The sequence below is a fragment of the Quercus robur genome, chromosome 5, assembly GCF_932294415.1.
Source record: "Quercus robur chromosome 5, dhQueRobu3.1, whole genome shotgun sequence".
Lineage (NCBI taxonomy): Eukaryota > Viridiplantae > Streptophyta > Magnoliopsida > Fagales > Fagaceae > Quercus > Quercus robur.
In genome coordinates, this window is record NC_065538.1 from 31,042,723 (window position 1) to 31,114,811 (window position 72,089).

Sequence of the window (72,089 nt, forward strand, 5' to 3'; positions counted from 1 at the left end):
GTGCAGCCGCAAACAATGCAAATATCATAACAGGATGAAACCAATCACAAACTTCAATGAGATACATAAACCCAAGGAACTTCCCTAAAATCCAACCAACAAGTATATTATCAATATAGGGCCCAATTTATTTTCTAGATGAGTTGGGAGTTGGTGCTAATGGTCCATGAAGACTATCTCTTTCCTAAAGTAGCATCAAAATTTCCATTATACATAGGCATTTAAAAAACTTGATTCTCATTAAATCATATATAAATTATAATACACAATATCACATGAACGCAGAGTGTAAAAATCACTTAAGGGGAAAAAACTCACAATCCCATAAAATCCATAGAAGATGCTAATGGTGCAGGAGGAATTACCTCTACTAACGGAGCATCAATATTTTCGGCCTCTTTAGGCATTGCATACAAGTATACAACTTGATTCTCATTAAATCATATATATACAATAGATAGTGTGTATCTTCTCTGGCATATCTGTGATCAAAAGAAGACAATTAGATGATGATAGAAGTTAAAAAAATACCTTATCATTAGTGGAAAATAGCAAACAAGTAATCATGCGCATGCAACACCTTAAACTTTGAATTTAGACCACAAAATATTAGCAAACTAAGAAAACAAAACATGATTTGTAATGAATGTAGAAATTCATATTTTGACAATTACATACATTTCTAAGTAGTATCTTTTCTTAGAAAAGTTCAAAAATATGTGCACCATCCTAGCACAAAGAAGTAGACAAGGGTAAATACAAAAATGACTAAATTTAACAACTCTAAAAAAAAAATCCCACACATTTGAGAAAGAAAAATAGCTCATTGTTGCAATCCAAATGTATAGCATTCTTTTGAGAAAAAAAAAAGAATTTCAAATCCAGAACTGAAATTCCATGTCCCAAAGTAAGTCATTGTAAAATTACAAACCTGTTTATATACTTAATTCAACTATGGTACCAACAGATGTATCTTAAATGCAAAGTGATGATAAAGTGGGCAAGTAAACAACTCTAATTACATATTGCAGGAGGTGGATTCCTTCAGAACTACTAATTCACTTGGGTTAATGACTTATTAAATTTACTTTTAACTAATAACAATAATAACTAAAATAATCAATTTATAGACTTAAACAATTTGACAATACACCGTATATCCCTCCTTCATTTTGAAATACAACATATTAAAATAAATCAAATACCTACTTTTATATTATTTTTTTAGACCAACATGCACTATTCCAATCTTTTCCAACAAGATAAATCAACCAATTCAATTCAGAATGCCCATCTTTAAACTTAAAAATAAATAAATAAATAAATTGACATGAAGAAACCTCAATCCAACCACAAAATTTACCTTAAGCACGATAACTATGTCAAGGTTGGATAGGCAATTGTGAGATTACTACCTCTTTACGTAAAATTTCTCCACAAGCAAATAAAGCACAAGAGTTTCAGGTTTACAAAATTAGATTGAACTTATATCCAAAGTTTAAAAATCACCGCCTGCAAGCGGCATGGCCACCTAAACCAAAATGATTGAAGAGATAAAGAGAAAGAATAATTAAGAGTCTTAGTGTGTTTAAATTAGGGTAAAAAAAGGAGAGAGTTTAGAGACAAAAACAAGATAATTTGCTATCTTTAGAAGGAAAGTGCCATTTCCACCCAAACTAATGATTCTCATTCAATAATTTACACAGGCATCAAATTCCCATTAAATACGCAAGTTGTGAAATTAACTATTCATATGGCACCTAGCATAAGCAAGACAATAAACTAAAACCAAGTTGATGAAAAGATATTGAGTTTAAATCACTAAAAAATGGATTTGCTACAAAAACAATAGAGTTCAATGCATCAAAAGTGCTTATTAGGAATGTGGGGATTTTGCAGATTTCAAATCTATCTGCTGTTATAAGACTATTTTAATTTTTAGGATAGATCACTTGTTCATATTGAGATCAATAGACGCAACACAATAACAAACGAGGTGAGTATGATATTTCATTACCAAAAACACACAACAATTTCATAATCATGTCAATATGTAAATGTAATTTGGATATAGACATGGACATACTAGTTGATGACAAATAACCAAGCCATTGAAGATTCCCATCCATTAGCGTACTCCTTAGAAGTTCTTCATGCTGAAGCATCTACAAAGTTGGTAACAAAACAATGGGCCAAAATCACTCATATAAAAAAAGATCATGAAAAAGTAAATAATCAATTCAGTAAAGTCTTTAATTTTTTTTTTTAAACGACAATTACTTTAAGCGTACCAGGTCACTAATACCCACAACAGGAGGGACTGAAACAACAAAGATTTGATCCTTTAAGAAACCTTCAGCGGTTGGTAAATGGGGATACCGACGAGATGACACTGAAATTGATGCACATAACAAAACATATTGACCCAGCCTGTTTTTCTCCTCAAATAACAAGCCCTACACAGCACCCAATTCCATTCTAATTATAATCAAACAAAGAAACATGTTGACCCCATAAAATCATAGCTGGCACAAAAAACTAACACCAACTTTTCATGACTTACCCTATGAGAACTTGGAGGATGTTGTTGCTAATTAAAGCAAGAGACAGGAGAGAGATTATTATATAGAACCATAATAATAATAACTAATGAAGTAGTGGTGCAGAGAAGATAAGAATTAAGTGAATTCATCATGGTCATGAAAGAATATCATGTCACCATGAAGTCATGCATGCCTAATCAAAGCAAGAAAACTAGAAACTATAATAAAAGCCCAAGTGCTTGTCCTGCTGAAACCACCACAGAAGCAACCAGACCCAGATCGAGTGAGATATGAAGTTATGACTCTTCAAATTTTATTTTTTCTCTCTTTTCAATGGATGACAATAGTATTATAATATATTGAGAGTGTAGGTTGTAGGTAGCTGTCGTTTCATACTTGAATTTAAATGAATTGCATTAAAAAAAAAAAAGTTTCATTCTCGATATAGCAAAGCAATAATACCTGTCTAGTGCCTAAAATATGGCATTGACGAGAAAAAGTAAACTTTTAACCTTGGAATGCCCTAGTACAGTAGTCACCTATTGGGCAATTAAAAAAAAAAAATGAAGCATGTTAGACAGAAAAGGGAAACCAAGCAAAACTTGCAAAAAAATAAAGCTTAAAGATCTTTCCAGACATTAAAATCAGTAGATGAGTTGCTATAATTTACAATACTGTCTTGGCACCCAATAAAGTATGAACTTCGAATTGGATCCACATTTACTAAAGCATGGGCAGTTCCGCTTGGGCTAGCTGCAACAGCAATCTCGTCTGCATCAATTATCACTTCAGCGCAACCTTTACCAACTACTTGGTAGTTCTCCAACTGCAAATAGTTCACAAATGAAAATTAAATAATTAATTTTTTTTTTTTTTTTAAAGTCGAAGGAATATGAAAACATCATATAAGATTCATCAAATTATATTATTAAACTTGAAATATTTACATTCAGATAATGTATAACACCCTCACTGTGATACATAAAAACCAAATCAGTCTTTTGCCAATCACTAGTGAAATATCACAGACTGGATCCCATATTCCAGTACAGTGATTTAAATAACTTATCTGTCACTCTGTTACTTTTAATATAAAATGTCTCCTAGAGAAGTAGGCATAATACAATAGCGATTCCAATTGGTAATAGCATAATGATACACGTACACAATGAGTAAAAGAGACAACAATTTTTAAAAAGGGTAAATACAACTTCCACTGGAGTCAACTAGTATGTTTTGTCTCACCACTAGAACTTTTTGATTTTTGGTAATTACATAACTCAGAACTCATTAGACAAGTTTCCATCCACAAGAAACAGAAGTTAGGATAGCATCTTAATATGCCAAACAGTAATATTTGATTAAAAAATAGAATGAGAATTACTTAACTTCTCACTCTTCCATTATGTGCCATTCATTGCTCCTGCAAACCTTTTCTGCCAATTTTATTTTCTTTTTTTTCCCCCATTAATGCACTAAGTATTGAATTAAATTTCTTGGCATGATAAATAACACATCCAAACAATTAGTATGGCCTACATCCACAGAATCAAGCTGCTATGATATTTCCATTATGATATTTTGTTTTAGCACCCCAAATGACAAGTGTCTCATTACAAGTATGATGTCTGTGATTTCCCCTTAAAGCACCAGGTCGAATTTCTAAAAGTCCTTAAGCCCATACAATATGCTTCACAGTTTACATCATACACAATTTATCAACTTATCCAAAAGGATCAAAATATAACTATTTTGCAAAAGTTTTATATATAGCTTGATATTTAGTTATATATAAGTTGATAAACCTAACAAAACAAGTTCATGAAGACATAAATGATGTGAAAAAAAAAATTAATCATATTTCTACAAAAACCAAACATTTTAAATTAATTATAAACAATAAATTCAAAAGGCTTGGCCTTTAATGATTTGGATTATGCTTACATATTTAAAAACAAAGGATACTAATGAACTGAAAAGGTTATATTAGCAACATCTATCTAATTTTTGTAAAAAATGCTAACAACTCAACACAATCATAAGATGATGATTAGATGAAGTTATAAAATCTGAAACCAAATTTAAAATTATAAATATATGCTTAACCATTGTGATCAATTCTAACAAACAAACACAACCATAAGGCTATGTTATGAAACTTGCAACTATTTAGAAAAAGAAAATACTCATTCACAGCAAATTCTCATAAATAAGCTACAACAGATCATGAATGGTAAAGTAAGCCTCATCTGTTTGCACAAAAATAATTTTGAAGTTCTAAAATACAATTTATAAAATAATAATAATAATTTAAACAAAACAAAAAAAAAAAAGAGCAATTTCTACCCTATAGTACCGATCATGATACAATTACTTCACCTGGTAAATTTAAATTTCCAAAAATAATTTTTTTTAATAAAAAAATTATCAAATATATATACACAAATATATTAAATTCCAGCTGTTTAAAGCAACAACCTCTACAAATTTCAAAATAAAATAAGCAGTATCGTATATACAATTATATATCAGAATTAACAATCTGAAATTAAAATTTTTAAAAATAAATAAAAATACCGTCGAAGAGGATCGGAGGCTTGGGAATCTTGGTGATGATGATGAAGATGATAAACGTGATAATTGCAGTAGTGGCGTCGATGAGAGGTCTGATCGGAACATAGATCGGGGCTACCGCGGCCCACCTGAGACAACCTCCGGTTGTGGAAGAGCTCCGATGCGCTCATCATCAGTATACTCATACACTATCTAATCTATTTTAGCATAAAAGTAACTGGGTATTTTTACTTAAAATGAACCTGGGTATTTTTATCTCTTCCTCAATTAGCACAAACGCCTCCTGGCTACGAGACCTAGTTGATGATTTCGAGTTGGAAGAAGAATCGTTGACTGAGTTCTTTTGAGTAAGAAATGAGGAGGGATCCAGAGGTAGTTCCAGATTTCAGAGTAAGAGGAAAAGGAAGAGGAAATGACAGTAGCGTCTCTTGAAGAGAAAAAAAAATTTTGGGGAGGGCAACAGCTCTAGAGGAAGAGAAAAGAATTTGGGGAAGGGGACGGCTAGGAGAAAAAAAAAAACAATTGCTAGGGTTTTAAAATCTGAAATTAGAGTTTTAAAATTATTAAATAATTTTTACCAAAGTCAAGTCTCGAAATAGAGACCATTTCGGCAAAACACGTTCAGCACACCACTGAGCTATTGATGGTCGAAACGTTAGATTCATATAAATAATTATATTTATTTATTAATTATACATAATAAATTATACGTATTTTATTATATTATAATATAATAAATTATACGTATTTTATTACTATTTAAATAAATATAATTTAAAAGGTATAATTATTTTTATATAAATAATTATAATAAATATATATATATATATATATATTATCACACAACAAAAATTATTACGCGTTCTATCTTATTAAAAATTTAAAAAAAAATGATCATAGTTATTATATATTAAATTTATATAAGAATTTTAATATGTGACTAACTCCATTTACTTTTTCCATCAAAAAAATAAAATTACATTTACTTAAATATATATATATATATATATATAACTAATTGGATGGTCAGATTGAGATAACATAACCATACAAGTACAAAAAAAATGTCCATCACATGCCATTCTTAAATTTGAAATATAACCGATGGATTTGAAGAGTGTAATGAAAGGTTAATCTAACGGTAGATTTGTCAAAATTCACTTCGAATTAAGAAATATAGGGTTGGGTTCAAGTTACACTTGATGTTACTCTAAAAAATGTTACACCAACCAATAACTTATTTTTGAATTCATATTTGGAAAATCCAACCGTTGGATCACATGTTCTATATGTTCTTAACATGCATACCAATTTTTAAACCAATCGGGTGTAATTTACCATTTGATCTTTAAACTCATCTTTTATACGTTATTTTAAACGACAAAAACTTGAATTTAAAAAATTAATTGATGACATGGCTATTAATCTTTGATCAACTTGAAATTTTGTAAGTATGAAAAATATATGAAGATAATGTAATCTAACGGTAGATTTATAAAAATTCACATCGAATTAAAAAATATAGGGTAGGGTTCAAGTTACACTTGAAGTAACTCAAAAAAATGTTACACTAACCAATAACTTATTGTTGAATTCATATTTTGAAAATCCAACCGTTGGATTATATGTTCTATATATTCTTAACATACTTGTCAATTTTCATGCCAATCGGATGTAATTTACCATTTGACATTTAAACTCGTTTTTTATGCGTTATTTTAAACTACAAAATCTTGTATTTAAACAATTGTTTGATGACATGGCTATTAATCTTTGATCAACTTAAAATTTTTTAAGCATGAAAAATATATGAAGATAATGTAATCTAACGGTAGATTTGTTAAAATTCACATCAAATTAAAAAATATAGGGTTGGGTTCAAGTTACACTTGATGTAACTCTAAAAAATGTTACACCAACCAATAACTTATTGTTGAATTTATATTTTGAAAATCCAACCGTTGGATTACTTGTTCTATATATTCTTAACACGCATGCCAATTTTCATGCCAATCAGGTGTAATTTACCATTTGATCTTTAAACTCATCTTTTATGTGTTTTTTTAAACTACAAAAACTTGTATTTAAACAGTTGATTGATGACATGGCTATTAATCTTTGATCACCTTGAAATTTTGTAAGCATGAAAAATAAGTGAAAATAATGTTATCTAACGGTAGATTTGTCAAAATCTCACATTGAATTAAAAAATATAGGGTTGGGTTCAAGTTACGCTTAATGTAACTCTAAAAAATGTTACACCAACCAATACCTTATTGTTGAATTCATATTTTGAAAATACAACTGTTGGATCACATTTTCTATATGTTTTTAACGTGCATGCCAATTTTCATGCCAATCGGATGTAATTTACCATTCGATATTTAAACTCATCTTTTATGTGTTATTTTAAACTACAAAAACTTGAATTTAAACAATTGATTGATGACATGACTATTAATCTTTGATCCCCTTGAAATTTTGTACGCGTAAAAAATATATGAAGATAATGTAATCTAACGGTAGATTTGTCAAAATTCACATTGAATTAAGAAATATAGCCTTGGGTTCAAGTTACACCTGATGTAACTCTAAAAAATATTACACCAACCAATAACTTATTGTTGAATCCATATTTTGAAAATCCAACCGTTGGATCACATTTTCCATATGTTTTTAACATGCATGCCAATTTTCTTGCCAATTGGATGTAATTTACCCTTTGATCTGTAAACTCATCTTTTATGCGTTATTTTAAACTACGAAAACTTGAATTTAAACAATTGATTGATGATATGGCTATTAATCTTTGATCATCTTTAAATTTTTTAAGCATGAAAAACATATGAAGATAATGTAATCTAACGGTAGATTTGTCAAAATTCACATTGAATTAAGAAATATAGGGTTAGTTCAAGTTACACTTGATGTATCTCTAAAAAATATTACACCAACCAATAACTTATTTTTGAATTCATATTTTGAAAATCCAACCGTTGGATCACATTTTATATTTGTTCTTAACATGCATGTCAATTTTTATGCCAATCGGGTGTAATTTACCATTTGATCTTTAAACTCATCTTTTATGTATTATTTTAAATTACAAAAACTTGAATTTAAACAATTGATTGATGACATAATTATTAATCTTTGATCACCTTGAAATTTTGTACGCGTAAAAAATATATGAAGATAATGTAATCTATCGGTAGATTTGTCAAAATTCACTTCGAATTAAGAAATATAGTCTTGGGTTCAAGTTACACTTGATGTAACTCTAAAAAATATTACACCAACCAATAACTTATTGTTGAATTCATATTTTGAAAATCCAACCGATGGATCACATTTTCTATATGTTCTTAACATGTATACCAATTTTCATGCCAATCGGGTGTAATTTACCATTTGATCTTTAAACTCATCTTTTATGCGTTATTTTAAACTACGAAAACTTGAATTTAAACAATTGATTGATGACATGGCTATAAATCTCTGATCACATTGAAATTTTGTAAGCATGAAAAATATATGAAGATAATGTAATCTAAAGATAGATTTGTTAAAATTCATATCAAATTAAAAAATATAGTGTTGGGTTCAAGTTACACTTGATGTAACTCTAAAAAATGTCACACCAACCAATAACTTATTGTTGAATTCATATTTTGAAAATCCAACCGTTGGATCACATTTTCTATATGTTTTTAACATGCATGCCAATTTTCTTGCCAATTGGATGTAATTTACCCTTTGATCTTGAAACTCATATTTTATGCGTTATTTTATACTACAAAAACTTGAATTTAAACAATTGATTGATGACAAGGCTATTAATCTTTGATCACGTTGAAATTTTTTAACAATGAAAAATATATGAAGATAATGTAATCTAACGGTAGATTTGTCAAAATTCACATCAAATTAAAAAATATAGGGCTGGGTTCAAGTTACACTTGATGTAACTCTAAAAAATGTTACACCAACCAATTACTTATTGTTGAATTTACTTTTTGAAAATCTAACCGTTGGATCACATTTTCTATTTTTTTTTAACATGCATGCTAATTTTCATGCCAATCAAGTGTAATTTACCATTTGATCTTTAAACTCATCTTTTATGCGTTATTTTAAATTACAAAAACTTAAATTTAAATAATTGATTGATGACATGACTATTAATCTTTGATCACCTTGAAATTTTGTATGCTTGAAAAATATATGAAGACAATGTAATCTAACGGTAGATTTGTCAAAATTCACATTGAATTAAGAAATATAGGGTTGGATTCAAGTTACACTTGATGTAACTCTAAAAAATATTACATCAACCAATAACTTATAGTTGAATTCATATTTTTAAAATCCAACCGTTGGATCACATTTTATATTTTTTCTTAACATGCATGTCAATTTTCATGCCAATCGGGTGTAATTTACCATTTGATCTTTAAACTCATTTTTTATGCGTTATTTTAAATTACAAAAACTTGAATCTAAACAATTGATTGATGACATAACTATTAATCTTTGATCACCTTGAAATTTTATATGCGTAAAAAATATATGAAGATAATGTAATCTAACGGTAGATTTGTCAAAATTCACATCGAATTAAGAAATATAGCATTGGGTTCAAGTTACACTTGATATAATTCTAAAAAATGTTACACCAACCAATAACTTATTGTTGAGTTCATATTTTGAAAATCCAACCGTTAGATCACATTTTCTATTTGTTTTTAACATGCATGCCAATTTTCATGCCAATTGGCCGCAATAGCTAAGCTGAATGCCGCTAAAACAGGTCTATTGCGGCGGGTATATAGAACGCCGCAATAGATCTCATGTACATCGGCGGGCCAAAAATGAGCCGCAATAGGTGACATATAGCGGCGGTTTTTGCACCCGCCGCAATAGGCCCGCCGCAATAGCTCAGTTTTCTTGTAGTGTATACTATAGGCGTTCTAGATTAAGATTGGGAAGCCAAAGGTTGAGTTCCAATTCCTTAATTGTTTATTGGATTTGTCCAGTATACATGAGCAAACATCTTAACTTCTATTCAAGAACTTAAATTTTGGTCAAAGAGAGCACACTTGAATATCTAATAACTAATGTGGTTCAAATAACTTAACTAATAAAGTTGTTCTTTTCCGTCAAATTAAAGATTTGAAATTCTAACTTCGCTTACACTATAAACCGATTAGTGTCTTGATCTAATTATAAATAACAATCAATCAATCTCTTGTTATCAAATCCTTAAGATTCAAATCCCGCCTATACCATAAAATAATTAGTGTCTTAATCTATTTTCACATACATGGTGTAGAATTGTTTAATTGTCTTAATAATTAGTGTCTTGCTAACTAATGTATTTCCTAAAATGTTTAATAAAGTTTGAGCAGAATTGTTGATCACGAGAGCTATTATAAACAAGGTGATTGTCGAGGGGATAAACACCTTGGGGAGCTTCCTTAAGTAATTAATATAACATATAGAGACACACTTTAATCCAAAAGGCCTAAGCCCAATGGGTATGTGCTCAATTATGTTATATTAACCACTCATTCTTCTCATCTTTATTCAATGTGGGACTTCACTCACACGTGTAACCCAACAATCTCCCCCTCACGTGTGAGTCTTTGCTTCTCTGTGGGCTTCAAGATCTCTCTATGGGTCATGAACAAGTCCTACTCACTCCCCCTTGCCTAATGGGCTTTTCACTTCATCAATGCATCATCCATGAGTCTCTCGTACGCCATCCATGGGAACCACGTGTCAACCCCGCACGCACATCCATGGGAACCCCGCACGTCCATGTCCATGGGAACCTTGCATCACACCATTATTTAGCACCATTAGCAATATTCATTTGTTGGGCTCTTTTTTTTTCTTCTCCAAGATCTTTGTATGTGGGCCGTTTAGGCTTTTTCTTTAATTTCCCCGTTGGGTAGGGACCATGAACACCTCACCACCTTCGCCGCACACCACCATGGGCTCTGATACCACTTGTCGGGGGATAAACACCTTAGGAAGCTTCCTTGAGTGATTAATATAACATATAGAGACACACTTTAACCCAAAAGGCCTAAGCCCCGTTGGGTATGTGCTCAATTATGTTATATTAACCACTCATTCTTCTCATCTTTATTCAATGTGGGACTTCACTCATACGTGTAACCCAACAGTGACAACCTTATTATTATTATTATTATTATTATTTTGCTAGTAAAAGAACCTTGAATTTTAGTATTGTGGATTGTGAGAGCTCTTTTAACAAAGTAAATGGATTTGACTAGTAGATTTGATAGAATTTCATTATCACTGCTTCCCAACTTAGTTTAAACAGATCGAACCAAATTCATAGGACCAGTTAGCCAAATTCTGGACGTCTATATGGCATATCTTAATATCTGTATGTCATGATATAGGATCAGTTTTATTTTTATACTCGTGATCAAAATATATATTGATGGTACCTCTTGACATTACAGTATTGCGGCCCCTCAAAGCTACAGTAATGGTTCAATTTAAAGAAATCTGAAAGTATATGAAAAACTGAGATTTTGTATGAAAATGATTATCCTAAGATAGGAGAGTTGATCAAATTCTAGAAAAAACTACTTGGAACGTGACTTATTTCAATTAACAATGTAGTTATTACATTTAGTTTATATATATTTTTAAAGAATTTCTTATCATGTAATAACTAATAAGAGTTTGGGTTTTGGTGCTATGATAAGTGCATGTCTTCACAAAAAACAATCAACAAATTGTAGGTTTGAGTTCAAGGATTAACTTTTCCTAAAACAATTGAGAGTACGGCAGCCTATCAATTACCCCTCACAGATTTTGCAAAAATGAGAATTTTACATACTGTGTATGACTTTTTTTCTTATTTTATGAGCATGGTCAAGAAGCATTATTTTGAGATTATTCTAGATGAGAATTTAATTTGAAAAATATGGCTTTTAACTTTATTTATAAAGGTGATAAATGGTAGTAAGGGGTTATTGGTTATATAAATCAAAATCTCAAGAGGTGGAGTGTCATTAATAGCAATATGGGTGGTTTTTGACATTTTCCTGATGAGGGAAATTATTGTGATTTACCTTAAATAAAGAAATTATTTTCTTTTTCATCGTCACATGATTTTAAATTTTAAATGACATAATATTATTGTATTCAAAAAATAAAATCTTTATAATGAAGTAGAACATATTTTGTACTTCACATTTTTGAAGAAAAAAATAAGAAGAAAAGAAATGATTGACCCCACTTCAAAATCAATTTTCTTCATCCATTAATATAATTTCCATCAGTTAACTATAAATAAATAAATAAAATCATTTTTTGACACCCAAATTTAAAATGGTGGGGTCACAAGAGATGACAATGATGTTATGATGTCAAATTAAACCAATGAATATTCAATTTTCCTTAGACCTAGCAAACAAGTAGAGACATGCAATTGGAAGCACCTCTATTTTTTTAAGGCAGAAATGCACTTTTTATCACTACATTTGGGTTGATTTTCATTTTGTTCCTTACTTTTTAGACGCACCTACTTTAGTCCTAAAAATTGAAAGCCATTTCCATTTTGATCACTGCCGTCATCCAACTAACGGGAAAATCCTACGTGGCACCCACCACCACCACCACCAAGCCACCAAGTCGGGTTTCAAATGTTTTTTTGTTATGATCCTAATGTCCCACATAGATTAAGGCTTAGTTTGGATTTGGCTGAAAACCAGCGCGTTTGCGTCTGCGTTTTCCCCATTTTTTTTTTCACTCGTTTTTGAGAGTTGCGGCTACTGTTCATGCACTGTTCAATGAACAATAGCCGCAAAGTGACTTTTCTAATTTTTTTTCAACCAATCACAGCACATAGTGTACTGTTTACGGACCCACAAATTTCATTTTTTAGCAACTTTTTCATTAAAAATGGGTCCCACGATACTATTCACACATTTAAAAATTATTTTGCTACAGTGTTTTTTAGTTTTCAGTTTCAGTTTTCAGTTTTCAGCTGTATCCAAACGGACCCTAAGCATAAGTTTAACCATGTGTTTATAAGCTCTTGGACACCCTCCCCTTGCAAGCTGCTGTTTAGTAGTGCTACTTCCTTCATAGAGTGGATGCGTCATGAGCATGGTTTCCCTTTCACCTACAAATATATTTATTCTAGCTTTGACCTTCCAATCCAATTATATGAGGTTTTTTTATAATAAAAAAAAAATGGTTCAAGTATAACTGTGTATAGAAAAAAAAAAATTAAAACTGTACAAGAGAAAATATGTTAAATAACCAAAAGAAAAAGTTGTTTGCAAACACTAAAGGGACTTAATACCATATAAATAGAAGAATATAATGAATCCCTCTTACATATTCCCCTTTCCTTTTTTCCCCTTCATAGAGTGGATGCGTCATGAGCATGGTTTCCCTTTTACCTACAAATATATTTATTCTAGCTTTGACCTTCCAATCCAATTATATGAGGTTTTTTTTTAAAAAAAATGGTTCAAGTATAACTGTGTATAGAAAAAAAAAATTAAAACTGTACAAGAGAAAATATGTTAAATAACCAAAAGAAAAGGTTGTTTGCAAACACTAAAGGGACTTAATACAATATAAATAGAAGAATATAATGAATCCCTCTTACATATTCCCCTTTTCTTTTTTCCCCTTTGTTAGTTGTAGAGTGTATATTCATGCCATCCATATATAAGACAGTGGAGTTGATGGAAAAATTACATGTTTGTATCACATACAAAACATATGTAGTAGAAAACTAATGGATCTACTTCATTCGCAATTGATAACATATGCTATATAAATTTCAGAATATAAGAATAAGAGAGTGTACCTTGGTGTGGTGAATTTCAAAAACCAAAAATATGAAGTTCTTGAGAACACTTTTAATCTTCACTTCAATTTCACTTGATGCTTGAGAAGTGTGGTCTCTCAATCAGTTATATGTGTATGTTCAAGAGAGAATGAAAAGAGTGTCCAACACTCACATACAAACCATTTTATGTCACCTTGCAAAATTCTGTATGTTTCTCTCATTATAACTGATTATCTAATTGGGCTAGCTTTTTGGGCCTTTCCAATTGGGTTTTAGTATGTGGCTTAGAGTGAGACCAAAAGGGAACAAATAAGACACTAGCTCCAATAGGCCTTGGGCTTTTCTGTCAACTCTTGACAAGTCCAAAGTTACTATTAATTATATTTAATACCATTATATAAATATAATTGCACTCTAGGCCTTATTAATAAATTATATCTCAATACTTTATTGTACATGCAACCCCTTCATAAAATATTTGCAGTAATACAAAGTCATGAATAAAGACTGCCACTTTGTAAATTACTACATCTTAATTCTTGAGTATTCGGTTTAATTTTTTTAAAGTTATTTATCATATATTTATGAAATCCAATTTCATAAATATATACTTTAGTAACTCTTTACTAAAATGGTTAGGCCTAACTCTCTGAATAACCGAACCTATTAAACTTATTTCAAGGGAATATTTTATATCTCCGTTAAGAGACTATGAATTCCATCTAGAGAATATATGTTCCATCAACACTAAAGGTGGCTGCCCAACATACTGAGATTTTGACCGTTACTTTAGATCTCACTCCTGATATATCAAAGCAATCTACACTCTATGATCAGGTCCATTATTCTCTCAGGATTAAGATTTCATGTAAATAGAAGTCGTGAGATTTATTATTCATTTGACAGTCGTTAGGAGAATAATAAATCTCACAGCGGTCCTGTTCAATATGTTTTAACTCTTAAAACATATAAACATATCAACTAGAAGTCTCCACTTCTATGATCAAGACAAATCATCTTAGTTGATATGTTATAGTTTTCGTAGATGAAATGCCCAATTTCATCACCGACTACGAACTAAAATTATGAGTTTAAAAAGAACTTGTAATTTATATTTTCTGTGACTTTTCACATAAATCACATTCTGTGCATCTCATAGATTATATGATAATGTCAAAATATTCATGTTATCATCATTTTAGATAATAATAAAACAACTTTATTAATCACAACATTAAGTCATGCATAACATCATACATAATAACATACATAGCATCATACAATAGGATTTTAAGACACTAATCCTAACAAGAGTAACTTTGGTTGGCTTTCATAATATGGAGTATAACTATATAATGATAGGAAGAAATAAGGCTTTTTTTTTTTTTTTTTTTGAGAGAGAGAATTTCAACTTATGACGTCTACTCCTAATGATGGCCATTTATCATCAGACCAAAACACCAATCAGTTTTTGGTGTAGGTTGTTTTTCTTTTTGGCAAGTGTGTTTGAAATATCTTATATATCCTATATTTTATTGGGAAAAATTTGTTGCACACAGTGTAATACATAATACCGTATTTTATCTGTATTTTAATGGAATAGTGCATTTTAATGGAACAAAGATAAAATTCAGAAAATATTTTGATAGTGGAATGGAACCAACCATTCATCCAAACTCCAAAGAATTTTGAGGAGGAATCGTCATCTTTGGTTGCACTGAGAATAGAAAGAACTGATAAAGTGTAAAGAATTATGCTGTGTTTGTTTCAACAAAAGGATTTGTTTGGTTGGGAGAATAAAATATATGTGCTTTGAAGAGACAAAGAATGAAAAGATAAAAGAGTAAATTACTAAAATACTTTTATTATTCAAAGTAGAAGAACGAAAAAATGGGTATAATTTTGTACTTTTCTTCTCAATGCCATTTTCTTTCATATTTTTATCCAATTTGGGGGAAAAAATGGTGGTCCAGGTGGAAAACTGTATCCATGTGAATAAAGAACATTGCCTTGGACCTAGGTGAGAAGTCTGCTTAGTTTTTCAAATGAGTGCCTCATTACTCATCAGTTTGTATTTCATATATTCAATTTTACTTTTTTTTTTTTTTTTTTTTTTTGTTCTGTGATCAACTCATGATAACGGAGTTAATCAAGTTGAACCCAGAGAATTCTTAATTTTGAATTCGAGTCCTAGCAACCATGAAATTGGAATGGCTAGCGTTAGTTACAATTCTACAATCGAAAAACTTTTAACTTTCTTGAGGAAATTCTATAATAGAACCTCCGATCTCAATCTAATGACATGAAACTTGACAAGTTAAAGAGATTTTTTTTTTTTTTTTTTTGAGAAGAAGTTAAAGTGAAACTTAAACTTTAAGTTTCATGCTAATGTTTAAATGTATATGGTCTTATCTTAATTATATTTCCACAATTGCTAATTTATGATGGGAATCTTTTAGCTAACTCCACAGTCAATCTTTCGAACACAAGCTGCGCCTTCCAAATGTAAGCTACGTCTTCCGAATGTAAGCTACGTCTTCCAAAAATACTAACTTGTTAGAAGTGGAAGACTCAATGTAGCAAATGCAACATATCGCGTCTACTCCAATAAGTCATCCATCACATACAAGAACGGACGAATAAGCACTTGCGAGCTTGACTTTGTTACCAGTCCGTCACCTCAATAGGCAGAAAGGTGAAGATGGGCATATGAAACCTACACTACAACACTCGCATAGTAGCTATCACCTAAGACTCTCCTACATTCATGCAATTGCCGGCAAAGGGATAACTCGCATCTCCTATGTACAAATCAGTTGTGGGATAACTCCCACCTCCTACAAGTAAATTGAGGGATAACCCAAAATCCCTACAATTCAGCTAAGGTGGTCATTCACAGACCCCTATATAAATATCGGGACGCCCCAATTTCAAGGTACGTGAAAAACACATTTCTCAAGCTCTTTCTTTCGAGTTCAATGAGATAAATGTGAGTTTCTGACTTGATATTCGAAGGATCTTAGGCTGGCACCACAGCTGTGCACTCTGAAGGTGTTTTCAGAGTGCAGGTTTCTTACTGAACGTTTCTTTCTCTTCACCTTTATTTTCATTCTGCAAGTTTCTTACTCTTCACCTTTTATGGAAGACTGCGGGTTTGGGCAACGCGACTTGGACGATTTTAAACGTCATCAATTTATATCAAGTTGAATTACTAAGGTCGATGATATTTCTACTAATGTTATTTGGTATTCAGGTTAAAGTACGAAGCTTATGTCTGGTCATGTATGTTTCTGTTGTATGGCTTAATTTTTGAGGTAAAGAGGGCTGAGGCATGTTTTTCTCTCAGGTACCTTCAAATGGTGGTGAAACTCAGGTTAACAATATTCTATGTGAAGAACATTAGATAATGGTTATGGAATAAACGGTACTATTAGTATGGCTATGTATAAGACTTTGGATGGTAGTATTTTGGTTGTGGAACAATTTTAGTGTAACAGGTCGTCCGACCCAATCCATCTCGTAATCCGATTGACCCAGCCCGTTTCTAGCAGTTTAAAATGACCCAACCCCGATTAACCAGGCCCGTTTGTCATGTCTACCGCGATTTGTTCAAGTTGACTCACGAAGCTTTCAAGGTTTTATATAATCAGCACTCAGCAGAACAAAACTCAAAAACAAGGGAAAAAAAAAATGCTTTGTTCAATCACGAGCAGACGGTTCATCGTTAAGTCACCCATCTCTGTCTTCTTTCCACTTTCTCAATCTTTGTCAACCAAACCCATTTCACTATCCCACACGGATTTCGATTTTCGATCCCACCGCGGTCCACGAAACCCTCTACTCCTACTGCAATGACTGGAAGCGTGCTCTCGATTTCTTCAACTGGGTCCAAACCCAATCCCATTTCCAACACACAACTCATACTTACAATCGTATGCTCGACATTCTACGTAAGTTCTTCGAATTCCAGCTTTCTTGGGACTTAATTTATCGAATGAAAACAAACCCATTTTTCAAACCAGACCATACCACCTTTTGGATTTTGTTTAAGCGATATATATGTGCACATATAGTTACAGAAGCTGTAGGTATTTATGATTCATTAGAAGAGTTTGGTTTGAAGGATAAGATGTTTTTTTGTAATCTTATTGATGCTTTGTGTGAGTACAAGCATGTGGTTGAGGCCTATGATTTGTGTTTTGGGAAGAACAAGAAGTTTGGTTTTGATGCGAAGAATACCAAGATTTATACTTCGCGGGTGGTTTAAGATGGGATGGTGGAGTAAGTGTAGGGAATTTTGGGAAGAGATGGATCAAATGGGTGTTCGTAAAGATTTGCATTCTTATTCGATATATATGGATATAATGTGCAAGAGTGGGAAGCCATGGAAGGCTGTGAAGTTGTATATGGAGATGAAGAAGAAGGGTATAAGGTTGGATGTGGTGGCGTATAATACGGTTATTCATGCTGTTGGTCTTTCGGAGGGTGTGGATTGTTCTGTTCGAGTGTTTAAGGAAATGAGGGACTTCGGTTGTAAGCCTGAGGTTGCGACTTATAATACGATTATAAAGCTGTTTTGTGAAAATGGTAGATATAAGGAGGCTTATGAGTTGCTCGATCGAATGCATAAGAAGGGTTGTTTACTAGATGTTATCACGTTCAATTGCATTTTAGATGTCTTGAGAAGCCCAGAGAGATTCTTAGACTTCTCGATAGAATGATTGAAAGCGGGGTTCGTCCCAGGATGGATACTTATGTGATGCTTTTGAGAAAATTTGGGAGATGGGGGTTTCTTCGACCAGCCTTTATTGTGTGGGAGAAGATGGAGGAAGTTGGGTGTAGTCCAGATGAGTCTGCTTACAATGCTTTGATTGATGCTTTGGTAGATAAAGGAATGGTAGACATGGCACGGAAGTATGATGAAGAGATGTTAGCGAAAGGGCTTTCGGCTAAACCAAGGGAGGAGCTTTGGACAAAGCCTCATGACAGTGATTTATGAGAAGCATATTTATCTGAGGATGAAATTTGTAATTTATTGGTGTGATCTGAAGATACATAGTGCTGACATGCAAAGTGGATATACCTCAAGATCGTGACAAAGACTGCTAGCTGCTACATACTGGTGAAAGAGTTTGCTGCATTAATGGGGGATCTGTTAAGTGTTTGTGATGGGCCCATACTAAAGTGGATGCGCTTTCCCTATCTATACCTTACAAGTGAATGTTAAAAGCTTTTCTGGCTTAAGGATGTTCATATCATCTACACATGCTCGGGTATAAATCTAATCCTTTTTTGCTTAATAGTAATCATTTCTGTATTCCTTCGTAAGTATATTTGATTGGTCAATGAATTCTAAAAACTCAAGTCTTATCTAGACATTTAATGTTTGAGAGACATTTGTTTATTTAAAAAAAAAAAAAAAAAACTTTTATGGATGTGATAAGTAACTTGAAAGTTGAGATGCTTACAAGGAGAAAAATTACTCTTTCAGTGCATGTTGTTATATTGTTAGTAGTTGTGGGGATGTTCTCTACTTATTCTTTTTAAAATACTAGATTCTGTTTTTTATATTATATTTGATTGGTTTTGGAGATGGAGGTTTCAGATTTAACTTAGAGAAAATTTTTCCTTACTAACTTATATACTCTCTTTCTCTCTCTTTTATGTCATATTTAATTAGTTCTAGAGAGGAATGGTTTTTTAGTGAAACTCTCCTTTTGTTCCTTAACTCTCTTTTTCTTTGTAATTAGTTTCTTTCCTCTGTTTTTGCTTTTCTCTCTCTTTTTGTAATCTTTGATACGCTTTGTGCCTCTTTGCATAAAGTATTTTTTTGAATATACGTTTTTCTTACTTATCTTTAAAAAAAAAATTGTCCTTTACTAACTAAATCAAAAATAAGTTTTTGATTTTTTTTTTTGATTTTTTTTTTTTTTTTTTGGGAATGAATGAAATATGAGAAGTTTATTTTTGAACTAAGTGGAGTACTTTAGGCTTCCAATGATATTATTATTGCAAATGAGCTGTAAGTAAACCCACTTTATTCCTTACTATTGAAGCTTCAAATGTATCCTCTCTAGATGAATGTAAATTCTGAAATATCTATTCATGGGTAAATCAATAAAGTTAACTTCTTTTTTTCTTTCCATGCAAAATTTAATGATTGTTCTAGAATCTGATGATTTTGATTGAAAATACTAGAAACTTTTTTAATTTTTTGATAGGTAGAAATTACTAGAAACCGCAGAAGAATAGATTCTTTAAAGTGGCTGTCATACCCGTATGGTCATATCTGATATATATCTATCATAGATATGCCAATATTCATTTTGTATATGTATCTGGCCTGATGATATTTTGGTCTATACCATATTGGAAGAAGATGCAAACTTCCTTTTTTTGCATAGAGCAGCTCTATGTGGAAAAGGGTCTTTGCATGAGGTCCACTCAACACATTTGTCAAAAATCAATAAAGTGAACAATTTCTTTTTTCTTTCCATGAAAAATTTAATGATTGTGTGAGCATCTAATGATTTTGATGGAAGATACTAGAAAGCTAAGAAGAACAGATACTTTAAAGTAGCTGTCATACTTGTATGGCCATATCTGATATACATCTGACACATATATGTCAATATACATATTGTGTGTGTATCTGGCCTGATGATAATTTGGTGTGTATGCCATATTGAAAGACAATGCAAACCACCTTTTTTTGTGTAGAGCAGCTCTATGTGAAAAAGGTGCTTTGCATGAGGTCCACTCAACACATTTGTTAAAAAATAGAACAAAGCCTCTGATTTTGTATCTCTCCCCTAAGATGGAATTGGCAAATGAGGGACCATCATAAGCCAAAGTTAATTTGTTATCACGGATATGATAGGATATGACATGGATGCCTTTAGGAATAAAAATGGACCTTTTTATTTATTTTTATTTTTAAAGGAAAAAGGGTTTTAATTTAAATGTAAACTATGGGTTCTTGTGCTTCAGCCTTCAAAAAGTCAGAAATCTTCAAATAAAAGAATTCTGAGAATGTCAAGCATGGATCATGTGTTCTTTTGTTATCTATAGCATCTATGTTAGTTTCATTATTCTACCTTAAGTTTTTTGATAGGATTATTCTACGTATTATATGCTTTTTGATGTTTCTCATTTATCTTTAAACTAAATATTAGCATAATATGCATTTAAAAATACTTTTTTTTTTTTTTTTTGATAGGTATATTTAAAAATACTTATTTATATATTAATTAGTTAACGTGTCCTTGTTGAGTTACATCGTATACTAGGTTTTCAAGAATTGATGTATTGCTTTGTACCTATCATATCATACTCGTGCCCAATATCTTTACCAGCTAGAAACTCTAAAATCTAAATCAGAATGCAGTTTTGGATCTCAACTTGTAACTTGTTCTAATGCTCGGCATTGGAATTTGTTCACAAATCACTCATTTCCCTCATTCTTGTTTGTCACGAAATTTACAGCAAGTTTTCTTGTTTCTTTTTCAGCTCCTCCCCGCCCTCTGTTGTCTTCACATTTATGTATGGCTATTGAGCTATCCCATTACATTTGGTTTCTCAATTAATGATATCCATCAGTTTTCACAGAAATACCTCTGGACTATACTGCAGGGCTGCCTAATATGTGCATATGTTCCGGGTGTTCTGGAGTGGTGGTTCTTTGGGAGCATCGTCATCTCAATCAAAATCTTTAGCAAATGAATAGCACAAATACCTTAATATGGCTAGGGAAGTCATTTTCAGGTGATCGGCACATATAACCACTAAGCACATAGGCACCCAAAAGCCTGCAAAATTAATGTGCACAAACCCAGTTATAGATAAATGAAGGAGAATCTGGTTGCAGAAAGGAGGATGAAAAGTTATGGTAGCTAGCAGGAAATAGTGATGTGCTGATTAAAATTAAAATCAATTCTATGAAGCTATTTTAATGATGTAGAGGAAGTGTGCTGAATCTTGTACAAGAAAAAGGTTATAATTGAAATAAGCTTTGGTGCTTATGCAAGCAAGCATCTGAAACCATTCCTCATCTTCCTTATGTGCCTCTGTGAAATCAGTTTGGTTGGTCTCTTCTTCTCTGTAAGTTTCAGTAAGCATGTGATTCTCTTGATCTTTCTGCGAATTTGGAGGAATGTAAAAAATAATTTCCCAGGAAAGGAACATGAACAGGACTGTGGGAGAGTTAACAGTAAGATTTTTCCAGTCAAAAGACTCCACAAAGTGTAGGTAGCCTATAGAGCTGTGAAGCTAGTTGGTGAGTTTTATGCAGAAAGTTGGCTCCTAAAGCAGATATTAGTGTGCAAACTTTTAGTTCTAGGAGGAAGCTTCATTGGCAACAACCAGGAATGGGGTTTTCAAAATATTTCTGGAAAATCCTTTGACATCAACACAAGGATTGTTTAGTTGACTGTAGCAGTGGAGGCTGTGGCAGCTAGAGAAGGCATCAGTTTTGTTGAAGGTGGTGCTTGGAAAGTCATTTAAAATCTGAAGACAGGTCCCTTAAGGATGACTCTCAGGTAATTCTAAAGGAATGCATTCTTATGATGAGTTATGCCTGTCTGGTTCACTACTGCCTAGAGAGGTTAAAAAAGTGGAAGCATGCCTAGAAAATGCTCATTTTTGTATTGATGTGCACATTTCAGGATACTCCCTTGATTCAGGGAGCACGAAAACAATTTTATTTAGTTTTAAAAGTCAAATAAAATTGTTTTAAAAGTCAAATTGTATTTTTTACCGTTGGATTTTATTTTAGGTCTGTTTTTTGACAGGGAGATTTTATTTTAGGCCTGTTTTTTGATAGGGAGATTTTATTTTAGATCTTACTAGTTAAAATTATTTGTATTGCATTTAATTTTTTAGAGTCAAGGTTATTTTCATAATTCAATAGTTGGGATTGTCCCCACGTCAAATTGGATTAGCTCTAGTCCTAAAAGTCTATATAAAGGAGCTATTGTACTCCAATTGGATAGTTTGCTTGATTAATAAAAATTTCAATTGGAATGACCTCAAATGGCCTGGTATTGTGGCGCCAACACCACCAGTCTAGCTGCCGCAATACCTTCACCACTTGTAAAACCCTTCTATCCCTTGTTCAGGAACAGGTCCGTTGTGGTTGACCCACCCACCTCCACCCCTTTCAAACCCAGCAACTCATATGAGTTTTGATTGTTGTTGTTGTTTTGACTGGATCTCTTTGTTACTCATTGACAGGAGCTTAGATTTATGGTTTTAGTTGAATCTGTGTAAAAAAAAAAAAAACTACATAGATCTATGGTGACATTGGCTCAAGAAATAGGAGTTTCAAAAGCAATTTTTGAAGTGATGCTTTAACTATGAATCAAGCCATAAACTCTAAAAAGAAGTGAGGTCAATTAATCATATTATTCAAGGCTTTCTAATTTGCCAGTTTCCACTGGAAGATGAAGAGTAGGTGTTTGGAATGGTGTTAATACAAGAAATTGTTGCTGGGGAATTTTGCCATTCTGACATGTTTATTGGGCCTCCTCATCTTGTGAGAAATATACAGCCACAGTACTTTACTTTATTAGTTGGTGTCCTTTTTTTACATAATCTTGGGGTAGGATTAGTGGAGGTTGGGTTGCTTGATTCTAGTAAACTGTTCACTGCAATTATATTGTGTGTGGTTCTGGGATCCAGCAAATACTTTGTCATGATATATCTTCAAATTTCAATGATCAAACCATTGCTTTCCAGGGATACTGGTTTTATACTTTTATGTTCTTAGACCCTGAGTGGCTGATTTGCATATAAAAGGCAGCATTTTTTTATTATATAAAATTTTGTTATTCTTTGCATTTATAAAACTATCTTTTTGTTTGTTAAATATGAAAGGTTGTAAGAAACCTATTAGAGTATATATTCAACTTTTATGCTTGTTTTTGTAGTTTAATTTAGTAGCAACTGAGTTTTGGAATCACAGTCCATGTATTGGCTTTTGCAGTTGTAGTTTAGATTTTAAAGAAATGACGTGGACCCATATATATTGAAGTACGATCTGAGTCAGTGTGAGAAGTCTGCATATCAGCCACTCAATAAGAATCAGTAGTTGAGAAGAATTGGACAATGTGTAGTCTCTTTCTCTGGGGAGGATCATCCACTTTGTGATTTCCGTTCCCTCTATGGTGCATTGTGGTTCCACCGTTTGGCAATCCAATACATGTCTTTTACATGCATATAACTTGGTTCTCTTTCAAAGTTCATTTTTTCATTATCTTCTCATTCTATCTATCAATACATGGATTCTCCACAAAGCCATGGTACCTTCTCTGATGAGTTTAAGGTAAATGGGTTTTCTTTTCTAATAGTAATGTATTGTTTACAAATAGATATATAAACTTGTAGAAGCAGTGATAGATCTTCCTCTCTATTATTATTATATGGCTAAGTAAGGAATTTGGTGAATATTTCCTCTTAAAGAACAAAGGAGGAAAAAAAAAAGAGTCTATATTGTTAGTTAGTATTAGTTGAACTCCCCAATCCCTTACATTTCTTGATTTTGAATGTTTTCGTTACTTTATTATGCCTTATAATCTATTAATAGCTGTAACAACTTTACTTGCTTATCTTCCTAGCACTTGTTATACGCTTACTTTTTTCTAACCAAGGTATTTTTTTTCTTGCATGTTGCAATAATATGGCATCAGCTAGGGAATTTCATTAACATAGTGCCCTTGGAATGGTATAACAACAAGATTTTCTCTTGCTGAGCAGCAAAAATGGCTTTAGCTTCTTCTGTAAAAGTGGTTCTAGGCTCAATTGCTTTTGCAATCTTCTGGGTATTGGCAGTTTTCCCAGCTGTTCCTTTTCTACCAGTTGGGAGGACTGCATATGATGTAATTGATCTTCAAATCCTTGGTCTTCTCTTTGGGACCATGTTTTGTCAGTGTGTATGGTTGTCAGTGAAATGATGATACAATGAAGGAGCTATTTGTCAACTCAAAGTTATAAACTTCTTATGCTTTCTTCTCTTATTTGCAATCTTTATGTTTTGATATATGAATGTGTTATGAAGGTTTAGATATGGTATGACTCTATTATGATATATCAATGAAACTTTCTTGGTTTCCATTTATCACATTTTTTTTTTCATTTTTTTTATTGATTAGTTTTTTCTTTTTTAAGATTGGTTAGTTTTTATGTTATAATGTTTTGAATAAAAAAAAAAATTTAAATGGGTTTCAGGTTCGGGTAGGGTATGGATATCCATGGATAATATGTTTGCGTAAGATTTGGGTATGGATATTATCGGGTATTGATAATCGGGTATCCATGGGTAAAATTTTCGGGTCGGGTATGGGTATACCCGATCCATACCCGATCCATGGCCATCCCTAGTTTCCAGCACACCTGGTGAGAGAATAAGAAGGTAGCTCATGAACTGGTACAAAGGGCCTGGAGAACACCAATATGCAAATTTGGAAGGGTACAAAACCACTTGGGGTATTGCATGTTCTACAATATGTACCTTCTTTGTCTTTCTAATTAATGTACTTTCATCTTTGAATTGAATGAAATTTTAGTTTGGAATAAAAAAATATTTTTGATCTGATCTTTGATTTTTTTGAAGAGAGAAATAATCGAAGAGAGAGAGTTGATCGTTCTTTTTGTTTTTTTTGTTTTTCAATTTTTTAGTTGATGTGGCATTTTTTTTTTTTACTAAATTTTTTTAATATTATTTTAAAAGTCATGTAAGCATCATTTGTGCCAACAATGTAAACAATTTGTCTCGTAGGCATTTTCCATTAGCGAGTTAATAGTAAGGACCAAATTGATTGTAAATTAAAAATAACATAGACTAAATTAACTGCTACCAAAATGTAGGGATCAAATTTTTTTACTAAAAATTTTTAATATTATTTTAAAAGTCACGTAAGCATCATCTGTGCCAACAATGTAAACCATTTGTCTTGTAAGTATTTTTCGTTAATGAGTTAATCGTAAGAACCAAATTGATTGTAAATTAAAAATAACATGGGTTAAATTAACTGCTACCAAAATGTAGGGATCAAATTGATTGTGACCCCAAAATGTAGGAACTAAAATAGTGTTTTGCCTACACAAATTTCATTAAGAAATTAAATAAATAATAATTTTACACTATTTTTAAAATTTTTAGAGCATCTTGGCTTTTCAAAGCTATAAAAAATTTTAAGAAAAAAAAAAAAAACACCCTTGAACCACATCTAAATTCTAAAATTTATTGAGACAAATTGATAATAAATGTGTTTTGAAAATGAGGGGAAGAATTTTATTTTATTTTTATCCATTTGTGTCCATGTAAATAAGGCTATTCAACTTTGATTTACACTAACAAATGTTCAAAATATAATGTGATATTGTCTTTCATTGATGAACTTCATTAATTTAACTAATGAATGTTTATATCACTTTTTTGTGATTAATAACATGGCAATTTATAAGCCAATAGTAAAATTTGTAATATCTTTAACATCACTAATAAAAATAAATGTACAACATTTAGAAAATATATATATTTATATAATTTTATAAAAATTTGGACTTTTTAACTGTAGAAAGTAGGGCATTTTTTCCTAAAGAAAACTTTGTATTTTGGTGGGGCCTTAGGCCTAGGCTTAGGCCTAACTTGCCTAGGCCTTGGGCCGGCCCTGAAAAGCATGCGGATACAACTAGGCCGAATGGCCATTGTCAATTGCAGGGAAAGATGTTGTGATTATTACATTTATGCAAATTGCCTTTATATGAGTTTTGGCCGTTCACAAGATATTGCCTCTATGTGTACTTACACTTAACTAGGGTGTTTATTTTTACTTTATTCATGTTGGATGATGATGGTAGGCATCTTATTTTTATTTTTTATTTTTTAAAAAAAAATCCTTAGTCAAATATGCCACCAAAGGTTGTTAATGATTTATCCTTTTGATAGAAATTCTTGAGTACAAACGAACAAGATTTAAGATTTAGTATATGATACTGCATTTAAAAATATTCATCACTTGCATATACAATTAGTGTTTAACTATAAGTTACTTAAACATGCACATATAAAATCCAAAATTGTTACTTAAATATGTGAATCGAATGGAGCCTTAATAAAACTTTTGTGATACTACACCTCTCCACATTTTTTTATTAGATTAATATTTTTAAATTTTATTATTAGATCACATTTTTTTTTTCCTAACTTGCAAGCCAAACTATGTATTAATCGGATGTTATTTATCAATATATCAATAAATTCATGTCTCATGTATAATTTTAAAGTTAAAAAAATAAAAATAAAAACTTAAAATTTTTTACAATTGACTACTCTATTTTAATAAACGAAAAATTGACTACTCTTATAATCTAAAGGTTGGTGGCATGGTTCTACGAATCATAATGTAATTTTTAAATCAACATATTCTAAAAATTTTAATAGAACTTACCAGTTACCACCAAATCAAACCAAATTTCCCAAGGCCAAGTACAAGAAAGGCCCAAGGACATTATCCAGGATCGGCCTTGTCAATGAAAAAATCCTGTTTACAATGGATCACAACGATATCATCCAGCCATAAATTTTATAAAATGGAATAATTAGTGTCCAACATGACAGGAACCTATTAATGAACTCTACATTCACAAAAGCCAATGAAAACAACATCAAATATCACAGGTGTACCTAAATTCATAGTCTTCATTCATTGAAACAAAATATGTTAAGTTGGAAATTATACATCACCAAATAATTAACTAAATTCCATGACAGTGTCTATAACATAGACATTAGTTCGAGTACAAACAAATAAACAATAAACAACCGAAAAAATAATGTAAAACCCATCTCCACAAAAGAAACTGATCATAGAACACCAACGCAAAATTTGGTCCAGGAAATACAACAAGGTCAGTAGACACACCCCGTATATTAACCCATGCAGAAGGGCAGATCTAAGGATTTTTAGTTTTTCTTTTCCTTTTCTTTTCTTTTTTTCTTTGGGGAGTGGGGTGGGGAGAGACACTAATGAATTAATGCACCAATCAAGACACACTCAAATATCACTCACACATTTTTCACAGAGAGAGAGAGAGAGATATGATAGAAACACATATTAATTTCCTAATACTAAAGTACAACAACAAAGCTGTAGTCCCAAACTTTTTATGACCGGCTATGGATTCTCAAGAGAACTTATTATCTTTCTAAACTCTAATGAGTAAACAAAAATTTCCTAGTTTGCTATACAAATAAAAAAAATAAATAAAAAATTAAATTAAATGAACTTAGCATCTTCCATTAAAATTATGCTCAACAGTCAACAATGATCTTCATTTACTAAACTTTAAATTATTATTTTATTAGTGAAATTCTTAATAATATCTTTTCAATATAAATCATCAAGTTGTCTACAAAACTTCATCTGTTATTATTTTCACGTTGTTCTTTTGACAAATCAAGCTCATGATGTTACAAATGTTTCTTTTTCCATCATTTTCTTCAAAAAGAGCTGTTGTCCAGTATTCATCAGTTGCATCTGCCGTCTGTAGTATTCGTTTGCCTGGTCTTGAAATTTGCAATGGAAGAACCTTTCTGCTATATATATAGAGAGAGAGAGAGACGCACAAGAACCAAAACACATCACAAATCAAACTATATAATTTGTATAAATATAAATGGCTACTCTTAAAATAAAATTTTGTGAATTTTTTTTATAACAAATAACAAAATTTTTATATAAAACCTAATCTAAAATCCTAACCCAATACAAGTTTACTATTTTTCTCATTTGATTTTAACTTTCTCTTTATTACTTCCACCACCTGCCAACATCACTTCACTCTCATTAATTTCACACTGCTTGTTCTTAAAAAAGAAAAAATCTCCACCACATCTACTTCTTCTCCTCCTCCTTTTTCTTCTCTTCAATTTGTTGTCTTTCATTTATTTTGCTCACTGCAACTTCCCTGTTCCCAGCGTTTTTTTCTTTCCTTTAGTTACTTAAGCCAGTTTACACGATAGTACATCTAAAGAAGGGTAAGCCCATAGTTTTCATTTTGTCAACAATTTCTTTCATTTTCCCTCTTTACTTCCTAAAATTATATCTTGTACCCAGCATATATGCCGGGTCTCACACTGTGGGACCCACCAGTGTGTGAGTGACCCGACATATATGCCAGGTACACCATATACTAGCTCCTTTACTTCACCCTCTCTTTTTCATCACTTTAAAAAAATAAAAATAAAGATAAAGAACCCAAACTTTATACCGATGGAAAACTGAAACAACCCGTAACAAAATGGACTGAAATTTTATCCGAGTTGAAATAGGGTGGGTTCTCGTACTAATTTGCATACCAGTATGAGATTTTTTGGCCGTTTCTATTGGAATGGAACAAAATTCAAAACTTTGAGTTTTACAAATTACTTACAAATTTGTTAATTGTTGTAATTGAAAGTAGTCTATTACGAGAGTATATCAACTATAAGAACCTTTTTTTTTTTTTTTTTTTTTTAATTTTGTAAGGAAACCACCTAGACCTGTTTTTTTTGGGATCATTAGATGACATCAATATTTTCTTCTAGTGGGCCAACTCTTACTTTTTTGGGTGCAGCATTTAAAAAAGTAAGAACTACAACCACAACTCTCTCTCTCTCTCTCTCTCTCTCTCTTTTTCTTTTTTTTTTTTTTTTTTTTTTTTTTTCCGGATAAATCAAACAATTCATAACTACAAATATACTAAGATAGTGGTGAGGGAGTAAATGACAGTTTTTATAACAGCTGTTAACTCATTATATTAGAAGTTATATATGATTAAAATTTAAAGATAACAAACAATGGGATAACATAACAAGTAAAATTAATCCCATTGTTTGATTATATTAGAAGTTATATATGATCTAATTTACCCCCTCCATTGCAAATTTCTTAAATTTCTTAAATTTAAGGATTTTTTTTTAATAATTTTAAATTGAAGAATTCTAACATGTACTTTAAATTAGATTATCTTAGTGTTGCATATCTAAAGAGGCCTTTATGGACATATCAAACAATGGGATAACATAATAAGTAAAATTAATCGAGAAAGATTAATTACGTATGTTTCTTAAATATACTCAACCTTTGAGTATATTTTCACTGTGCCTGACCGATGCACTTAGGGAAGGTAAAGAAAATAATTTAATTAAGTATATAGTGGAAAGTTCCCAGCTACTACAGCTATATCCACATTCTAGCTAATATTTTGTGTTTGAGGGCTCCTTTATCAGTCAAATTTTTTTTTTATTGATATCGTTTGTTGTTATTAATCTATAATAAGGATAATTAATACAAACAGTCTTCTACTCTGCCATTAGTTTGAAATCCAATAAATAAATAACTCTACTTAAAATACTCTAATGGCCAGTTTGGATTGAGGGAGAGAAAAGGGGGGTGAAAGGAAGTAGAATAGAATTAGCTAAAAATAGGCTAATTTTGGGTCAGGTTTACTCTACTCCTCTTTCCTCCTTTTTCAAATTTAAAAGATAATTTCTGCTATTTAACTAAAAAAAAATCAATATAAGATATGGAAAAATAATAATAATGAATTGAAGAGTAAAGTTAAAAGGGGTTTTATGTCTTTGCCGCTAATTTTAAATCAGATGCAAACTTCTTCTTTCTTTTTGGAAATTGTTTCCATTTTTATGAATGAAGATTTAGAAATCATGTTGAATACAAATTATTGAAGCTTTTTAAGGTAGGTAAATCCAAGAGAGAAAGCAGATAGAAATTACATTATTGAAATTTACCAATATGATGTCAAAATTTTGTTAAATAGATACAGAGTTTAAATTGTAATTGTAATGTAATTGGCCTGGTCTTTGCTCTATATACTGGTTTTCATATTCATTAACCAAGATAAAAAATTAGAGTTTTGATTGAAGGTTTTGTATAATGAAGAAATGATAAGTGGTTGGCGAGTTGCATTATTCTTTCTTGTAATATGCTTATTATTCCTTAATCTATGTAACTCCTCATTTACAAGGAAAAAAGAAAACAATTTCACAAAATGTAAGAATGTGGAATTCACAAATGAAAATTCTAAAATTACTAATATAAATTCTAGTACAAAATGTTTACAAATTTATCTGATAATGAATGTGATCAGAATTTCAACTGTCCAATAAATGAATATTTGAATTAGTTTTATGTGTCAAGAATCTTATAGTTCAATTGACACATATTTTCAAAAAAAAAAACGTCCAAAGTTTAAATCCCTTTTTCCGTATTATATATATATATATATATATATATATTTATTGGTGACACATCTTAACAAAACCAATTTGTACCAACATTTGCAAGCATTCTATCATTTTCAATATATATCAGAACTAATACAATTTCACTCATGCATCCAGAATGATCAAACCACATGCAAACACTTATTATCAAGCCCGACATAAGATTGGACTGAGAAAAGGAAAGAGCACAACATCTAAGTCTAACTGATAAAGGGATAATTAAAGACACATCAAGAGAGATGGCTTTAGACTTTAGTTGTAGGTATCAGGATTTGCCAAGAGGTAGCTTTCAACAACCTTGAACAATCCCGAGGCTCTTTCTTTGCTGCCCTTAATTTCGTCTTCCTTAATCTCAATGTCGCCTTTGGTATGGTACTTACAAGTGCTCTTGCAAATGGACCCTCCATTAATAGGGGATGTCATTAACTTTATCTCGTAAGAGATTTTCTCTAGTGTATCCATCAGAGCATCACCCTCAATCACACTGTAGCTGTATGTGAAGTTTTCTTTGTCTATACCTTCAATCTTGTGCTTTAAATATTTAAATTGACTGTCTGCACATAAGAAAAACATAGATGAATGTTATTTATGTGAAGTAATACACAAATAGAACTTGAGTGAAATAAAAAAAATAATGGGAAACAAAGAGACAATTTATCTCATAGTTTGGTTCATCAGAATTTAATTACAAACAAAATTTCAATGGTTACATTTGATCCTTAAGGTTTAGACTAAAATGAGATGCTTAGGGTTTCGTCCAAAATACCTCTAATAGTTTTTAATCCAAAGTAGGAATCAATCATAATGTAACTACCCAAAAACTTGGGTATTCATTTTGATTCTAACTTTAAGAGTTCAAACATATCAGTTTAAAGTTTGTGGTCTAAATTGTGACCGTACCAAACGTCAAAGAGTTAATTAAAATTTACCCTTAAAAAATGAAAATTATATTTTAAACGTTATAGTTTAGAGGTAGTAAATTAAACTTTATAGTTGTAAGAGTAATAAATTAAAACCGAGATTTGAAAAGGCAAAAAATTAAAATTTCAACCCTAAATAAAACTCAAAAACTAGGGTTCTAATTAAACGTCTATTTGGCAAAGATTATTTTTGTCAATTTATTTTACTATTTAATTTATTTTTGCTACTATTCACGGGTTTCACTGCACTTTTCGGTACTATTTATGAATTATATTGTACTATTTCAGTTAATTTTTACTTTTATCTACAGTATTTTCAATAAAAAATTTTCAATTTCAGTAAAATAAACGGATCCCAAACGGACATGTACTGAGGTTTAATTAGTTGATTTTGAAACTATAGGATTTAATTTGTTAAATCCTTAAAATGTAAGCTTTAAAAGGTCATCGTCTAAATTATAAAAACCTTCTAACTATTGAGAGGAAAATTCTTTCAACCCACTAGATTATGAAAACCATCTATATATACTTTTAGTCACATGCCATATTTAATAAATCATATAACTTGTTTGAACAATACAATATGAACAATGCGTTAGAGAAAATCCCTACAAATTAATTTAGAGGAAAAGTTTGTTCATAGAAAATAAAATAAAATAAAAACTCTTGCAAATTTTATTCACAAAAACAGTAAAAGAAAAGGGTAGGTTTAAAATACTGAATAAATAATACTTGAATAATTGTACGTAGTAGTACCTACGCCAAAAGTAATCTTTTTAATGGTTCCAGGTCCTCCATCTCCTCCAAGAATTTCGACATTCTTAATGGCCTGCGGCAGTGGCACTATATTTGGGAGGGGCCCTCCTAGCAGGTCTACATCAAGGACAAAGGCTTTGAACATCTTAGCTGGAGGGATGGAAGAGGTGACCTCAGTTTCATAAGTGAAAACACCCATGATAACTTAATTGATATGATTTGAAGAGGATTGGAGAATGAAGAGGAGGTTATTAATTTTTTTTTTTTTTGGTTGAGTACAGGTAGGAATTCCAATTTTGCTCTGCTCTGCCTTGGATAGTCCAAAATCTTATTTATTCTTTTATTTTATCAAAGCCATAGACTCTCGTGAAATAAGTTGGCTCTTGTCAAATATGTCTTCTTCTTCTGCTACCTCTTCTTCAATAAATTCAACAACTATGTCCCATCCTAATGTTTTGATTTAAATTGTAGATAAATGTTGTAAAAATAGTATGTGTCTCTAATTAAAACGTTTATGTAAACAAATTAACAAGTAGCCTTTGTTGCATATGCTAAGGAACCTATAAAACTATATGAGTATAGAAATGAATCAGTACAGCAAGGTTAGTATCCTTTCCCTAAAAACTTGCCAACACACTAATACAAAATGGAATACAATAAAAACACGTAGCCCCCTTGCATGTCTTCTATGGATCTACGCATGCTCTTCAGTTGGGTTGCTGTCAACTTGGGTGATGGCCCATTTGTTGGGAGGTGCTTGAGTTGGAGAATTGGGTATACAGTATACTATACTATAGGCGTTCTAGATTAAGATTGGGAAGCCAAAGGTTGAGTTCCAAGTCCTTAATTGTTTATTGGATGTGTCCAGTATACATGAGCAAACATCTTAACTTTTATTCAAGAACTTAAATTTTGGTCAAAGAGAGCACACTTGAATATCTAATAACTAATGTGGATTAGATAACTTAACTAATAAAGTCATTCTTTTTCGTTGAATTAAAGATTTGAAATTCTAACTTTGCTTACACTATAAATCGATTAGTGTCTTGATCTGATTATAAATAACAATCAATCAATCTCTTGTCATCAAATCTTTAGGATTCAAATCCTGCCTATACCATAAATTAATTAGTGTCTTAATCTATTTTCACGTACATGGTGTGCTAGTGCTGCTAACTAATGTATTTCCTAAAATGTTTAATAAAGTTCGAGAAGAATTGTTGATCATGAGAGCTATTATAAACAAAGTGACAACCTTATTTTGCTGGTAAAAGAACCTTGAATTTTAGTATTGTGGATTGTGAGAGCTCTTTTAACAAAGTAAATGGTCCTTGAATTTGACTAGTAGATTTGATAGAATTTCATTATCACTGCTTCCCAACTTAGTTTAAACAGATCAAACCAAATTCATAGGACCAGTTAGCCAAATTCTAGACGTCTATATGGCATATTTTAATATCTGTATGTCAAGATATAGGATCAGTTTTATTTTTATGCTCGTGATCAAAATATATATTGATGGTACGTACCATCAATTAATATATATTGCGGCCCCTCAAAGCTACAGTAATGGTTCAATTTAAAGAAATCTGAAAGTATATGAAAAACTGAGATTTTGTATGAAAATGATTATCCTAAGATAGGAGAGTTGATCAAATTCTAGAAAAAACTACTTGGAATTGGAACGTGACTTATTTCATTTAACAATGTAGTTAATTATTACTTTTAGTTTATATATTTTTTTAAAGAATTTCTTATCATGTAATAACTAATAAGAGTTTGGGCTTTGGTGCTATGATAAGTGCTTGTCTTCACAAAAAACAATCAACAAATTTTAGGTTTGAGTTCAAGGATTAACTTTTCCTAAAACAATTGAGAGTATGGTAGCCTATCAATTACCCCTCACAGATTTTGCAAAAATGAGAGTTTTACATATTGTGTATGACATTTTTTCTTATTTTATGAGCAATATGGTCAAGAAGCATGATTTTGAGATTATTCTAGATAAGAATTTAATTTGAAAAATATGGCTTTTCACTTTATTTATAAAGGTGATAGATGGTAATAAGGGGTTATTGGTTATATAAATCAAAATCTCAAGAGGTGGAGTGTCGTTAATAACAATATGGGTGGTTTTTGACATTTTCCTGATGAGGGAAATTATTGTGATTCACCTTAAATAAGAAATTATTTTCTTTTTCATCGTCACGTGATTTTAAATTTTAAATGACATAATATTATTGTATTCAAAAAATAAAATCTTTATAATGAAGTAGAACATATTTTGTACTTCACATTTTTGAAGAAAAAAAATAAGAAGAAAAGAAATGATTGACTTCACTTCAAAATCAATTTTCTTCATTCATTAATATAATTTCCATTGGTTACCTATAAACAAATATATAAAAAATCATTTATTGACACCCAAATTTAAAATGGTGGCGTCACAAGATGACAATGATGTTATGATGTCAAATTAAACCAACGAATATTCAATTTTCCTTAGACCTAGCAAACGAGTAGAGACAATTGGAAGCACCTCTATTTTTTTAAGGCAAAAATGCACTTTTGATCACCACATTTGGGTTGATTTTCGTTTTGCTCCTTACTTTTTAGACGCACCTACTTTAGTCCCTAAAAATTGAAAGCCATTTCCATTTTGATCACTGCCGTCATCCAACTAACTGGAAAATCCTACGTGGCACCCACCACCACCACCACCAAGCCACCAAGTCAGGTTTCAAATGTTTTTTTGTTATGATCCTAATGTCCCACATAGATTAAGTATAAGTTTAACCATGTGTTTATAAGCTCTTGGGCACCCTTTCCTTGCAAGCCGTTTTCAAGGGTGAGTTCTACCCATAGGTTTGTAACATTTGGTATCAGAGCCAACCACCCCCCTGAGTAATCGGGTGTAGCTCATTGAGTATGAGATCAAATGAATTGCGGTTTTGTGGTTGGATCATGAAGAGAGCGACCTAGAAGCTAGATTAAAATAACTGATAGATGAGTGGAGCCACCAAAAGAGAAGGGACTACCATCGAGTTAGTGTCACTAGAGTGAGCCGTCATGGATGTCGGCTGCAAAGCGTGATAGTATGTTATGATCCTAGTGTCCCACATGGATTAAGTATAAACTTAACCATGTGTTTATAAGATCTTGAGCATCCTCTCCTTGCAAGCCGGTTTTGAAGGGTGAGTTCTACCCATGGGGTTTGTAACATTTTTTTTAATTTATTTAATTTTTGTCAAGATGATTTTTTCAAGATCATTCTCAACAATTGTCTACGAGATGGGAAGCTTGTAAGTATATTCATCTCTCTCACTTTGTGTGTGTGATTTAAGAACTTGATGCTACTACTACTTTGTTAAACTAATTGGATCAAATGTAAGATGATGACCTTGGTCTCTTGTTTGGGAAAAAGTTTACAATTCTAATGTTAGGTAATAACTCCAAAAACAGTGATACATGTAGAACCAAAGAGTCTAGCTAGCTTGTTGAACTTTGTAATTTTTCACCTCATATTTTGAGCTTTGCGACTTGCAAATTGCAAGTACCTTGGGACGGGTTGGGTCAAGAGAGGTTGATGTTGTTGGTTTTGTTCTTTTTTATTTTTTTAATATAATTTTATAAAATTATTTAAAGAACTCCTTTTATTATTTAATGTTCTTATTGTTTTTAAGTTTTTGTGTTGGTATTCTTTGAAAAAGAAAAGGAAAAAAAGACTTTTTAGTCTATATAATTTTGGATACAAGTAGCTGTTTAGTAGCAGTATGGTTCCCCTTTCACCTCCAAATATATTTATTCTAGTTTTGGCCTTCCTAGCCATCACTTTGTTTGCACTTTGGGCAATTGAAGATTTGTTATGCTAGATTAGAAGTCCATTTGGATTTTTTTTTTTTTTTTTAAATGAAAATTAGTTTTAAGTATAATTGTAAATAGAGAAAATGAAGGTTTTTTTTTTTTTTCCTTTTTTTTTTCTTTTTAAAAAACTGTACATGAGCAAATATATTAAAAACTAAATGGACTTAAAAGAAAAGGTTGTTGTTTGCCAACACTACAGGGGTTTAAATAATAAAAATAAAAGAATATAAAGAATTCCTCATACCTGCTCCCCTTTCCTTTCTTTTTTTTTTCATTGTTAGTTGCAGAGTAAATATTCATGCAAACCATAAGATAGTGGAATAACTTTGATTGGTTCCCAAAGATATATGGAGTATACACTACAAGAAAAAAGACTTAATACAACAAAAGAAGCCGTTGCAATAACAATTAATGTCATTATAATCGGTTGTAATAAACTCCGAGGCAATAGGTTTATACAACACTAGATTTTCATTGCAATAAGTTCCACATATTGCAATGATTTATTTTGAAAATCTCGTTGCAATAGGTGTTATTGCAATGACAAAAAAGTCGATGCAAGCCGTCGTAATAAAAAAAAAGATAGGTGTGGTTGTGAGTTAAATTTGAGATGAGAGAAAATAGAAAGATAGATGTGGTGAGAGAAAGTGGGAAATTGAGGTGAGAAAAAAAAAGGGATAGACATGGGTGAGAGAGAGGAAATTAATGAAGAAAAAAATAGCATCAATTTCCCTAATTTTCCCGCTACTCAATTACTCACCTCTATTGCATCAACAAAATTTGATGTGAAATAAAGATTTAACCTATTACAACTATATAGGTCGATGTGAAATAAAAGATTACCTATTGCAACAACATATCTCAATGTATAATAAGGGTTACCTATTACAACAACACATTTCAATGCAACATAATAATTATTGCTACAATTTCATATTGATGTAATAAATTTAAGTTGCTACTACAACAAAAAACAACCAAGAGATGCAATAGTATATATATTACCTCCATTGTTTTTTTTTTTTTTTTTTTGTTGCAATAATACTTTTTGTATTATGTCTTTTTTCTTGTAGTGATAAATGTATAATAGTAAAAAAGAATGAAGCTTTTTATTTGCATTTTATTATAATAAAGATAAGATGCAAGAATTAATTTGATAGTGGAATGGAACCAAGTCAACCAATCATTACTTCGATTTTCTAAATATTGTTGTTTAGAAACAGAAACCACGTTTTTCCTATTAAGAACAATGTGTGTGTATGTGTGTGCGCTTAATACTTCATATTGTATTTTATGTGCAAAACTTAATTATAGACTCATTATTCACAGAGAATTCCTAGAAAGTTTACAAGGAAATATGGACAGGGGCTGTCAAACTCTGCATTTCTTAAACTTCCGAGTGGTGTAGAATGGAATGTAGAATTGATAGAAAGTGATGGTGAGGTTTGGTTACAGAAGGGTCGGCCAGAATTTGCAAAGTACTACTCAGTAAAGCAGGGGCACTTCTTAGTTTTCCGATACGAAGGAAATTCCCACTTCTATGTAGTAATATTTGATGAGAGTGCAACAGAAATAGACTATCATTTCAATACTTCTCATGGTGGGAAGGGCAAGCATCATAATGAATTTATAGCTCCTAATATGGAAGAAATTGAGAGTTATAGTGATAACTTTGGTTGTTTCTCAAAGATATATGAAGTATATATAAATGTATAATAGTAGAAAGGAATGAAGCTTTTTATTTGCATTTTATTATAATAAAGATAAGATGCAAGAATTAATTTGATAGTGGAATGAAACCAAGTCAACCAACCATTACTCTGATTTTCCAAATATTGTTGTTTAGAAACAGAAACCACGTTTTTCCTATTAAGAACAATGTGTATGTATGTGTGTACGCTTAATACTTCATATTGTATTTTATGTGCAAAACTTAATTATAGACTCATTATTCACAGAGAATTCCTAGAAAGTTTACAAGGAAATATGGGCAGGGGCTATCAAACTCTACATTTCTTAAACTTCTAAGTGGTGTAGAATGGAATGTAGAATTGATAGAAATTGATGGTGAGGTTTAGTTACAGAAAGGCTGGCCAGAATTTGCAAAGTACTACTCAGTAAAGCAGGGGTACTTCTTAGTTTTCCAATATGAAGGAAATTCCCACTTTTATGTACTCATATTTGATGAAAGTGCAATAGAAATAGACTATCATTTCAATACTTCTCATGTGGGAAGGGCAAGCTTCATAATGAATTTATAGCTCCTAATATGGAAGAGATTGAGAGTTATAGTGATAACTTTGATTGGTTCTCAAAGATATATGGAGTATACACTACAAGAAAAAAGACTTAATACAAAAAAATAAATCGTTGCAATAACAACTAATGTCATTGTAATAAGTGTTATTGCAATGAAAAAAAGTCGATACAAACCGTTGTAATAAACTCTAAGGCAATAGGTTTATGCAACACTAGATTTTCGTTGCAATAAATTCCACATATTGCAATGATTTATTTTGAAAATCTTGTTGCAATAGGTGTTATTGCAATGACAAAAAAGTCGATGCAAGCCGTTGTAATAAAAAAAGAGATACGCGTGGGTGTGAGTTAAATTTGAGATGAGAGAAAATAGGAAGATAGATGTGGTGAGAGAAAGTGGGAAATTGAGATGAGAAAAAAAAAAGGATAGACATAGGTGAGAGAGAGGAAATTAATGAAAAAAAATAGCGTTAATTTCCCTAATTTTCCTGCTACTCAATTACTTATCTCTATTACATCAACAAAATTTGATGTGAAATAAAGATTTAACCTATTACAACAATATAGTTCGATGTGAAATAAAAGATTACCTATTGTAATAAGGGTTATCTATTACAACAACACATTTCGATGTAACATAATAATTATTGCTACAATTTCATATTGATGTAATAAATTTAAGTTGTTACTACAACAAAAAAAACAACCTAGAGATGCAATAGTATATATATTACCTCCATTATTTTTTTTTGTTGCAATAATACTTTTTGTATTATGTCTTTTTTCTTGTAGTGATAAATGTATAATAGTAGAAAGGAATGAAGCTTTTTATTTGCATTTTATTATAATAAAGCTAAGATGCAAGAATTAATTTGATAGTGTAATGGAACCAAGTCAACCAACCATTATTCCGATTTTTTAAATATTGTTGTTTAGAAACAGAAACCACGTTTTTCCTATTAAGAACAATGTCTGTGTATGTGTGTGTGCTTAATACTTCATATTGTATTTTATGTGCAAAACTTAAATATAGACTCATTCTTCACAGAGAATTCCTAGAAAGTTTACAAGGAAATATGGACAGGGGTTGTCAAACTTTGCATTTCTTAAACTTCCGAGTGGTGCAGAATGGAATGTAGAATTGACAGAAAATGATGGTGAGGTTTGGTTACAGAAGGGCTGGCCAAAATTTGCAAAGTACTACTTAGTAAAGCAGGGGCACTTTTTAGTTTTCTGATACAAAGGAAATTCCCACTTCTATGTACTCATATTTGATGAGAGTGCAACAGAAATAGACTATCATTTCAATACTTCTCATGGTGGGAAGGGCAAGCTTCATGATGAATTTATAGCTCATAATATGGAAGAGATTGAGAGTTATAGTGATTTTGAATTCTTAGGCAGCTTTCTACCAAGCCCAAAAACAAGGGATAAATCACCATAACCATATTTTCGACCCCACAAGATCATGAAAACTAATTCAAGTGGTAAAATTGCAATCACTTCCAATATGCAAATTTCATATAATCATGTTTGAGTCAAAGTTTCTGGTTTATTATGTTTTCATAATCATGTTTAACTTAATTTTTCAGCAAAAGGCGTTAAAGGAATTTCTATGACTAAACAACGCTTAAAATCTAAGGCTATTAAAATGATCCAGCCATTGAATAGCAATGAAACAGCTAGAGCACTTCAGAGAGCAAGTGCTTTTAAACCTAAAAATCTGTATTTCAAGGTTGCCATGCAACCATTGTACTTGGATCGGAATTTGGTAAGCTTTCAATTTAATAGCTACTTGGTCATCAAAAGTTCTACAATGTTCACTTTGCATGATGATATACATTTAAGAAATAGGAAATTTGGTAGCAATGCATTCTTTCAGAGTAGGGCTACCAACTTTTTAGTTTCATTTTTCACTGGAAAAGAAATATTCTTTCCTTAATTTTTTTTTTCTTCATTATCTTCTTTCAACAGATTATACCAAAGGACTTTGTGAAGAAATATTCAAATATATTGCATGGCGATGTCAACCTTTGGGTTTTCGATGGGAGTAACTGGCCTGTTTAGTTTTGCAAAAGGACTGATGAGAATCTAATATGTAGGTTCAACTATTGTTGGAAAGCATTTGCAAAGGACAATAATCTGGAAGTAGGTGATATTTGTGCCTTTGAATTGATTGAGGCCACTAAGACTTTCAAAGTGGTCATTTTTCGTGTGAATGAAGAAAATTGTCGTGCCCCCTATTGCTAGGTATGAAATTTGCTTTCATTTGTTTGATTGTACTTGTTTAAATGTGATGTGTGTGTGCTCAACTATATATGAATCAATTCAAAAATATTTTTGATCATTTTATATGTTTTTGGAAGTGATTTTTATCACTCTTTGTGTTCATGTTTAGTGCTTACTTTGTTTTTTATTGTTTAAACATGTTCTGTGTTGAAAAATAGGTGTCAGAGTTTTTTGCGACTCAGCTGGCGACTCACCAGTCGCGAAACCCCAGTCGCAAGTTCATCCAGAAGCTTTGGCGACTCACTTGCGGCTTGCTCGTGACTCACTTGCGACTCGTGAAAATTTTCATGACTGAACCTCGCGACTCACCCAGTCGCGAAACGCCCAGAAATAGCTTTTTAAAGGGCTTTTTGTGGGAAACCTGTTTTAAACCTCTCCCATCCTCTCTAAAACCCCTCTTTCAATATTTTTTCATCAAAACCCAACCAATTTGAATGGTTTTTCATTCCATTAACATTTCTAAGGTAATTATAAATTCTTTTCATTAATTTTGATCCTTAAATTATGTTTTGGAGAGTTTTGTACTCTTGGTTGGGATTTTTATCATAGGGGTTGGGAAAACTTAATTTTTGTCAAATTTCTTCATGGGATTGGTTTCTTTTGTTGATTTGCATTGGTTGTTGGCCCCTTGTGGCAAAAAGAACATGTATTAAGGGTGGATTTCATGATGTTCATGCAATGTTTCACATTATTGTTCATAGTGTGCATGCTAGGTGTTTGATAAAATGTCTCTTAGACATTTTCTCGCTTGTTTGGACTCCGATGAGTACCAAATTTTGGGGCTTCTCATATTTCCTCATTAGGAACATGTTTGGTTCGTTGGTTGTGTATTTAACACACTTTGCCCCACATGTGCATTTTTCATGCATTGGTCATGCATTGCACTTAGCCACCTCTTGCACACACCTTTACTACCCTTGTCATGCATTGGTCTATACCTTGCTTCTTCATCCTAGCATGTCATGTCTACCTTATGCTCTGTAGCATTTTACATTGTCTTAGGTTTGAGCTTCTTTTTCTCATTCATCTCGCACCCCTCATGCATCATTAGCATTGTTCGTACCTTCATCTCTTGCCCTCATTTCTTCTTGACCCTTTGTCTATTCCTGACAAAAAAGGGAAGAGTATACTCTAGAGAGTATACCGGAGAGTTTTTGTCATTTCTATATGACTTTTGTGCACATCCTTAGGAGGAGAAATTCTATTTTTCGTGCACATTTGTAGGGGGAGAGATTTTCCATAGTGGAGATGCATATACCAAGGGGAAGAAGACATTGTGTTAATTAGAAAACTTTGTTCTGTTTGCTTTCTTGTTGGCTTTATGGTGTTTTAAGTTATGCTTTGTTGTTCTCATTGCATCGTGTTTGTGTTTTGGACATGCATATATCCCTATGCTATTGTGCTTCATTGAATGCATGTTTGGATGATCATTTGCTTTGCTATGTGATCATTGTAGTCATTTCTATATGACTATTTTGGTGTATGATCAAGTTGCTCACATGTTTCACATCATGTTTACTTGATTGCAATTTACTTGTTATATTATACTTGTCCTTTTATTACTTGCTTTACCTTGAAGGTCTAATGTGTTTTGTGTAAGTGTTTCAGGCTACAAGTATATATGTTCCAAGTGCATCACAGCTTCTCATCATTCTGAATGGGAGAAACTTTAAGAATTTTTAGCTTATATTGTTTAAATTTTTATTCAGTATTTTGTGGTTTGTATCCATGTTGCTTCTGTAAGTTTTAAGGGTTTATGTTCTTTATCTGTAGGCTTTATGGTCTGTACCATGCTTTATGCAACCTTTTATACTTTGTTTAAATCAGTACTTCTATCTAAATGTCATGCATTTTTTTGTTAAGTACTGTCACTCTTATGCCCTTGTAAGATTGTTCCTAGATGCATATACTTAGTATATTATGCATTGGTTGAGTGTTGGACATACAAGTAACTTGCATTGTTCTTGTTAGCTTATATGTTCAAGTGTTCATTCCAAGTGTGAATGAGCATTGTGATCACTACCTTGTAGTGATTACTTGTTTGATCAAGTTATGGTTTGTTTCTTAACTTCATATTTGCTTGATAATTTTATGCCTGTTTCATATGCATTTCATGTTTTCTGCATACAATGATCATGGTGTATTGTTGTATTTCAAGAGTTTCATGTTCATATGATTCAAGTGCCTCACAGCTTCTAGATTTAGGTGTGAGTGAGTTTTACCATTATTCCCAAACTCACGTTTAAGTCTAGAATCTGTTTTAGGGTGTTTTGTCACGGAATAGCCAAAGGGGGAGATTGTAAGGTTGAATTTAATTAACCATGTGTTGGCTTTATTCTGTGACAAATTTGCTTGTAATATAGCATTTATAAACCTTGTATTTAGGTAGGAATCATGTAAGGGTAGTGTGTGAGAGAATGTGAAGAAATGCTCAAGACTGTGCAGTGAAGCAGGGACTTGCGGCTGGATCTCGCGGGAGGCTCGCGGTTTACAAGCCACCAAAAGTTGCACACGTGCAGAGCATGCAGGGGAGCTGAACAGTCATGCCAGCTGGAGCATTACAGGACAAAAATCCAAATTGGTCATTCAGTTAGCTCGCGACTCAGTCAAGTCATGAGGTCAAGTCGCCAGCCAACCCTATTTTGGAAAAACTGACTCTTCGCATTCCATTCTCACACCAGTATAAATACCCCTCATTCCCACAAAATATGCGTGGCCATTTAGAAAGAAAAACCCTAAGAGAGGTTTCTTAAAAACACCCACCCAATTAGAGAGAGCTACTCATTCTTAGAGAGAAATTTTTGTAGTCTCTTCTCATTCCCTCTCTCATTGTTATACATATTGAGAGGAGATTTCTATCCAAACACTACCCACACCCATTTAGAGTGTTGAGTGTTTTTGGACCTTTGGGAAGCATTGGAAGATGCCAAGGATGGCGGATGTTATGGATTATAGCGGAATCCGGTAAGTTAGAAAAGAAAAAAGTTCGGCGCAATCTCGTTGGAGCAAGAAGCTTGGAGGGCTTAAGTGCACTGGGTAGATTAGGCTTGGAGGGTCTATTGCTGTCCATGTATCCCAACTACATTTTCTAGTGGATTGTTTACCGCTTGGAGGGTGGTGGAGAGGTTTTACGCTGAGGGCTTCGGTTTCCTCTTCGATAGCACATCGCGTGTTGTCCTTGTGTTTGCATCTTCCTTCCCTTTTATCTTTGCCTTTTATTATCTGCTGTGGGTTGTGATTTTAAATTGGCTTAGATTGTTTACCAATTCTGTTTTATAGGTTTTGTTCATTTTCCGCACACTTGTTGTTTGACATAAAACTTGAATTGGTTAATTCGTAAATTGGGGGTCTAAACGTTCAAGGGTGTTTTTACACTATTTGAACTTTCAAGTGCCACATTAGTTTGCATAACTTCATATATTCAATGTTACTTTTTTGTTGTGTGATCAGTTTGTTAGGTTTTAGATCCCTGTAAACTAGATTGTTTAACCTAATTAATTAACCAAGTGGATACTTAGGTTTATTATTCAAATCTAGATTAAAACAAATATAAATCATATATGTAAAGCAGCAGAAATATAAAAAAACACAATGATATGATCACCTAGGAAAACCAAACCGGTAAAAAACTTAGGGAGGATTTAATCTATTTATTCTCAAGGTAAAAAGAAAATCAACTATAGAGAATTGAAGTTTATAATAAAACTTATACCACTAACATCCTATTGCTACCACATGTAGAACTTACTGACACGACCACGTGCAAGCTCCGAATCCACGGACTCCTTCTCTATTAGGCCTTTGCAACACAAGCACCCACACTTGTAACTTTGAGACTCCACTAAAAAGTTTAGCAACATAAACTCTCCTGGTTGTGACTCCAAGACCACCCTTGAAGGTTTAGATCTTCAACTATTATTAATCTTGATGCAGCAACTTCAGATCTACCAGATCTTGAGATTCTTTAAAGAATAACACCAGTAGAAGATGTGAGAGAGCTTTTGGGTACAAAACCCTAGATACAAAAAGAGGCACACTCTTCTCTCTCTAAAAAGCCTTATAAAAACGTGTTTAGGATTTCCTTTATATACTAGAAGAAGTAAATCTAAAACCCTAATCCTTAATGGGCTTGAACTGTTGTTTGGGCCAACTTAAAATTCTGCAAACCCGTGTTTCGATCGGTAGAGCCTGTTTCTCAATCAGTCGAACCAGGCAGTTTCTGAACTCTTCTTTCTGAAGCTTGTATATTCTTGAATCTTGACTTGTATCACCTTGAGCATTGTCTAATAATACCTATAGACTCTAGGATCTATATCTAGATAAGTTTGTGTTCACGATTTGCTAATTATTCTAAACTATTAGAACGTAACACAGTCCATGACAATGGAATTAATCAAGTTGAAGTGAACTCAAGAGCAAGGATGGAGCCAGAACTTGAAGTTAGGAGGAGTAGTTTTACAGTTAGTTGCGTGTGGTGGCTCTAGCTTCCGGCTCAGCAGTTTCTGAACTCTTCTTTTTGAAGCTTGTATATTCTTGAATCTTGACTTGTATCACCTTGAGCATTGTCTAATAATACCTATAGACTCCAGGATCTATATCTAGACAAGTTTGTGTTCACGATTTGCTAATTGTTCTAAACTATTAGAACCTAACACAGTCCATGACAATGGAATTAATCAAGTTGAAGTGAACTCAAGAGCAGGGATGGAGCCAGAACTTGAAGTTAGGAGGGGCAGTTTTACAGTTAGTTGCGTGCAGTGGCTTTAGCTTCCGACTCAGTTGCTTAACAGCTAATGAGTTTTTTTTGTGTGTTTTTTATGTGTGCATCCAGATATGGACAAAATTATTTTGTTTAAAATTTTTTAAAGGGTCAAGTTGTTTGTTTTAGATAAAATTGGTTGATTGAGTTTAATTGTTTTTAGCTTTACTATTGGTAATTTTTGTTGTTGAATAATTTTTTTGGGCTTGTTTATTTTGCTTTGATTTTAGATCTAGCCTTTAAAAGGAGGAAAATGCTAGAATTACAAACTTTTTTTACAAATTATTAATGTGGTGAGTGGTTATTAGTAAGTAAAAGTGCGATGTAAGTGATGAGTTCAGATGCAAACCAATAAAAGTTTACTACCACAACAGTTTGTAAAAATGTTATAGAAAATTTTGTGGCTAGAGTAGTACTCCTAAAAGAATCAATGATAATATTAAGAGGGGCAAAGTGTGATTTTATAAAACAAAATTGCTAAAATTAGTGACTATGTATATATTAATTTTTTTTTTTTTTTAAATTAGGGGGGCCATTGCCCCCCCCTAGTCCAAGTCTCCCTCCGTCCCTGCTCAAGAGAATTCTTAAACTTTAATTTGAGTATCCTAACAACCTTGAAGTTGTCATGTTTTGGGTTGGTTACAATTCTACAACCAAAACTAGAACTTTTAATTTTCTCAAGGAATTTTTATAACAGAGCAAGAAACTCAATCTATAGACATGAAAATGGATAAGTTAAGAGAAATTTAAATTTACCTAGTTGCATGCAAATTTTTGACGGTATACGGTTTTAATTATGTTTCTACTAATGTTATTTGATATTCAAGTTGAATTACTAAGCTCAATGATGTTTCTACTAATGTTACTTGATATTCAGCTTCAAGTAATAATCTAAGGGTTTGATGAATCAAAATTCATTTAAATAGAGAAGAAAAATTCAAAAAAAAAAAAATTGTTTGCAAATAGTGTTTTTTGTAATGTGATAGCATTGCCTTGGAAAAAATTTGTTTCTTTCTTTTGAAATCCTACTGGAGAGTGAGAATTGCAATGGTGTTCTTGTCCTAGTAGGAGTAATTCTGGAAAAGACACAAGAGTTTGCATTGATGGCTTTGAATTAGAAACATGTGATTCTAAATGGGTAATTATGTGGCGTAGGTAATTTAGGGGGGGAGGAGGAGAGAGATAGTTGGTTCTTTGGACTTTATACAGGACATACCTGTAGAGACTTTTGTGTTTTCTCTCTCCCCACGCCCAGTAATACCAAGTTATTCGGACTTGATGATTCTAGTATACATGGAGATCGACAAGTAGTTTTAAGTAGTTCATTATGCAATCTTGAGATGCTGCGCATTTCTGAAAATGCTGTAAGGCAACTCTACTATGATTCATCTAAGAATCATTGTATTTTATCTAGATTTTAGAAATTTTTTCGAGGCCATTAGTCCATGGAAATCATTTTTTTTTTCTTAATAAATGAGATGTATACCACACCAGTTGGTGATCTATATGTTTTAGTTGGTTTTGTAATTCATTTTGTTTTCAGTTGGACATTATACTGCATTACATTCAACTGTTTTTTTGACTGGTTAGTATTTATTCTTGACCGACAACCACAACAATAACATCGAACAATTATATTTTACAATTTTTTTTTCTTTTTTTCTTTTTGAGAAACTTATATTTTACGACTTGAAAGCCTACAAATAATTGATGGAATCATGGAAAATACAGCCCATGACCCATGAGAATGAACATTTGAAAGAATCTATGAACCTTGGAACAAAGCCCACAATTGCCCAAACTATCAGCCCGCTATAAACTCCCTAGGGTGGTAATTAAAAGGACCAAGTTTCCAGCCCATGACCCACTCAAATTGGTCCATCACCCATGTTAATAAAGGCTTAAAATTGGCCTGAGTTGGGCCCACAAGAACCCAGGAATGGCCACAACCTATGAGGCTGAAATGTTTGGGCACCTGAAATTAATTAGGCTTGGCCTCACCATGATAACAACACTTGCTACTAGGGAGTAGCTGAAGTCGAGACTCACAAAATCATAAACCATGGTCCACGTGTTTGGCTTAATCAAACAAAGCCTAAATAAACTCTACAATATCAAATCCAAAACCCCTTAGCATGACACCTACTAATGCCATTTCTAAACAAATATTAAATTCCAAAGTGATTAAGGGAATTATGCATGTGCAGTAGTGTTTCTGGTATTAGATTGTAACATTTTCCTGCCCTTCAAGATTATCAAAAAAGAAAACCAGCTCTTCAAAAAAAAAAAAAAAGTTTGTCTGGAATCTGGATTAACTTTTTCCATTAGTTTTTTTTATAAACTTACTCGTTTATATACCACTTTTTAAAATCTCATTATTTTAGGTACAATTAAAAGCATTTTTGTTAACTTTCAGCAAATAAACTTCCCAATAACAAAACCTAATCCCAAACACATTTTAGAGACCTGCATGCTTTTCTTATATATAGGCATAGCTAGGTTCGCTATATATTATGGTTTCAATTCACTGTAAGGGGTTATTAGTAATTTAGTTGGTGATTTCGTGTCAAACAAAATAATTACAACCTCGATCTCGAAACTCCCTCACTATCTCTTGCTCTGTTGCACCTAGGGGTGGCAATTTTTATCCATATCCATGAACCCACCCATTACCCACCTTATTTGGATAAGTCTTAACCCAACCCATTTGAATATTTGGGTTAAATGGGTAAAGACCCATTTGGTTATTTAATTAGCTGGGTCTAAATGGATAATCCTACTAATACCCACTAAACCCATCTAAAATTTAAATAAACAACATAAAATCTAAATTTCTAGAAAATGAATAAAATACCCCTAAAACTTAAAAAATGACCAAAATACTACCAAAATCCAAAAAATGACCAAAATACCCCTAAAACCCAAAAAATGACCAAAATACCCCCCAAAACCTAAAAATTACCAAAATACCACCAAAACCAAAAAAATGACCAAAATATCATTGAAACCCAAAAAATGACCAAAATACCCCCAAAACCCAGCAAATGACCAAAAAACCCCCCTCGAAACCTAAAAATTACCAAAATACCCCCAAAATCCAAAAAATGACCAAAATACTTCTGAAACCCAAAAAATGACCAAAATACCCCTAAAACCTAAAAATTACTAAAATACCACCAAAATCCAAAAACTAACCAAAATACCCCCGAAACCTAAAAATGACCAAAATACCTCCAAAACCCAAAAAATAACCAAAATACCCCTGAAACCAAAAAAAAAAATGACCAAAATACTCCCAAAACCCAAAAAATGACTAAAATACCCTTAAAACCTAAAAATGACCAAAATACCTCCAAAACCCAAAAAATAACAAAAATACTCTCGAAACCCAAAAAATGACCAAAATTCCCCCAAAACCCAAAAAATAACTAAAATACCCCCAAAACCCACAAAATGACCAAAATACCTCCAAAATCTCTAAAATGAGCAAAATACCCCCCAAAACCTCTCAAATGTCCAAAATATCCCCAAAACCCAAAAACTGACCAAAATACCCTCAAAACCCAAAAAAATGACCAAAATACCCCCCAAAACCCACAAAATGAGAAAAATACCTCCAAAACCTCTAAAATGAGCAAAATACCCTAAAAACCCAAAAAATGACCGAAATACCCCCTAAACCTTAAAAATGACCGAAATACCTTTGAAACCTTAAAATTACCAAAAATACCCCCGAAACCTAAAAAATGACCAAAATACCTTTGAAACCTGTAAAATGATTAAAATACCCCAAGACCTAAAAAATGAATAAAATAACCCCAAAACCTATTACAATGACCAAAATACCCCAAAAACCTTAAAAAATGACCAAAATACCCCCAAAACCTAACAATTACCAAAATACACCCTAAACCTAAAAAATTACCAAAATACTCCCTAAACCTAAAAAATTACCAAAATACTCCATAAACCTAAAAAATGACCGAAATACCTCTAAATCCTAAAAAATAACTGAAATACCCCAAAAACCTAAAAAAATTACCAAAATACCCAAAAACCTAAAAAATGATCGAAATACCCCCAAAAACCTAAAAAAATGACCAAAATAACCCCAAAACCTAAAAAAATGATCGATAAACACCCCTGAAACCCAAATTATGACCAAAATGCCCCTAAACATGTAAGATGACCAAAATACACCTGAAACATCTAAAATTACCGAAATAGAGGTTTCAGGGTATTTTGGATGTTTCAAGGATATTTTTGACAAATTAAAGGTTCTAAGAGTCTTTCATTCATTTTATAGGTTTCGAGGGAATTTCAGTAATTTTTTAGGTTTCGGGGTTATTTTGACCATCTTTTAGATTCTAAGGGTATTTTAGCCATTTTTTAGGTTACGAGGGCATTTTTGTCATCTTTTAGTTTTAGGGTTATTTCGGTAAATTTCTAGGATTTAGAAGTATTTTGGTAATTTTTAGGTTTTGGGGTATTTCGGTAATTTTTAAAGTTTCGGTGGTATTTTGGTCATTTTTAGGTTTCGAGGGTATTTCGGTCATTTTTCAGGTTTCAATGGTATTTGGTATTTTTTGAGGTTTTGGGGGTATTTTGGTCATTTTTAGGTTTTGGGGGTATCTTGGTAATTTTTTGGGTTTCGAGGGTATTTTGGTAATTTTTAGGTTTTGGAGGTATTTTGGTCAGTTTTGGGTTTCGGGGGTATTTTGGTAATTTTTAGGTTTTGGGGGTATTTTGGTCAGTTTTTGGACTTCGGGGGTATTTTGACCATTTTTTGGGTTTTGGAAGTATTTTGGTCATTTTTAGGTTTCGGGGGTATTTTGGTAATTTTTTGGGTTTCAGGGGTATTTTGGTAATTTTTAGGTTTTGGGGGTATTTTAGTCATTTTTTGGGTTTTAGGGGTATTTTGGTCATTTTTTGGGTTTTGGAGGTATTTTGGTCATTTTTAGGTTTTGATGGTATTTTGGTCATTTTGTTGGGTTTTGAGGGTATTTTGGTCATTTTTTGGGTTTTGAGGTATTTTGGTCATTTTTAGGTTTTGGAGGTATTTTGGTCATTTTTTAGGTTTTGGGGGGTATTTTGGTAATTTTTAGGTTTCGGGGGTATTTTGGTCATTTTTTTGGGTTTCAGGGGATATTTTGGTCATTTTAGTACTTTAGAGATATCAGGGGTATTTTGGTCATTTTAGAGGTTTCATGGGTATTTTGGGATAATTTTAGATGTCCAAGGGTATATTGGTAATTTTGGAAGATTAGGAGTATTTGCATCATTTTAGGTATTTATGGGTATTTTTGAGGTCAAGAGGGTATTCAAGTAGTTTTAGAGGTATTTGGGTCATATTGGGTTAAATGGGTAGGTTACTAATTAAATGGGTTGGGTTGGGTTGGTAATGGATAATTAATTTATATATAAACGGGTCATAAATGGATAAATGGGTAATTATACACCCAATCCATCTATGACCCAACCCATTTATGACCCAACCCGCCCATTTGCCACCCCTATGTGTAGGTAATGTCTTTTTACTATTACGAACACACTTTTTTATAGATTAGATGGTCAAAATAGTTAGTGTACATGTGTTATTATAATGATCGCAAATGAGAGTGAAAGAGAGAGAATTTAGTCGGGAGGACAGAGAATTAATCCAGTGAAAATATTTTTGGAAATGTATTTTCCACACAGAGAGAGAGAGAGAGAGAGAGAGAGAGAGAGTAAACTAGACTTTTAAGGGCATAGCAGGAGGCTAAGTGGTGGAGCATCCTCTTCTTTTTGCTTTTGCTATTTCTGATAACCAATCAAATATTATTTCCTTGCCATAGATAGTGAATGGCGGTCCCTCCCATATATGTGGTGGGTGCCAAGTGCCAACCCGTACATAGCGTGTGTGTTTTGGCATAGAAGGAAAAAGTAATAATAATAGAAGTGATTTCAAAACAAAATTAAAATTATATATTAGACATCAGAACATGTTCTAGCCATGTACTTTCACATTAGTCTCTTAAAATTAGCATTTCACAATTTGGGATTGTAATTGCTTGAAAAATTAAAATTTGAAAAGGTTTGGCCAATTTTACTGGAAAATGTATTCATGAAGATATTCTCGTGTTAAGCAAGGAATGCATGGGTTTTGATTAAAGTTTGCATATACCATAGAGTGTTTTTTTTATTTTATTTTTTTATTTTTTTTTTTTTTTTGAGAATCATACCATAGAGTGTTAGGTGTGACAAAAAGGAAACAAAGGTCGGTCCGTATATGTAACAGTAAACGCAAGTGGGTAAGCTTTTTTGCACATTGTGGGTCTAGAAGACGAGTTTCAAATTTTCAATTTGATGAGGCCAAAGCATGAGACCATTTTCTTCAAATTCTATAAAAACGGACAAACAAACATATAGTGTAGGACCTTTCTACTGAGCGCATAATTGAATCTGATAGAGGAAAAAAAAAAGACTTTAGGTGGGAATTGAAAAAAATCATTTTCTCACTTGGATAGTGGGTATATAATGATAAGTATTCGGTTACTTTTTCTTTATGATCATGTGAATCACCATGAATTATGATGCTCAATTCTTCCATATGATTTCTTCATTTCATATGGAAGAATTTGAGTGGCCAATTATTTTTGATAATAAGGAATTGAACCATCTATATCATCGGTTACATTTGTGAACGCAAGTTGCTGAAAATTAAATAGCAACAACAATCTTTCCCTACATAATGATAAACTGTTTTGAGCCGGTCCAGTCATGAGTATATATATATATATTTTTTTTCCAAAAAAAATAGTATTTTTTAACTTTTCGAATTCATGATTAGTCATTATTTCACAGGTGTGTATACAAGAAATTGTATTTATATATTTATTTTGTAAGAAGAAGAAGTCAGTATTTCCTAATATTTGTTTTCCCTTTCATCAACTAATTTACCTTCCTCTTTTTCAGGCCAAAAATGGGCTTTTATCCATTTTTCACAAAATTTTTAGCAAAATGTTCTATGTCTAAAACTATTTAGGGAAATGCCTCTGTTTTGAAACTCAATTTTTGGAACATTGAGTTATAGTAAAAATGGACTTAGGAATTTTTTTTTTTTTTTTTTTTTTTGGAACTCAAGTTTCGTGAACTCGAGTACCATGTAAAATACTCGAGTTCATGGAACTAGAGTACTTTACATGGAACTCGAGTTGCAGATTTTTTTTTTTTTTTTTTTTTTAATTTTTCAGTTTGCTATAACTCGATTTTTGGCAAAAATCGAATTTTAAATTGAAATTCAATTTTTAGAAAATCGAGTTTCAAAACAGGGGCATTTCCCTAATTAGTTTCAGATATGAGGCATTTTGCTGAAAAGTTTTGGTGAACGGGGCAAATGCCCATTTTCTCCCTCTTTTTCACATAATTTTATTGTTTTTTTTTTTGTAACGATTGCAATTCCTGTTCACATGTGAGGATTTTTTGAGTATTCGATTTTATAGGTCAATACAAACATGATAAATTTATTAATCATGTCAGAATCACTCGATCTTTACACAGCGTGTTTATTAAATAGGTTGACATGACATGACTCACATGACTTATTTAATAAACAAATCATGTTAGGGTTGACACGACTTTGCATGAGCATGATCCATTCAATGAATAAGTCATGTATTAACCTGTTAGCAATTCTCATATTTTATATAATGTATAATTTATACGACTAGATTTCAAACAAAATTGTCAAGGGCCTTGTAACTCAATTAGTTGACATCTCTTGATGTTTTTAACGGAGACCTTTATTGTTCAAATCCCCTCATTTCCATTGTAACTATCAAATTATCAACCAAAAAAAAAAAAAAAAAAATCAAATAATGTCAGCAATATTTAAAATATAATTACAACCACAGATATTGAAGGGCACATTAGTAAAATTTACATTTAATTAAATGGGTTAGATTGGCTCAAGCTAGTTTCACTTGTCAAACATGAATTGGCCTGCTTATTAAACATGTTTGTTCTTGTTGACCCAAATCGAATACCAACCCATTAAACCTAAACATTGACCTGCTTACTTCGTATCATGTTCACGAGTCTTATCAAATATTAACACCCTTTGTTGTTGGCCTGGCACAGACTTGGTAGAATCAGTAGATGATAAATTGTGGTAATTAATTCCATTAGAATCTTGGGAAGGCTTACCTTCAAGATCATAAATGCTTAAGATTCAAATTAAAGTTTTTTTTTTTTTTTTTTTTTTTTTTTTTTTTTTTTTTTGAGAAGGAGATTCAAATTAAAGTTAATTAATATATTGCCAAGAACCTTGTAAATCAATTAATTGGCATCTCTTAGTATTTTCAACAAAAACTTCTCTTGGTTCAAATCCCCTTGCCCCAACTATTGAATTATTAAAAGAAATAGTTAATAAATTTTTTTATCTAAAAAATTCTAAATATGCAAAATACCTAGTCGAGGGCACAATTTATATATTTATGTGCCCAGGATAAGCGTATATTCCTCTTACGGCTGAGGGAAACAACTTTCACAAATCCAAAAATGTGTTGGAGGGAAACAATTTTCTTTTTCAAACCATACCGCCATTGGGTGCAAGTGCATACATCCCCCAACGCTTCCCCATGTGCTATTACCATTGGATTAACTTTTTGATAAAAAAAACTTATTTACTTATGAGTTATGTTAATGAGTTTCTTTAGGGTAATTGTTAATAAACAATTTTAAGAAAATTTTTGTACCACTTTTATGGGAATTTGAAAAAGTTGTTAAAATATTAATTGAATTTTTTCTTCTTCTATAAAAACTTTCTTAAAATAGTTTACTAACAAATGACTTTAGGACATTTGTTAACTTTTCCTTTTAATTATTTGCTAAATATTTTTTGTCTTGGTGAAAATGGAACTTTAAATTTATAGAAACTTCAGAAGAACAGAGTCTGGGATAGCATGGCCACAATAGCCGCTAGTACTTTGAGTGTCCAATTTACTAACAAATGCCTCAAGGTTCCACTATTATTTGAGTGTCCAATTTTCCTGGAGAAATCTCTATAACATGGCCACAAATGCCGCTAGTACCTAGTTTACCTGTAACGTACTATCCTTATTAACTTAAACAAATTTGTCTGGTCATGGATCTCATCCTATTAGCTTACAAATCTTTGGCCTTGGTCTCGATGATCTGATCTCCATCCTCAGTAATGAAAAATCGTGATTAGACCACTATCACTACTTACTACTGATTTTTATCTACTTATCCAAAAAGTTCAAATTGTTATTTAACCAAATTCATAATCAAGATGAATAAGGCAATAAACCAGCTAACACCCACAACTCACACATGTTAACAAACTATATGTTGATGAAGAGAAAATCCGCTACGGGGAAAACACTTTGAGACCACGACAGCATGCCGAATGCACAATAAAGATGGTTGTTATACAATGCTACTTACAAAACCACCCATATGAGTAAGGTACTTGTATCCGAAGATACAACTCCTCGCTCCTGCTACGACATGTTGCATCAATTGCTTCTCTTTAATAGCTTCCTGGTTTTCAAGTTGATTGCCAACTGTAAATTCGATCTCTTGAACTCTTCAATGGCACTAAAAGATTTGATGGTTGTCTTTTTGGTTTCCAATAGCAATCCAACACACTTAAGGATGAGCCAGGTGTTTGGATGGAATCTTCTTTCTAGGGCAAGTCAATTTGGAAAGAATAAAGGTGTGGGGGTTACAAGATTTCTCTCTCAAGGGTTTTGGTAGTCTCCCCTTCTCTCATCTAGATTAGGACTAATTTTTCATTCTTATACAAGTCACAATTGAGGGTTGGTTTGCTATAAGAATAATCTAGAATATCAAAATTAATTTCTTGGATAGACAGCATAATTGAGTTTCGGTTGAATTTCAAGCAAACTATTTTGTGTAATTCAATTTCAATCTCTAACTATCTCGCTTGACACACTGAATCACAAAAATTCTTTTTGTAGCAGTTTGAAATTTATCTTATGATCTTGATCCTCAATGACTTAATGCAATTAATTAGAGTTGCAGTGGTTGCGGCAACATTTTTGTGGGTTTATATTTTATATTCTATCAATTGGTGTTTATATTATTTTAATAGGTAATGTGTTAAAGTAAGAAATGAGATATATGGTATATTATTAAATGAGATGTAAAAATAAATAAAATAATTATTTTGGGTGCTGAAAGTTAAATTTTCTCGTACCACAAATGTGAATGCTCTTAGACTATAGAGTAGATCCCATAGAGTCAAATAAATATAAACCAATAACTCCAGGCGATTTGAGGTGTTAAGTGTTTAGACAATGATGGCAATGGAAGATGATATACTTAAGATTGAACTGGCTTTAGTCACCCTCAAAGAATGTTGAAAGTAGATGAGGGAAAGAATTTAGAGAGAAGGTAAGGAAATTTGGATTAATTTTCTTATATGCCAGCATTGCACTAGTTATAGGTACTTATAGAATAGTTCTTTGCAATGTCGTGACCAATGTAGAGACCAACTAGTAACTAATCAGTAATCACTTAGACTCTAACAAACTAACTAATTGGGAGCACTACTCACATATCTCCCACTATATAACTACTTATTAAAGTTGTCAATTTTGTTTTGTTTCACTGAAAGTTTTGGTATGTCCATTGGAACAAAATATTTTTGTATCGGTCTAATCTGCGTACGATTTTGGAATTACAGTGAAAATTATATATATATATATATATATGTGTGTGTATATATATTACAAAATAAATATTCTTAAGTATTCATCACATAGTATTTTTTTTACATCAAGTTATCAATTAATATATTCTTAATATCATCATCATATAACATGTCACGTATGAGATTATGAAAAAAAATCTTATGTTATGTTTGGTAACAATTTTTATTTTCTATTTTCAAAAATTTGTTTTTGGAAATATAAAGAAAAAACAATTTTCTTGTATTTTTGAAATCAAAAACATGTTTGGTTAGTTAAAATTAAAAAGATAGTTTTTTGAAGAAAAAAATAAATAAAAAAATATTAAAATATGTTGTGACTAAGATTTGAACTCTTATGCTAACTCATTAAATAAGATAGATTTATTAAATTAAATGTGAGTTTTCATTAAATTTTGAAATTTTAAAATTGAAAACAGTCTTTTGTATGTTTTCAGTTTTTTTCACAAATTGAGTTTTAAGAACAATTTTTGTTTTCAGTCTATTTTGGGTTACCAAACAAATTTTTTAGACTTAAAAATAGAAAATTGTTTTTTAAAACAGAAAATGATGGGGAAAAAACAGTTACCAAACATAATCTTAATAACTAAAAAAATAAAAACAAATGTCATATGTGAGTAAAGCAAAAAGAAAAAGAAAAAGAAAATTCTGATTGCATGAGAAGAAAAAACACAAACAAATACAATACAATTCACGACTGGCAAAAAAGTAAAATGAAAAACAAAAAGACGGAATGGTCAAATGGAAAAACCAAAAACAAGTTCATGAGAAGAAAACTTAACACTCTTTCACACAAACATTCATCCATTTTCTTCTTATATTGTTGAACACATCATCCTTCAGTATTTTGCAAGCCATCTTCCTGAATCAATCTTCAAGCAGTTGCCTACCGAAATTGTGCATTGAGTCAGTTCATCATAATCATAATCAGTTATTAAAGACATACATTTTCAAAAAGGAAGAAAAATAATGACATTGTAAACTAAAAGTAATAAACTGTCAATAATAGATCAACCCAATAAGCTTAACATAAATGAATCACATATTTTCTTTCTCCCTGCTCAATTAATTGTTCAAGCCAGTAATCAGGGACTTAAAATTCGTATTAGAACCATCAATCTCATAAGAAAAACATTAAAAAAGAAAAAAGAAAACCCCCACTACTTAAATTAATAAAAATATCGATTAAAACCTTGTAGTTATAACTTACCTAGTTGACACCTTCCGCCACTTTTGAACAAAAATAAAATCAAATTAGTGTGGACAATTTTAGGTCAAGGTCTCATGACCCAACTACTTGAAGCATGAATTTAATTAAATTAGATAATTTTAAGAAAGCCCCAATATGACAATGAATAAATAGGGCCGTGTTATGTTCAGGTTAGGGGGTTCAAATGAACCCCTGACTTGACCAATTTTTTTTAAAAAAAATTTGTTTTTGACCCCTTAAAACAAAAATTTGAACCTCCTGATTCTAAATTTTATTTAAACTCAACTGAAATAAATTTGAATATAATCATCTTAATACTACTTTCACAATATTTTCACAATAAAAGTTATGGGGCAAGATTTTACAGGTTTCCCACAATTGGCATCACCTTTTTACCTACCTTTAACAACTTGCCACCAAGATTTTGTTGTAAAATATTTGTGAAAGTATTGCGCCAGTAGCACTACTCTTACAATATTTAATTTTATAAAAATTCTAAAAAGTTTCAAATTTTTGCTCCTACGTTAAAATATATATATATATATATATATATTTCCTGGACTCTGGCTTACTTTGTTTACTTTGCTGTTGACAGTGAAATAAATTTGTTTTTCCCCTGTACTTTTCTTCTTCAAAAGCAAAAAATTACACCACCATTACAACCAACATCTTTATCTACATATATATGTGGTTCTTGCCTCAATCTCCTCATCTACACCACCATTACAACTGACATCTTTATCTACATATATATGTGATTCTTTCCTCATTCTCCTTATCTCTCTTTCTCTCTTCTATATTTCTTAGTTTTTCTTTTTGTTTGATCAAGTAATTTGATTAAAGATCTATAGATTTCCAAGTCTAAGAAGTCTTTTACTTCTTGCTCAAATTCCAAGAGAGTGACCATGTATATGATTAAAAAGCCATATTCTTCAAAAGCAAAAATGTATATTAGTTACTATTTTTTTCATAGTTTCACCTTATTATAATTACAATCTTAGAAATTTAAACTTTTCTTCAATTAAAATGTTAATGGGCCATAATTTTATCTCCCATATCAAATAGGATACTAAAGAAAAGCTATCTTCATTAACATAAAAATCGTAGGCATTGATAATTTGATACATTGAAGATGGAGACTTTAGTAGCATATAAAACATAGAAATTAACACTATAGAATCTACATATATACAAAGCATAAATCATACAAGAAATACACCTAGGAACTACTAGGTTTGTAAGTATATAAATTTTGAACTAGTGGCATTTGTTGGTTGCATGAATTAGAGGAATTTGCCCTCCAATATATTTAGTTTGAATTTAGTTTTACTAGACAATTTCATAGATTAGTTATAACTAATAATAATAGAATGCATGAAATCAATGGTTCATAGATATATATATATATATATATATATATATATAAAATATGGGAAATAGCGTAAATCTAATAAGACCCAGACACATTGGTCACCATAGTCGGGAGAACAGCATGAACAAGTGAGGTTAAGAAGCATTCAGCCGAAAAAAATAAATAAATAAATGGGGTTAAGAAAGACGTACGAAAAATTAAAAATGTATAAAGAGATATCCAGTAGCATATATTTATATGAATTTTTTTTTCCTCAGGTCTATAAGTAATTCTCAACATATAAAATGTGGGAACATAAATGAGTAATGTGCACAAGCACTACTTACCTCAAGTATACAAAAGCAAGAAACCGCGAATCAAATCGCACTAGAACTTGCCCCAACATCTTCGTCGTCATCATCGCCCCTTGAAGCAAAATAAACACCGCAACAAATCAGTAAAATGCAATTCTACACTATTAACTCCAAAAGATAAAAATAATGATGTGCAAAACTCAAATCTAAGGTCTTAAAAAGTCCTAATACAACTAATTAGGGCCAAGATCTAAATTAACCAATGATAGAGCAAATAAACATGACCAAAACGAGCAACAATATGATTAAAAGTAGCAATAACTAATCATAATAATTAATAATAACAAAACATGTATTTAAAATAGCATTATTTATGTACATAAATAATGCTATTTTGTTAACAAAATTCAATTTTAAAACTTAATCCATAGTATCTCAAGTCATTCTTGGATTACACCTAAAATAAATCCCATTAAACAAAAAAAGTAAATCCATGCAAGGATCCATTTTATACCCAAAAAAAATCTATTCATATACATATATATATATATATATATATATTAATAAGTAAAACGGAGAGAAAATCTAATTAGGTTTTAAATTGGATTCCAATTATTGTCTAATTTTGCGCTACGTGTCCTATTTAATTATTATTATTTTTTTAAATTTTTTGTTCTAGGTAAGTTAATGAGATGCAAAAGACGAAAGGTCTAATATAAATAAATCATCAAAAATCAAAGAAAAAAAGAAAGAAAGAGTAAACTCATGTGTATATTCAAAAGAAATTAAAATAAAAAAATAAGAGAGAGAGAGAATATAATTTGAATCTATATATGTGTATAATTGTAATTTTTTAAAATTATATTGTGCATATGTACGGATTATACACTAGTAATAATAATAACAACCTTCATTTTCATATAATTACATAATTATTTTTATTAAATTTGATATTTGAAATTGGGATAAAAATGTATCAATTTCTTTCATTTTTCGTTGTTACAACTATTGAATTAAAAAAAAAAAAATTAAAGAAAAAAAAGAGCCACATCTTCAATTGAGGGCCTTAATTTGAGAAAAACAACAACTGTATGTCCCAAGTTGAATACCTTCACCTGGTCCAATTATTATTAATAGTCCCAACCAGTAATTAGGGACTTAATTAAACTTCATCCTCTATTTCATAAGAAAAGCATTGAAACAATGAAAACCCCGAAAGGGCACAACCTTAATTAGTACCAACGATCACCAATCTTAAATTAATCAAAATCCTTCCAAAATCAATACTGATATTAGTGACAAATCTCAAGTCTCAACTACTTAGATGAAGCATCAATTTGATTAAAACAGATCATTTAATTTTAAGAAAATAACAAATTGTCAATTCATAAATCCTAATTTCACAAACAATTTTGAACTGACAGCATATGGTTTAGAACTAGAAGAGCACAACCAATTTAAGTTAAGGAGCTGAATTTGAAGTTCTTACTAAATTACCAGGAATGACGGAAGAATTTTGAACTAAAAACTTGCTTAGTCGCTTCATCCGCCCAATCCAATCTATCCCACCACTTTTCTTCTCCATGAATTAGACAGTTCTCCGCGCTTTTGGAATCAAATGGCAGCCTCTCTAGACTATGACATTTTAGTACCTCAATCTTTCTGAGCAAAGGAAAGGACAAGACATACTGGTATATTGTATGCAGGACTGGTAACCTAACCAAACGTAGAACCTTGAGACTTGAGAATATGAAAATTTTTGACATTTTTTTTATTTCTGCTTCATCTCCCAATATGAATCCTATAATTTCCCTCAAATTTTTACAGTCACGTAAGTCAAGAGTTTCAAGTTTTGGAGCATAAATGAGCCACGTCACACTTCTCAAGTTGCCACAATCTCCAATCACTACCCTGCGAATTTTGCCAAACATGGAAAGTTGGTCAAAGTACTTATGCATTCGATAGCTCGGAAAAGTCTCAATTCCCACTTCTCTTAAACTTGAACATTGACGCAATTCAAGATGCTCCATTCTATATAGCGATGTGGGTGATAGTACGAGGGAGGTCAACTCATCGCATGCGAAGAGTGAGAGTTTTCTTATGCACCGTTGTAACCTCTCCAATGACATTAATCTTTGGATGATAGCTGTGTCGGAAGTAATGGCAATGCAGATTTCACTCAAATGTGGTAAGTTAACCAGATCCTCTAACACCTCTGAGTAACTGAAATATTTGTCACCGAACCTACTAAATATTTCCAAGAACTGAAATCTTGATATCAATCCCCTTTGTATTTCCGGAATGTTTGTTCCATTTAATATCAAGCACCTTAACTTTTCCAAATATTGAATTTCATCCGGCAATTCTGTGATAGCAGTTTCAGAGACATTAAGATATTCCAAGTTGATTAATTTACCAATCTCCTTGGGTAACTCACGTAAGAGAAAACTATTTGACAAATCCAAGAGTGTCAAAGCAGACATCAAAGGGAAGAAACCAGCTGGAAATGTTGTTAACAATGGAACCTTACAAATCATAGTACGGAGATTCGGTAACTGCTTGACATTTTTGCAGAAATGTTCTATGCATGACGGTGAAGAATTTATGAGGACATCATCTATACTATAATCCCACAAAGACAACCTTTCTACTCCATTCCATATGCTTAATCCGCGTTCTTCATCTGACTCAGCATCTCTTTTGATGAATATTGCAACCTTGTCTCTACATTCCCACCAGGCCATGTCACGAATCAAACCGTGCATCTTAACGAACTCTTCTGATTCACCACTCTCCAGTAAACATGCACGCTCCAAACTTCTGATTATATATTCTTCATCATGGTAATATTCATCTAGAAGCCTTTCTGCTCTCCAATATTCAATGAGTTCTTCTTTCCTGATGTTATATCCATCAGGGAATAGACAACAATACAAGAAACAAGACTTAAAGGTAGCATTCTGCAGTTTTTCGAAACTAAACTTCAAAGGAAGCAGAACAGAATCCATGCCTGGAAACTCTGAAGGAGTGTTCCTCAATGCGGCTATTTCAGACTCCCAGTCTTCTGGATCCTTCCTACTAGCCATTGCACGCCCAACAGTGACCAGAGCTAGTGGCAAGCCTTTGCATTCTGCAGCCATATCTTCTGCAAGCTTCGGTATACGTGGATCGGAATTTAAAGTGTTTTCACCTACCTTCATCCGAAACAAACGTAAGGCTTCTTCTTGTGTTAAACACTCCACCTTGATATTTTGCTGAGCTCCCATGAGGCCACAAACTTCCTCTAATCGGGTTGTAAATATTACTTTGGACTCATTCTGATCATCTGGAAGAGGAATTCCTACAAGGTTGAGATCAAGCCATTCCCATATATCATCTAACAATAACAAAAACTTTCTCTCTTCTAGCCTGCGGCATATTAGCGTGGCATTTTCCTCTATAGAAACAAATCTAGAGCCTTCAAGGAGACCCAATTTTTGGAGAATTGTATTCTGAATATTTTTCACGTCTGGTTCTTTTGATACTGAAACCAAAATAACTTCCACAAAGTCATGGCTTAGGCTCAAGAACAGATTGTTTATTCTGTGAAGGAGGGTAGTCTTTCCGACACCTCCGATTCCATATAAACCAATGACTCTCAGACTCTTGTCTTCAATGCATCTCCAGACCTTTTGAAGCATGGGATCTAAACCCATGGTCTCATCCATGGGCTTCTTGTTAACGGGATTATGCATCTTTGCAACCACAATGTCAAATCGACCATTATTCTTCATCTTTTCTACTTCATCCAGCATTTCTCTTACTCTCTTTCCTAACTTATAGCTTCGCCAACAGTTTTTGGGACAATAACCTGCAAGACACTTGTTCTGCTCTTGTTCCTTACCATCTTGGAGAGTTTTGCTCACATCTTCATTCAGTTTCCGTACCCCATCAAACCAGCCAGCCACTTCGCAGGTACGCTTCGCGAGTGGTAATAACTCTTCGGTTTGGACCCTTTGCTGCACATCTTCATATATTTGCATGAGTTGCTCCACAGTAACTTCCAAGGAATTGAGATTTTCTTTCAAATCGCGAATGTGGACTAAACACTTGGACCCAGAATGCCATAGGCACAACCCAACTTCTTTAATGACTTCCACGAACATGCCAGAAGCCATGGCTATGGGTGACTACAAAAACAAATATTAACGAAAAATGGTCAGCTAAAAGGAGGTGGAAAATGAGAAAAGAAACCGAAAAGAGACTGAAAAAGGGTTGCTGTGACTTGTGAGTAGAAGAGATGCTACTTGTGAGTACAAGTGAAAAATCAAAATCCCACTTGTTAAGATAAAAATTTTTTGCGAGAATAAGAACCACTAGAAACTTCAATCTCAAAGTGATACATGCAATTTCAGATTAAAAAAAAAAAAAAAAATAAAATGCAGGCTGTGGAGGAGGTGTATCCATGTATAACCCAATTCCTTACTCAGCATGACTCAGTGTGATTACCTAGGCAATGAAACTTCATGTTACGGATTGAATTTGATTTCCAAGCAGGCATGAAATATCTCTCTTATGATTTTGATTATTACATTAATTGTCCTTTTATTAGAAAGGTAAAATCATAAATAATTTACATCCATGAACAAAGCATGATAGTAACAATGAACACAAACCCAAAACAAACACAAACCCAAAACAAATCATTGAAAATACCATGAAATAGAAAAACTGAAGTTGAGAGAAACAAACCTGAAATTGCAGAGATTGATGGAAGAAATTGTGGTGAGTTGCGGCTAGGAAGAGAGAAACGGAGAGAATGGGTATGGTGGTGTTGGGTTTGTGAGTGTGTGTTTGAATGGGTCGGTGGTGGCCGGTGGAGTGGAGATGGAGAAGGGAAATGGGTGGTGTGGGAAGATCAAGGGAGAGTGAGAAGATCAAGGGACGCCGGTGGCGTGGATCGGCGTGGCTCAGAGCACGGCGGCATCGTGGATGGAGAGAGAAACAGAAGAAAGAGAGAGAAAGAGAGTGTTTCTTTCTTTCTTTCCTTCTTTTTTTTCTAGAGAGAGAAACAGAAGAAGGGTTTTGAGTTTTTGTGAAAGGTTGTGTGAAGCAATGTGTTTGTGTTAAGAGTGAGTAATAACAATGTTACGCTTCTTTTTTTTTTTTTTTTTGGTTTACGCCTAATAAATTGTCCACACCAGATCTGAAAGAGAGAAGCATAGAGGATCTGTGTTTTTTTTTTTTTGGGGTTGTTGAGGATCTGTGGTTTGATGATGTAATTTATGGATTTTGGGTTGATGATTGGTTTTTCTGTAGGGTTTGTTGATGATCTATGGCCTGATTGGTGCTATGTTGTTTTGTTGTTGATGTTGGATGATTTAGATGTTTTGTCATTGATTTGGCTGGGTTTTGATTTAACGTTTTCTTTTTTTTTGAATTTCTGGGTTTGTGTTCTTAAATCTGGATTTATGTTCTTGTTGTTCTTGTTCAAGACATACTTAGATCTCAATTCATATGATTTTTAATTTTAATTCTGTTTTTAATTTTTTATATATAGTTAAAATTAATAAATTAATTTTTTTTAATTTAAATGCTAACGTGACATTTTTTATTATTAATTTAGGCCACGTGGATATTAATTTAGTATTATTTATTTCTGCCGTTTGCCATGTTAGCTTTTTCCGTTTCTAATATAACGACATGGACCAAAACGAGAAGTGTTTTTAGGATAAAGATTAAAAACGGTAAAAATAAAATGTAGGAATTAAAATGGAAATCGCCTGAAAATGTAGGGATCAAAAGTGACTTTTCGCCTTTTTTTAATTGTGTGGAATTGAGGGATTTTTCCTTTAATTTATACCAAACCTATAGCCGCATTTCCAAACGCGACTTTACGACACATTTTAATTTTTAAAAAAATTTGGCTGGGTCTATAGCCGCGTTTTTAAAACGCGGCCTTAGGCCAACTCACAAAAACACAGCTCAAGCATCAAAACAAGGCTATAGAACTAATCTTTGGGCTATGTTTGGTAAACGTAGCTGGCGTAACTGCAGCTCAAGGCCACTCTATAGCCACGTTTTTGTAAACGCCGCTTAAAAAAATGCAGCTAAACCTCACGTTTTTACCAAGATTGCCGAGAATGCACTATCCTTTTCAATCTAATATGTAATTCTTTGATCGAGGACCAAGGTGGCCCTTTTCTTAACCTAATTAATCAGGAGATGAGGCAAGGTTTAATGGTGAAATGTATGACTATACTCTAGGCTTTATGGTTGTCAAAAGGTGTAGTTATTGAATGATACTTAGATCATTTAATTGTACAAACTTTATATAAAAAAATAAATTTTACAAACTTTTGAATTGAAAATCACAAATTCAAACTTGACAATCGAGACCTGAAATCACAGTTTTAGTTAGGGCATGTTTGGTAGACTGCAATAGTCATTGTAATGTAATAGTTATTGTGTGTAACCCCCATTCACTGTACCAAACGTACCCTTAGAAAATAGGGTATGTGTAAAATTGTGTGTAATAATTTTTATGTAATAAACACAACCCTTAACCATATTCAACAACAATTAGCCGAATCAAACTATCCTTTATTCCTTTTATACATGTGTTAGATGTTGAAGTTATCAGTAATCTTACTTTAACTAATTATATTATGAGTTGCATTATTGGCGATTGACTGATTGTGGAGTTAGCCTATCTAAAAGAACGAGGGATAGTATGATCTGGATTGGAAGAAAGCCATAAATAATTGCAAACTTGTTAAGATCTGAGAGATCTACGTAATTGGGTCTTGTTTGTGGTCTAGAATATTGTTGCTGGCCTTTTCCTGTTTGTTTGTACTTACCTGGCTTGTTGTTTGTTGTGTTTGAATAAAATTTCAGTCATTATTCGAAAAGAAAAAAAAAAAAAAAAAAAAAAAAAGGCGTCATTAATCATTCTAAATAATAGTTCGATCACACTCATGACTCAACCCTCCAAGCCTCTCTGTAGTGTCTTTTCCATGAATTATTTGTTGTGAATGGACCCAACAATTTTTGCATAATATCAGTACGTAGTTAGTTTCAATTTCTAATGGTCAAGTATGTCGCCTAGCTGAAGAAAAGCTTAGTTTCTACAGAAATTCGCTGAGATTACTAACTCAAAACACTATAAGGATCAGATAGAAAAGAAGCAAGAAACGGGAGAGAGAATGAGAGAGAGAAAATTGAGGAAAACTTAAAACTGTTAATATTCACTGTATGACTTGATATTCATTACACAGATATTTATACAAGAGGATTATACATAAATAGGATCTAGAATCATCTAACAAGCATAACAAACTTTCCCGCCAATAGATCAGATTGAAACCACTCTCACTCGTGCCATAACTGACTCAAACACGTGCCATAACTGATTCTCGGAAACACAGCCAAAACGAAACGTTTTGGATAAGTGATCACACGTGTGTTGGACAGCACGTGTGTTCCTCTACCTTCTTCTTCAACTGCTCTGGCTCATCTTTATCTTTCTTCTTTAAATTGCTGTGTGTCTTCAACACTAGCTACAAGACTCACTCATGTTTTCAATATTTAAAAGTCACTTTCACTTAACCATATAGCCACAGCAATACCTCACAAAAGAGGGGGAGTACATTCTCTGAAATTCTCATTTTTAATTCCCTCATCTCTTCGTCATTTTCCTTGCATCACTCTCTCCTTCCCATAACACAAGCTCACTGAAATCTCATCCAAAAACCAGAAAATACCCATAAAATTTTCCCCCAAAAAAAAAAAAAAAAAAGCCAAGAAAAGCTTCTCTGTAAAAACCCATTGAAATCACTCAAAAACCCAAAAACAGTCCCTCAAACCCACAGAAACCGAAAAAATTCTGCAAAAAAAAAAAAAAAAAAAAAAAAAAAAAACTCAAATAAACCCCAAACTCCCAGCAAATGAAAAGAAGAAAAGGAAACCAATTGAGGTTGAGCAAACCCTAGACACAACCAGCTCTTTTTCAACATTTTTTTATCCACGGTTAATAACAAATGTTGATAGACAGTTATGCACAACCGTGGAGTAAATTTGAAGAAATTAGCATACTTTTATTTCAATGAATGAGATAACCGGTTGATGAATGTGGAAAAACTAATTAAATATTCTATCAACGGTTTTTTAAGTGTAAAAAATCAGTAACATCAGGAAGCTACAAGCCAAAGGTTTCTCTCTCTCTCTCTCTCTGAGATTCTTTCTCTAATTCTCACAAACACGTACAAATGCAAACAACATCCTTTTTTTTTTTTTTTTTTTTTTTTTTCACAGTGGCATTTTTTTTCTCTCTCTCTCTCTCTCTCTCTCTCTCTCTCTCTTTCTCAGAAAAACCTAATTCCATTTTTCTTGTTTGGTAAACTTGTAGATCGATTTCCTTTGGATGGGAAAATTTCTCGAATCTCGAGGCTTCGCTAAGTGATCTTCTATAGCAATTTGTGTTTTGTAGTTCAATTTATTTGTTTTCAATTTTTTAGAATCTCTGTATTTGAATGAGAACCTAAAGCACTTGGAGAATTTTGAATTCTGAGGTTTTTTGTTTGAATTTTTGCTTGAATAGTGCATTGAGTTTGAAATGCTATGCCAAAATTGGACGTGAGAAGAATAGATTGGTGAAAATTAGGGCTTAAATTGGATGTTATGGTGATGGGATAATCAAACTTGTTGAAACTAAGATCAAACTTGGTAAAATCACCATTTCATAGTTTTTCTTTATTTAGTTTTAATACTGAGGTTGAGGTGCATGATTCTGGACTCAACAATTTCTATTTATTTATTTAGAATGATTGTTTTAATTTTAGCTTATTATGATGCTCTTACTCAGGTCATTCTAATGATTTTTGGAATTGTACTTTGTTATAGATCAACTTGTTCTTTAAGTTTCAAATCTATGTTGTTGGATTTCTCATTGGTCACACAGTATTGATTTAAGATATCGGCATCATGTTGAAGAAAAAAAGACAAGAAGTTTCATTAAATCCAATATTTACGATGAGGTGCAATTTGTCCAGTATGTCATGCTTAGAAACTACTAGTTGTATATATCTGTCAAAATTCAAATGCTTGGTAAGTATAAAATGGCCTGAATGAGTATAAAATTGCTGGTCTGTAGATCTGGAACTCTGGTGAATGTACAAAATTCAAGTTGAAGGCTTTAGAAGTTGATCTTGAAGCTTAAGGATGATGGGTGCTTGAGTTCATCGTCAGTCAATTGAGGTTCTTAGAAGACCCTTTTTCTATATATCAATTTTTGCATTCCCTGCATTTCTATTATTTAGTAGTGAATGCTCTAATTGTTGCATGGTAACATTATAGTCATATCAGAAAAGAAAGTTTCTTTTTTCTTTTTCTTTTTTGGATTAGCGAAGAAAGGAAAGATTTTGGTTTTAATTTTAGCTTGATCACCATTACATGGATCAAAAGTTTGATGGGTCAAGGCCTTGGTGTTGAGATTGATGATTTGGCTAATCAATGCCTCTGTAAGGTTTATATAAAGCCACGGTTGTTCTCTAAAAAAAAGGTGTCTCAGAATTTAGAAGTGGATTCCAGTATAACTGAGATTTACTGGGACTTAACTAATGCTAAATTTGGTTATGGGCTAGAGCCAGTGGAGGGATTTTATAAACTTTGTCTTTCCCCCAGCAATTTAGATATTCCCAATCACAAGGTCTTGCTTTCTCACCAATTTTGTCTGCTTGGAAGAATGAATACAAATGAATTTTTCATTTTTGAGTTTGAACAAATACTTGTAGCTATGTTTTGATTTATATATATAAAAAAGAAAAAAAGAAAAAGAAAAAGAAAAGAGAATTACATGTCTCCATTATTCCTTCTCAAGTAATTCATAAGTTAAATAGCAAAGAACAGTCACTCTTGCTTACTCTGGTGAATGTACAAAATTCAAGTTGAAGGCTTTAGAAGTTGATCTTGAAGCTTAAGGATGATGGGTGCTTGAGTTCATCATCAGTCAATTGAGGTTCTTAGAAGACCCTTTTTCTATATATCAATTTTTGCATTCTCTGCATTTCTATTATTTAGTAGTGAATGCTCTAATTGTTGGATGGTAACATTATAGTCATATCAAAAAAGAAAGTTTCTTCTTTTTTTTTTTTTTTTTTTTTTTTTTTGGATTAGCGAAGAAAGAAAAGATTTTGGTTTTAATTTTAGCTTGATCACCATTACATGGATCAAAAGTTTGATGGGTCAAGGCCTTAGTGTTGGGATTGATGATTTGGCTAATCAATGCCTCTGTAAGGTTTATATAAAGCCATGGTTGTTCTCTGAAAAAAAGGTGTCTCAGAATTTAGAAGTGGATTCCAGTAAAACTGAGATTTACTGGGACTTAACTAATGCTAGATTTGGTTATGGGCTAAAGCTGGTGGAGGGATTTTATAAACTTGGTCTTTCTCCCAGCAATTTAGAGATTCCCAATCACAAGGTCTTGCTTTCTCACCAATTTTGTTTGCTTGGAAGAACGAATACAAATGAATTTTTCATTTTTGAGTTTGAACAAATACTTGTAGCTATGTTTTGATTTAAAAAAAAAGGAAAGTGAATTACAGGTCTCCATTATTCCTTCTCAAGTAATTCATTAGTTAAAAAGCAAAGAACAGTCACTCTTGCTTACTCACTCCAAGTGAGTTGTCCTTAGTACATTACCAATAATTTACCAATACAATAATTTAAACCGAGTTTTGTAGCTCCTGAATTCTGGCTATTTTATTATTATTAATTTTTTATTTTTTAAAAACACGTCTTAACTTTCCTGAAATTCTCCAGTGGGATTTCTATTTTAATTGTATTCCTTTTCCAGTCTGCCCTTACAGGAGTCACTCAAAGTAACCAAAAATCTTGGTAATGGAGTATACTCTATTTCAAAACGTAAACAAGGTAAAATTGAAGGAGTTGATTTGGGCTGGTAATAGAAATCATTGTCATATATGGGATTCATCACAGGGGTTATCATGTTGGGATAGATAAGCTTCTTGTTTTACTCATCGGTAGCATTCCAATTGCTATGCCAACAGTTCTTTCTGTTACAAGCTAACTGTGGACAGGAATATGATAAAGGTGGTATTTCCAATCCTTTTATTATTATTATTTCCTTGACTGACATGACCACTAATTATGTAAGTAGATTGCTTATGGGAAATCAGCTTAGGTCACCAATGTTGATGACTTTCATGTTGCACTCTTAAGGCTATGCTCCATATCCGTAGCTCCCATGTTTAAAGGTTTCATAGAAATGTACAACATCCTATGAGAAAGATGTTTATGTGCTAAACAGTTCCAAGCAGGCCCTTAATGTATAAACAATATCTCCCCTAAATGTATAAACAATATCTCATCGAAAATCCTTCTCAATTGTTGGCTATGTTACTAGATAAAACATTTTGTAGTTTGTGTGCTAATGGTTACTCCTGCTTTGTTGGGTAGTTCTTCTCCTTCTTTGGTGCCATCTCTGCGGCCACCACATCCAAGGTCACCACCGGTGTATCCAGATTTGTACTGCAAGCTCTGAGAAATGGCTAAGGTTCAAGTAATTGAAAGAGAGATTGGCTTTGTTGAGGTCAGTTTACTAGATAAAACATTTTGTAGTCACAATTTTTTAAATTTGCAACAGAACACGCAATATTTAGCAACTTGTTTATCTGTCATTCATGGTTTGATTAACAAGTGAAAATTACAGCAGAAAAAGTGCCATGTCTCTAATATTTATATCTGTTAGTCTTCCAAAAAGAATTATTATAGCTGTAAACCTGACAATAAAATGAAAAATTGGGACTAAATTGTGTTTAGTTTATCTCGTGGTGCCAAGAAGTATTTGAGTAGCAACAATGCCATAGAATTACTAAGAGAATTTACTGGCGTCTTTTTACAGTCTTGCCTCATTCTAGATACTATTACAAACCATAATAATAACACTCTCCTTCTGGCTCTTGCAGGTCGGGCCAATTTGGGCAGACATTGGTTCTTGCAGGTCTATGGGCAGGCCTAATTTAATTTCTCCAAGTACTTTTTAAGCCACTCTTTTAGTGCAGATAGCCATTTCATCCCACATCTTCATATACAATACCCAAAAAACAATAAATCATCTTGGAATGAGCAATTAATATATTTATTAAGGATTACTATCAAAGTGAAAAGTGACTTGGGGTCTGACGGCTGAAATCCAGGATTAATGTAGTTCTGTAAATATTGGGGTAACTCAATGTGCTGAGATGTTTTTTAGGTAGCTTTTTTCTGCATTAAGGATGCTAAAGGTCTTTTCTTTCCTTTTGGTGCAGGCCACTGCTCTTCTACAAAAAAAAAAAAAAAAAAAAATTAGATAATGCTAAAGCCAGTTTAGAAGTTCTTGTTGC

At 32.2% G+C, this 72,089-nt stretch overlaps 3 protein-coding genes and 1 pseudogene across 4 annotated transcripts; 1 reads left to right on the forward strand and 3 right to left on the reverse strand.

Moving 5' to 3' along the window:
- Positions 1 to 220: 220 nt before the first annotated feature.
- LOC126728103 (uncharacterized) lies at positions 221 to 5,723 on the reverse strand. Its single transcript, XM_050433973.1, has 6 exons — positions 5,696 to 5,723; positions 4,120 to 4,214; positions 3,006 to 3,372; positions 2,292 to 2,590; positions 2,087 to 2,165; positions 221 to 482 (listed from the first exon to the last, which is right to left on the reverse strand). The coding sequence occupies exons 1-3, from the start codon at positions 5,721 to 5,723 to the stop codon at positions 3,163 to 3,165; spliced, it is 333 nt and encodes a 110-aa protein (XP_050289930.1). The 3' UTR covers positions 221 to 482; positions 2,087 to 2,165; positions 2,292 to 2,590; positions 3,006 to 3,162.
- An 11,884-nt stretch (positions 5,724 to 17,607) lies between these two features.
- On the forward strand, positions 17,608 to 22,673 carry LOC126725788 (pentatricopeptide repeat-containing protein At1g80550, mitochondrial-like; annotated as a pseudogene).
- An 8,825-nt stretch (positions 22,674 to 31,498) lies between these two features.
- On the reverse strand, positions 31,499 to 33,127 carry LOC126729061 (major allergen Pru ar 1-like). The gene is made up of 2 exons (XM_050434803.1): positions 32,929 to 33,127; positions 31,499 to 31,806 (listed from the first exon to the last, which is right to left on the reverse strand). Exons 1-2 carry the CDS (start codon positions 33,125 to 33,127, stop codon positions 31,505 to 31,507), a joined length of 501 nt encoding a protein of 166 aa, XP_050290760.1. The 3' UTR covers positions 31,499 to 31,504.
- Positions 33,128 to 57,463: 24,336 nt separating this feature from the next.
- On the reverse strand, positions 57,464 to 65,041 carry LOC126725789 (disease resistance protein SUMM2-like). 2 transcript variants are annotated; one of them, XR_007655599.1, is made up of 4 exons: positions 64,441 to 65,041; positions 61,199 to 63,878; positions 59,743 to 59,821; positions 57,464 to 57,720 (listed from the first exon to the last, which is right to left on the reverse strand). XR_007655599.1 is itself a non-coding variant. In XM_050430713.1 (4 exons), exons 2-3 carry the CDS (start codon positions 63,864 to 63,866, stop codon positions 59,773 to 59,775), a joined length of 2,709 nt encoding a protein of 902 aa, XP_050286670.1. In that variant the 5' UTR covers positions 63,867 to 63,878; positions 64,441 to 65,041; the 3' UTR covers positions 57,464 to 57,720; positions 59,743 to 59,772. The 2 variants fall into 2 exon arrangements, 1 of the variants encoding a protein (XP_050286670.1); XM_050430713.1 differs by having other exon boundaries at positions 61,207 to 63,878.
- Between the last annotated feature and the right edge of the window lie 7,048 nt (positions 65,042 to 72,089).

Coding starts and splice junctions, on each gene's coding strand:
- LOC126725789 (XM_050430713.1), bottom strand. CDS start 63,866: ATGGCTTCTGGCATGTTCGTGGAAGTCATTAAAGAAGTTGGGTTGTGC. Junction 59,822..61,206: donor AAATTCTTCCGTCATTCCTG/GTAATTTAGTAA, acceptor TTTTGCTTCAAG/GGGCGATGATGACGACGAAG.
- LOC126728103 (XM_050433973.1), bottom strand. CDS start 5,723: ATGGTCTCTATTTCGAGACTTGACTTTG. Junction 4,215..5,695: donor TATTTCGAGACTTGACTTTG/GTAAAAATTATT, acceptor TATGGGCTTAAG/GACTTTTAGAAATTCGACCT. Junction 3,373..4,119: donor GGGGTGCTAAAACAAAATAT/CATAATGGAAAT, acceptor GTGAACTATTTG/CAGTTGGAGAACTACCAAGT.
- LOC126729061 (XM_050434803.1), bottom strand. CDS start 33,127: ATGGGTGTTTTCACTTATGAAACTGAGGTCACCTCTTCCATCCCTCCA. Junction 31,807..32,928: donor AAAGATTACTTTTGGCGTAG/GTACTACTACGT, acceptor TCTTATGTGCAG/ACAGTCAATTTAAATATTTA.